Source organism: Geotrypetes seraphini, chromosome 7, assembly GCF_902459505.1.
Source record: "Geotrypetes seraphini chromosome 7, aGeoSer1.1, whole genome shotgun sequence".
Taxonomy (NCBI): domain Eukaryota; kingdom Metazoa; phylum Chordata; class Amphibia; order Gymnophiona; family Dermophiidae; genus Geotrypetes; species Geotrypetes seraphini.
In genome coordinates, this window is record NC_047090.1 from 119,971,985 (window position 1) to 120,044,073 (window position 72,089).

A 72,089-nucleotide genomic window follows, 5' to 3' on the forward strand; every position below is an offset into this window, starting at 1 on the left:
CTGTTTTATGCCATTGTGCACCCAGAGCTAAAAGGGGTGTATCTGGAGGAGTGGTTAGGGTAGGATGTGGGCTGACCTAGACTTAGTCATCCTGCAGGGATAATCAAAGGTTTTACGAGACTTCCTGGACAGAACTTATACATTGTGACTTAGACAATGTAAAAACTGGTATAAGTGCCCAGATAACCACTGCAGAGACAAAGTAAAGACCCACACACACTCCTCCAGTGTTCACTGACCCCCTCACACCCCTGCAAAGATCAGAATAAAAACGTTTACTTATCTGTCTCCAGAACATCAACACCAAGTATAGGAAAGCCTAGTAGAGCTGCACACAGGTCTCTTAAATAGCCTGGGGGGTGGGCTATTGAACCGTAAAGAGGAGGACCCAGGCCCATAAGTCATTCTAAGCACTACATTCATGGAGGAAAATGTGAGCCCACAAAAAAACCCAAAACCCTTCTGTACTGCCATATAGGTGCCACCTGCAGCCATAAGGGCTATTGGGGTTGTAGAAGGTGGGTATAGTGGGTTTTGGGAGTGTTTTTTGGGGGGTGCTGACCATATCCTATAAGGGAACCCTGGTTAGATGTTTATGTGGCACCCATTAAAGTTCACAGCAGTGCCCTGTAAGGTGCCCCACTGCTCTGTTGCCATGTCTGGGTGGCCAGTCCATCACAATGCTGACCCCTCCACATCCAAATGGTCTTGTTCTGGGCGTTTGGGACTTAGACAAATTTTTGGTTGAAAAAGTGGTATAAAAAAAGATGTACTAGCGGTCTGGACGATCAATGGCCTAGACGTCCAGATAGACCATTTTTGAAAAATATTTTAAGCGTATTTTCCGAGAATGGACATTTTCCCACTGCCGACTTTGGGCGTCTAGCGCCATACGACCAAATTCGACTTAGATGTTTGTTTTGATTATGCCCCTCCACGCAAATGCACAAACAAAACCCTAAGATGCCAGACCCTGGATGCAGTACAACACCAGAGAAATAGAAATGCATTTTTTCCTGAACAGTGCAAAATATAGACAGCAGATATAAATTTTGAAAACAGACACTAAATTGAAAATAAAATCATTTTTCCTATCTTTGTTGTCTGGTTATTTTATTTTTCTAGTCATCTTTTTCCAGTCTCTGGTTACACTTCCTTCTGTCTGTGCTCTTAATGCTGTTTCCAAGGCCTTCTTATCCATGTGCTGTTTTCTCTCCTTCACTTTCTGCCCTACATGCTTTTGACATTAACGTTCAACTTTCTTCTATTCTTCTGCTTTCTTTTCAAATCTATCTAATTTTCCATGTCTTCCCTTCCTATCTATTCATGCACTCTATCTCCTCCCTCTCTCTACCCTTCTCCACCATCCAAGTGTGCCATCTCCTCCCTTCTTCTCCCCTAAAGTGCAGATTGGTGTAGATTGGAACAGACAAACGAACAGACCTATTGATATCCCGACGTTCGGGATATTCATGTTACTTCGATAATATGAAACACGTGCTAATGTTATTAGAAAAGATTATTATTATGAAATAAATTTATCTGAATTGAATTTGGTTTAATCTTCAATGTACTGAATATACTTAATTTAATTTGATAGAAAATATGATAATTTTTATTGCGTATTTTATTTTCGTAGTCAAAGATTTTCATTATTTGAATTTTGTTTCTTTGTAAATGTTGTGTGTTATATTTGATTAGTTATAGTTACAAGTACTATATATGGTGCTGAGAATAAATGTCCAAATAAGTGTTCTTGACTTTTTTTTTATTATCCGTGTCACATTTTTTATAAAGGTTAGTACCAATAACAACATGTTTCATTTAACATATTGATATATATCACAGTAATGATGTATTTTATTATCTCTCATGTAATTTACAAACTTAAAAATGGGAGGTGAAAGGGCCTCATAAGTGGAATAGCCTAGGGCCTCTTTTCATCTAAATCCGGCCCTGCCCAGACATTTTCTTTCTGCTACTGCTTTCCGCCTATGCAGGGACAGGAAGTAGTGGCAGAGGAGGAGCTTCCGGGTTGCCGAAGGCAGCGTGTTTACTTCAGTCACACTATCGATGGCCTGAATACTTACAGCAGTGCGGGGTGAGGACCCCGGATAAGTGCACAAGCTGCTGTAGGGGGTACTAGATGTTCAGGTTCTCCAGACAAATGTTATATAATTATAAAGCTGCCCAGACTCCCGACACAAACCTCAAAAAGAGGACATGTCCGAGGAAACCTGGACATCTGTAACCCTAGGCTTGGGGACACTATCACTAATTGTCTTGGTTGGAAAAGTTCTGTCCAGGAGGAGGACTTGGGCTGGTGAAGCTCTGAGATCCCCACAAGCTCAGGTATTTTTATTTTGAGTATAGGGAGATACAGGGAAAGGACATGGAAGGAGGGCAGGGACACAGACAAAATTTCATGCCTACCCACTCTGGATTCAGACCCACCCTAAATTAGTCATCTGCGTATGCAACTGATGCAATGCTGTCACTAAAACAATGAGGACAAGGGAAAATATACAAAGGAGATAGCACATAAGCACATAAGCACATAAGCAATGCCTCTGCCGGGTCAGACCTGAGGTCCATCGTGCCCAGCAGTCCGCTCACGCGGCGGCCCAACAGGTCCAGAACCTGCGTAATAATCCTCTATCTATACCCCTCTATCCCCTTTTCCAACAGGAAATTGTCCAATCCTTTCTTAAACCCCAGTACCGTACTCTGCCCTATTACATCCTCTGGAAGCGCATTCCAGGTGTCCACCACCCGCTGAGTAAAGAAAAACTTCCTAGCATTTGTTTTGAATCTATCCCCTTCTAATTTTTCCGAATGCCCTCTTGTTCTTTTATGTTTTGAAAGTTTGAAGAATCTGTCTCTCTCCACTTTCTCCATGCCCTTCATGATCTTGTAGGTCTCTATCATGTCTCCTCTGAGTCTCCGCTTTTCCAGGGAGAAGAACATTTGAAACATTTTTTGTTAAACATATCAGTACATATGAGCCTTCCTGATACTTAAGGCCAGCTGGCTTCTGTCCCCTACAAAACAGGAAGTTTGGAGGGGGTGGGAGCCAGCTGGCCTTGAGAATGTGCAGATGCTCAAGACCCCAAACTAGCCAACTTCATAGGCCTCATGCAGCTGACAGTCGCTGCCTCTGAAGAGTAAGGTAAGGGAATAAATGCCTGGTGGCAGCAGGAGGGTAATAGAGAAGGAGAGAAATGCTGGACACCATAGATCGGGGGAGGGGCAAAAAAAGAATGGAAGAGATGCAGGAAGAGGAAGAGGAGGGGGAGGGATAAGGAGAGAGATGCTGAATGCCATGGGGAGGGGGAAGGGAGGTAGAGAAAGAGAGAAATGTTGGAGACCATTGGAGATGAGGTTGAGAAGGAGTAAACGCAGATGGCGGAGACCATGGAGGAGGGGGGTTGAGAGAAAAGAACTTGATGGGACAGGAAAATAAGTAACTTCGAGGACAGGGAAAAATTTGTCCCCGTGTCATTCTCTAATTTGGATCCTTTTTCCATTTTTAAAAGATGATCTTTTGGCTCTAATAGCCTCTTTTACTCACCTGTTAACCATGTTGGTTGTCATTTGCTCTCCTGTTCACCTTTATTCTTTAGAATACATCTGATCTGGGCTTGGACAGGGAAGTCAGCTCAACTCTTGCTACTTAATGACAATGGAGGTTTCAGGTATGACCAAAACTGACATGCATTGCCTGTTCCCTACTTAGAACTCCTGCCACCAGCACATCATCAGAACATGTTTGTTTGTTTTTCAACTGTAGAACAAACAATCGAGGAACATAGAATGGAACAAAGTTCTGGCTCTGTTGATGATTTATTATTTTTACATAGTTTGAAATGACTGTTTTCTCACACTCCATATTTATAAGAAGAATATATTTTTCTTGCATATTTAACAAAGTTATACTATTGCTTTGTGTTAAATTTTAGAACACATTTTATGTTTTAGTTGAATTTACAGAATATTTTAAATGCGAGCTGGGTACGGGGATGGGAAAAAACTGTGGGAATGGTGAGGGAATGTACCAATATGATATAGGAATGGTGAGGGAATGTACCAATATGATGGGGATGATGTGTTACAATTTACCAATATGATGTGGATGGTACGGGGATGGTGAAAAATTTATTAGGGATAGTGAAGGGATGGTAACAATATGATGAGATGGTGTCGGAATAGAATTGACTGGGATCATGTGGTGACGGGGACCAGATTATGTCCTTGTGCACACCTCTAGTGCCTCATGAGGGCAATTGACAGAAAGATATGATGAGATATATGTTGGGAGAGGGTAGGTTGTGAAAGAATTCTATAGGGGTATATGTGGGGGAAGAAGTTCTGAGCTATGGGAATATCTGCTGGGGCAAGAGGAATTTCAGAAAGACTTCAGGGGTATGTGAATGCTCTGCAGGGGATGAATGAGAAAGAGCTCAGGGTTTCTTCAAAGGGGGAAAAGTTGACAGAGAAGAATGGGACGAATGTTCCATGGAAGGAGTTTGAAAGACAGATGAAGAGAGAACTGTCAGTGAAGGTCTTATTGGGAGATGGGGGGACGGGCAGAGAAAGCTGGAGACTGAACCTACTAGGGAGCAAAGGGGGAAAGATTCAAGTGAGAATGTTAGGGGAGGGAGGGATCAAGCCTGAGCTGGGAAGACAGCTTAGGTGATGGTGGTCCTAGAGCAAGGAAGAGCCAAGTGTAATATATCTCTATCTATGTGCAGAACTTTCAGAATTTTGCACAGCATTTTAAATTTTTTGCCATAATTCCTCAAGTACAGTAGTATATATAACTTGTATCAAAGGAACCATAAATAGAAGGCTACACTTCTAATCTAGAAAATCTAACTTTGTGTTATCACAAGGCCTCAAGCAAAAATTGTAGTCTGACTCAAGGTAATGGTGTATACAGGACAAAATAATGAAAGGTCCCATTCTGCACTTTTCATCCCTCCCCAACCCGCCAGAAGAAAATAAATTCTGCAACTACAGGTCTGATCAAAGAGGGGTCCAGCAGAGATGCTCCCTAGCTGTGCATTAGATGGTCATACTTATTCACAGTAGGATCATTTCTCTGTCGCAGATTTTCAACCAACACTAGAGCTTTTGTCTCATTACTTCCTAGTCTGACCATATCTATCAGAAGTGAGGTTACAGGTGTAAAATGTTCTGGAGCAGTCCACAAACACCTTGGAACTGTGTGTATACTCGCTTAGCCATGTGTACAACAAGAAAGAGAAGATTGGCATAGCGTCTGCATAAAACAGATTAATAAATGCATATAGGAGCCAAAAAGTAGGCTTATCTTTTGGGAACTGGCCTTTTGATGAAACATCCATCCCACTGTGATAAAGAATTTATTTTGAAGGATCGGTTATACACTTAGCTGTAACCTTAGAGCCCTCATGCAGCTTTCTGGTTTCCAGGCAACTGTGGTCTTGTTCAAACAGTCTTCTTTGTCTCCACTGTTCCCTGACAATTAAAAAGATAAAAACCCACTACAACTTCTCTCCCCCCCCCCCCCCCCCCCCACACACACACACACTTTGCCTTTCCCAGCCAAAGGGAACAGAGCAAACAGAGGGAGGGGAACTTTTTCAGAGCTCTTAATCAGGAGAGTTGCAAGGTCAAGGCAGCTGGCAAGAAAAGGAACAAGGGATGAAGCGGAGCGGCATCAGAACTCAGGTCTTGACCTTGTTCTTCTCCTGTCTTATACTCTAATTTATTTTGTTATTATTACCAAATTATTTCTTTCCATTTTTACCTCGGTGTTTCACAAATTTGATTAACCATACTTTCAAATAGGAGATTGTACAGCAATTATCACTATGGGGCCCAATATTCAAAAGGATAGGCTCCTGCCCTGTGAAACCTGGCTAAGCTGGTTATCTGTCAATATTCTGCAGCACTCATAGGCGTCGAAACAGGGGAGGCTACAGGGGCCATGGCCTTCCCAAAGATTGGTGGTCTCTCGATTGATGCCTGCCCTCCCGCTCACTTCCTGGTGTTCTAATTTTAAATCTTCTGGCAGCTGCCATGCAGCATCAGTGAGCAAGCTTGCCCCGGAGCACTTCATTCTACTTCCAGGGGCAGGTCTACTCGCTGATGCTGTGCAGCAGCTGCTTGAAGATTTAAAAGTACAGCGCCGAGAGGAGGTGAGTGGGGAGTCGGGAGCTGGGGAGAGGCCGCACCACAGGATTCCGTGGGGTTAGGGTGGAGCTCCTGCCCCCCCCAACCAAGCAGCATTCCTGCAGTAGTATCAGTGTTGCCTCTGACTGTTGCGGCATGTCCAATTACTGCTAGGGTAGAACCAGCACTTAACCAGTTAGCAGTGATATTCAATCTACTAACTGGCTATGTAAGCAGATAAATTTAATTTTATCCACCAAGCTCACCAGTCACCGGTCTTAATATCAGCCAGTGCCCAGTTAATTTCTGGGTGACCACATTTACTCCAGTAGTCATTGCTAGAGCATAGACAAACCTAGCACTGAATACCTGGGCTCAATTCAGCTCATGAATGTCATCAGCTTAAACAGATTGACCACCATAGGCCAAATATTACTCCCTATATTACTTTAGCAACACAGGTAAAGTTACTATGCCAATAAAGTTATGTGAAACTGAATCAATGCAGATGGGAGTATTACAAGCACCAAGGACAGCAATCCTCCCTTAAAGGAAACTGCAGTTTACTAGAATTTGTGTGGAATTGTGAGGGATGGGATGATGGCTACAGGCAGTGATTAGCAAACTTTCATGAGCTGTGGCACACTAATGGTAGTGGCTGCAACTCGTAGCACCCGGAAGTGCGTGGGCGTCGCCTGATTATGTCACTTATATCATGGCTGTCTGGCCCACCAGGGGAAACAAGAAGCCTGGAGGCCGATTCCTGTCAAAGCTGAATAAGCAAATTGAGCAATGCGGAGAAGATTGTCTAGAACAAAATGGTAATTTGTGATTGAAAGATATATGTCAAGTACTTTCCTAGGGCCAAATATTCTCGGTCTGTTGACAGAGAGCCCGAGAACTAGAATCTTCAACTGAGGTATAAAGCACAGTGCAACTTGAGCGACTCAGCAACAAGGAGAAGTTGAGAAGAAGCATGCCCAAGCACAGAAATTATCTGTGTCCGTAAAGAAAAACTGAAAGAAATGTAAGTGACCTGTATGGGAAAACCAGTAGGAAGTTTCAAGTTTATTTATAATTTGGTATACCGACCATCACAGGTATCTGGCCAGTTTACAATATTAAAAATTAATAAAAACATAAAAAATAGAAATAAAATAAGGCAGGTTGAAGCCAAGACAAGGACAAAGTTTAGACAATTCGGATACAAGAGGAATTGGGGTTGGGGATTGGGCAGAGAGATTATAATTACATTATAAAATAAAAATAAGAGGAAGGGAGAGGGGGAGGAGAATACAGGAAGAAAGGGGGGCCGCTTCTTAAAAGCGGTTCTCTGTAATTTTTTATATATATATATTTTTTCCTTTTTCCTTGGAAAGTATTCTTAGCTGCAGTTTTGGTATGTATCTTTGAACAGAAATGTTTTGAGGTTGGTTTTAAATTTGGTTAGAAATTGTAATGCACATACTGTCTCCAGAATGCATAAGCATCAAATTGTAGACTATACAGAAGAAACTACTAATTCAGAGACTATGACTGAGATAAACTGAAGCAAAAAGAAAAAAACATCCTACAGCCACTCCCAAACCTACGGGCCTTTTAGAATCAAAAGGAGATGCAGTAAAAAGTTCTGTGGAGAATGTTCCTTAGAGAACAGGTGTAGGGAAAATAGTTAAAGTAAATGGATGCCTTCTGGAAGGTACTCTATAAACATTGATGGTACAGTGGAAGGCATGTTGCAAGAGAAAAACTGGTTGATCCTGCTTTGAAATGAAAACAGTGTAAAGGTCTGATATGGCGGGAATCTAACTTACAGGCACTACACCCCTGTTAGATCTCATCATTGTCCTTAAATTAAAGTATCCAAGCAAAAGGAAAAAAAAATAACTTGCATGTTCTACACCTCATGGTTGAAACCTGAAGCAGTTGCAGCCTGAGCGATGCATGCTGAAGGAGATTTGAAGGAATCAAACTTTACAGACTCTACACCCATGTTAGATTCCCCTTTTAGTGGAATGGAGTTCAGGCAATAGGAAAAAAAACACCTTCCAGGCTCTACATCCATGGTGGATTTCCCACAATGCAAGCCTGCACAGTGAAGTTCATAGGAAATATGAAGTATAAATACTGCTGAAAATCAGAACTTGAAATGGAGTCCGTGTTGCGGCAACTGAGGAGTTTTTTTTTTTTTTTTTTAGTAGGAAGGCATGCTATAAATAAAAAGATCAACCTTCTATAAGGACTGTGAGAAGTCATAGGTCAGTTGATATGAGAAACCAACGTTGATGATATAACATAACATAAATTTTTATTTATATACCGCAAAAGCCTTTCGGTTCTATGCGGTGACAACAAGCTCCAATTGAGCTGGAAAAATTGGGCAGAGTCGAAGTACTTCTCCTGTTGAATTGCCTCTGAATCAGTCCAAAGCTGTTAGCAAATGTGCTGCTATTGCTGTGGCTGCCCAGAAACAGGAGCATGTCTCCGATGTGAAGAAGGTTGTTTAGTAGCTCTCCTCGAAGAATAGACTTATATTATGCTTTATTTAAAGTATTCCAAGTCTGCTCATGCTAAACTAATTTTGGTGCAGCAACCTCAATGGGCTCGCCAAAAAAGCTTCTTCCCTAGGCATGGGATATTGGCCAATCTATTTTGGAGATTGAGGTCTATATCAGAGAGTCTGAGCCAAGCTAGGTGTCTCATAGCTACTGACATAGCGGACACTCTGGAAGACAGTTGAAAAGCATCAGAGAGTGATCTTGGAAGATACGTCACAGTGTGTGACAGAGTATGAACAGTCCGCTGAAATTCCAGAAGATGCTCTGAAGGCATGAATTGCTCAAAATCAGTCAGCCATTGAACATGTTGCTGAAGATACAAAGAAATGTAGAAATTGTAATTAAGGATTCTACTCAACAGCTTAGTTTTGATAAAGGCGATGGCCAAACTTGTCCATAGTATGGCCTTCGCATCCCAGAGGCAATGAGGCTTGAATAGTAGGAAAATATTTTTTGAGGGTTGATTCCACTAATGAATGATGTGGAAGTTGTGGATTATCAAATCCTGGAATAGGGAAAATTCTGTAAAGCAAATTCATCTTCCCTGGAGTAGCCTTGACAGTTAAAGGCATCTCCCAATTTCTGAAAAGGATTTAATTAAACATTTCATGCAATGGCAATTTGAAGAGATCTTTGGAAGGTCCATGAAAGTTCTATATATTTTGGAATTCAGCATTACATGAGGCATCAGTCTCCACTGAAAGAGACAAATCTTTACACAATTGGTTAATATAAGTAGGAAAGGAGAATTCTTCAGAAGAAGAACTTTTGGGGATAGCTGTACCAACAGACTCAGGTTCAGAGAGGGAAAACCCACACTCCGAGCAGGACTTCAAATCTGAGAAAACTTCTGGGAAAAATGTCTAGAAGAAGTCCTGCAACCTTTTCGGTACTGGTCCAATGAAGAGACGGAAGTAGATCAATGAAGTTCCTGATGCCTCTTCACAAAAGGAGGTTGAATAATAGAGGAACTCCAATGTCTTGGTCTGGAACGCCTCACAGAAAAAAAAAGACTTGCAGCCCAAAGTAGCAACTCTAAGTCTCAAAGGGGAGCACTGTTGAGAAGAAGTAGAGCTTCGATGCGAAGAACCATGTCTGGAGGAAGATCGGCACCAAGATACAGAACCATGACACCTCACAGAAGATCCCTGAGCAGTATTTCGATGCTCCATTGGATTGGTGGTATCGGTACCTTGATGCCTCGCAGCAGTATGAGCACGTTGGGCTGTTACCAAAGGAGTTGAGTGCAGGAGACGCATGCAATGCAACCTAAAAACAGTGGCAATCTCCCTGTGAAAGAATTCGAGCTTCTCTCAAAAAGAATGCACCAGTAGCAATTGCTCAACAGCAGATACCGTCGGTGCAGTAGGTTGTTTCGGTATGTGTGATCTGACAGAAGACACACCCTGTATGGAGAAACAAACTATAGCTCAGCAGAACGATTACGATGTCTTATGGCCTGCATCAAGAGACTTGATGCCGTCAAGGCCTGTGATGCCTGCCAAGCAGCATGCACCAGTACTGAAAGCTCACCAGCTGGTACTATTGGTGCAGCATGTTGTCTCAGAGAGAGTCACCTCGATGAGGATGCACAGCTATGAGGAGAGAAAACCTACAGATCCTTAGATTGATGGCGTCAATGCGTGGTCTGCATCGAGAGACTCGATGCTGTAGAGACCTGCAACGCTTCCTGGGAAGTGGATGATTCAAAAACTGGCTTCCCTGAAGCTAGGAGATTTTCCAGTGTCAATGTAGGAGTTTTCAAAGGTGACAGCTCCAAAGTTTTTCCAATGTCCATAGCGAAGCTGAACAGCTTTGGACAGTTATGGAAGTACCTAAAGCACTTTTTAAACCCCATCATAGGTTTCGACATGGGAAAAATCTCATCAGCGAGATTGAACTCAATGGTGAACAAAGTCCCGCCAGAGAAAGAACCTCCAGGCTGAAGCCCGAGGTTGAGGAAAAGAAAATAAATATATTTATTTATTTTTTAAACTATACAAACAAAAGTAAAAATAGAAAGTATAAACTAGGAAAAAAGAAATGCGAAGCAGGAAGGCAACCCCGGATGAACAGAGTTCAGTCAAAAAAAGACTTCTTCGCTCTGCGGAAAACAAAGAACTGAGGTACCACGAGTGGGCGTTGGGCAGGAAGGCTCTCGTGCATGCTCGGCACGAGCAGTTGCAAAGTTTCTTAAAATTTAAAGTGACAGTACACTTTTCATGCTGTTCGTACCAGGTTCAGTGGATGATGTCACCCATATGTGAAAATATGCTGCCTGCTTGTCCTACAATAAACAGTATTATTACCAAGATTTAATCCACTTACAATACACAAGACTATTAAGAACACTGGCTTCCAGTCTCTGCATGGATCAAATTCAAACCTCTTTGCACCAGCCTATCTCAGCGCCCTTCTGGTTCCTTATGTTCCATTCATGTTGTTTTGCTTCTCTTCCTCCAACCTCTCTTCCATCTTTCTATCTCATCATTCACATGAAATAAGTTTCAGCTAGTTAGGTCCTGCACTGTAAAATGTCTTACAACCTTCCATCCATTCAGAAGCTTCTTACTCCAGATTCAAAACACTACTCAAGACTCACCTGTTTATCGAATCCTTTACATCATGAGACTTGTCTCTCCTTCACTGTTTGTTTCTTTCCTGCAAATTACTTTTTTTGTTGTTGTAAACTGCATAGTTGCCATTTTGGATTATTTGCAGTAGTATATCAAGCACATGGAAATAAATAAATAAAATTAAAAGAGCTGGTAAGCAACAATTCTTATGCTGTCCGTACACACTTAAACATGTATTTTATTGAAGCCAGAAGATACCTTTTTCTATGGTTTCCATTTAACAACCATAATATTATTGGAAAAGAATACTACTGCTCTGTTGTACATTGTTTGCCTATCACTGTACCACATCCAAAAAGCAGTACTCTTAAGATTATATGATACAGTACATTTTACCACATTTTAGAGAGGGATAGCACATGTTTGGGGAACACATTCTCTACCATGTGCAGACTAGACTTTCAGCAGTCTGGCTAGAGAAATCAATTTGTGATTCAAAGATCATAGAAGTAATTCAGCAGTGTGTTGTGGGATGTAGATCATATGACAAGACTGTCATTGTCATGTACTCCAGCTCAAGAAATATCTGGTCGTAAGGCTTCTTCACACCACGGAAATCAAACTCTGTAGCCCTGAAAATAAGACTATCTGACTATCTCTGTACAGAGGTCTTCTCACCAAAAGGACTAAATTCACAGAGACCTTTTATTTTTCCTTTTTAAAAAAAAAAACCCAAATCTCTAACTCTTTGCAGCTGACTAGGTTCTAATGGACCATAAGCACAATGATCTTCATGTCTACATTCATAGCTTTTCTGAAGCATCTAGTTATCTGGCTTCTTTCCCAGATGCATTAGACAGAAGTCTTGTTCCAGCACGCTACTCATTCCAGTGCCTAAGCACCAGCCACCATAGTTCCAAGCGTGTGTGTATCTTTACCTTTTTATCTTTATTAAAACTTTTATATACTGCCAATACTAACATTACTGTTTGTTCAAGGCGGTTTACATAAAATCGCATTCATAACATTGGGCACAGTTCATTTATGCCCCCCACGCAGACACATAGTACTGACACGTATAACAAATGTTCTTCTCCCCATGTATATGTTATTTCAAAATAAAATCATGCAAAAAATCCTTACAGATATAACCTTCTTAACATATTTACCAGATATGAAGAGCCATGTTTTCAATTTCCTATATTATTTCAGATCAAGTTTCAAGTTTCAAGTTTAATTTTATTTGATGTATCGCTTATTACAAACTAAGCGATTAACAAAGTATAACAATCATCGTTAAATTATATAATATTGAACACTAAAGGGGTAAAATGACAGTATTATAATATTTCTTTAACTAAAAGGAATTTGACACACGAAACAATATTGACAGACTATGACACATATGGAATGATCATTTACCATCCTAATTTGTTTAGGCAGTCTATTCTGTTTATCCTAATTATTTATTGCACAGATATCTAGGGTTATTCTCCTTTAGTACCCTAAAAATCAATATAAATATTTTAAATTTAATTCTCACTACAAACTAGTAATCAGAGGAGCTCTTATAACAATGGCAAAATTCTCTCACAATGAGATTTTGCTAACAGCAGTCTTGCTGCCGCATTTTGTACCAATTGAATATGTCTAACCAATACCTTGGAAAGTCCCAACATCAAAATATTACAATAATCCATTGTAGACAAAACTACCAATATTACTAGACTTGTCAATGCATGAAACGTTGAATAGAGCTGTGTTCCCTCTCCAATAACAGCTTCATTGATGGGAAAATTACCTCTAGAATAAGCAAATCCAGCTGGGCCCATGATCCACTCCAAACATAACATCCAATGCTCCACCAAACTGATGATGCACAATATAGTAACATGTGTTATGTTAATCAGGTTTTCTGTTCCGCCTTTACCTATTCAGTTCAAGGTCGGATTACATTAGGTTGGGTCAGTTACCCAGGAAGTTACAATGGACAGATTGACACAAACATGAAATAAGGTTGCTAGTACAGGTAGAACAGTAGAACTATTAATACAGTTAGGTCATAGTTTCAAATACATAGTTACAAGTAGGTCATGGTTGGCTCTTTGTTTTGTCCTAGGAGTGTGCATTAGGCAGTTTAGGAATGGGTTTTTACAGCCTTCTTTGAATGATGACTCGGTATACAAAGTTAAGCTTTAGTTTAATTTAGTTACTTCAGGGTTGGCTCCCTGCTTTGGTACAGAAATACTTTTAAATGTTTTCTGAACCTGAGATAGTGATCACAAGATCATAGTGTAAATGGTAGTTGATTCCAGCATTTTGCTAATTGATATTGGATGGATCAAGTAATTTGCTTGGTAGACTTTATATTGTTGCATGCTGGGAATGGAAAATATTTCTGGTGGAATATCTCTTGGAGGCACCCTGGAGTAGGATGGCCAACTCTTGTTAGATATTTAGAGGCATTCTCTCTCAGGATCTCTAAAGCAGTGATGCCTTATTTAAACTTGATCCTTGCAGTTATGGGCAGCCAATGTAGTTTCATATAGTAGGACTGTAGGTGTTCCAATTTCCATAGTCCATATATGAGCCTTACTGCTGCATGTTGAGCTTGTCATACACATGCTAGCAACATTTTAGACCAGGCAGACAAACATAAGAACACCTCGCCTTCAAGGAAGGACAGTCAAATAAAAAAAGGCAAGGGTGGAGTCTTTTCAACTGGTAATACAATCTTTATTAACCAAGTATAGTCCCATATGCTGTTTCAGCATATGGAAACGCCTTCTGCAGGGGACATTGGAGGTGATATCACTGAAGTCCACTGAACGCGTAAGCGGTGAGTAGCAGCATATACAGCTTCACTGAAAGACTCCACCCCTGCCTTTTTTTGATTGACAGCAATGTTTTAGAGCAAGGAACTAGTTATGTTACAGTAGTCTAGTTGAGATAGAATTAGGGATTGCAATAAAATTCGAAAAGTCTCCATTTCAAACAATTTTCTAATGAATCTTAGCTTTCTCATCACAAGAAAAGATTGTTTTATTATTGATTGTACGTGGCTTTTCATGGTAGGTGGTTATCAATTTCTACTCCTAAGATTCGGGATTGTAATTCTAATGGGAAGTCTGCTTCATCTACTATGATCCTTGGAGTGTAGCGTGGATCATAATGAACAGCAGCAAATAAAAGACCAAAATGGCCTATCTAGTCTGCATATGAGTAAATGTACAAGTTTCCACAAACACACAATACCAACTTCTCTCCACATCTTTTACTGATCTCTTGCCCCTTTCTATTACCATTCCATATCCTATTTTCAAAACCAATTACTATAAGAGCATAAGAACTGCCGCTGCTGGGTCAGACCAGTGGTCCATCTTGCCCATTTCTGGGATCACTGGATGACAACCAGCACAACCATTTTAGATAAAACTGCCCCTAAACGTAATAGCAAAAGCAGTGCAAATAAATATAACAAATGGTTCGACACCGAACTTCTAAAATTGAAACAACTAGCCAGACGACTGGAAAGAATTTGGAAAAAAACAGAACTGGCAGATCGTAACAAATGGAGAGCTAACATAAAAATCTACAAACAACTGATAAGACAAACATAAAGCATTCTACTCTACTAAAATCAACTCATCATGCAATAGTTCAAAAGGAATCAATACAAAAGAGCTGTTCAACCTGATCATGAATTTATTCGACACCACTCGCTACACTATACCCATACACAACACTAAGTTACCCTCTGCGAATGATTTAGCACTGTATTTCAATTCGAAAATTAAAAACCTAAGAAACAACTATTCAACAAACGACCCTAGTGATCATCAAATAGTTAACAAACGAGGAAATGAAATACCAGCAGACATGATCTGGAGTTCCTTTCAAGACTTAGAATGGAATAATTATACCAAACTATATAACAAATACTCTAAATCTTATTGCGTTCTGGACTCATGCCCCCCAGAAGTTATGAAAGAAGCGCCATTAGAATTTAAACTATCGCTGCTTCAATACCTAGCCCATAACCTAAAAAATGGGAAGTTCCTCACTAATAACGATCACATAATAACCCCAATCCTAAAAAATAATAAAGAATCATCAGCTCTAGTAACCAACTACAGACCAGTAGCATCCATTCCATTCATTGTAAAAATCATGGAGGGATTGGTACACACCCAATTGATGGAATATCTTAATCAGTTCTCTCTCCTACATGAAACTCAATCTGGTTTTAGACCTTTATTCAGTACGGAGACAGTAATTGCGGCTATCTTAGACAATCTGTGCCTGTTGTTTAGCAAGGGCCTCAATGCCCTGATCATGCAATTTGATATGAGCTCTGCCTTTGATCTGGTAGACCATGGGAAAATGCTACAATGCCTAGATGCTATCGGTATCAGGGATGAGGTGTTGAACTGGTTTCGTGGCTTCCTTATATTCCGCACCTATCAGGTATGCTTCAATCATGATCTCTCCGATACCTGGAGCAATCCATCCGGTGTGCCGCAAGGGTCACCACTATCCCCACTGCTTTTCAATGTCTACATGTCCTCACTGGGCTTGCAATTAACCCAGCTAGGTATAAAATTATTCAGTTACGCAGATGACTTTACAATCATCATCCCATTTGCTAACTCTGTCTCCGAAACTATTCCCAAGGCATCAGAAGCTATAAATTTGATGGAGCAATGGATGACAGACTTCAAGCTCAAACTAAATTCAGAGAAAACGAAATTAGTTACCCTATTCAGTCTACCATGAGGATACTGGGTGTAACTCTGAACCAATGCCTAACCATGAAAGACCAGGTGGACTCCTTAATCAGAAAGGGTTTTTTCACTCTCTGGAAACTTAGATCCATTAAATCTTATTTCGATACATCAGCATTCAGAATCCTAGTACAATCCCTCGTACTAAGTCAACTTGACTACTGTAACATCGCATATCTAGCAACTTCCCAAAACAACATGCGATGTTTACAATTAATGCAAAATGCAGTGGTCAGACTAATCTTTGGGCTAAAGAAATTTGATTACTATCGGCAGTTACACTGGCTACCGATGGAAGCACGTGTAAAGTTCAAATTCGCCTGCTTCTGCTTCAAAGTACTATACGGACTTGCCCCTAAATATATAACTGACCTTTTCTCCTTCTCAGCCAACAAACACAAGAGAAGCTCACATTCAAACTCCGTTTCCCCCCCAGTCAGAGGTTGTAAACAGAAAAAACACCATGAACACCTTCTCTCACATCAAGCAGCATTATGGGGTAAAGACCTAGATCAATTGCTTTCGCCCACTACTTATGAGGAATTCAGGAAGCGCCTAAAAACATACCTGTTCCTGAAGTATCTAGACAACTGACTCATATTTCTCTTTCTCCTCAACAACGGTTTTCTTGACCTATTAATATTACTCTTTCTTACACCTCTCCTAAGTTCAATCAATTTGTACCTTCTTTTAATCTTTTGTAAACTGCATAGAACTTCACAGTACTGCGGTATATAAACTGCTATTATTATTATTATTAAAACCCAGATGTCTTTATCTGTCCTTATTTATTCCATTGCTGTCAGTGGAAGTAAAACCCAGATGTCTCAATCCATCCTTCTTTTTCTGGAGTCATATGGTAACCCTGCTTTCCATATATGACACACTATACCGATGAAGTACTGCTTTCACTATAAGTAAGAGCAGTGGTTCCCAAACCTGTCCTGGAGAACACCAGACAGCTGGTTTTCATGATACCTACAATGAATATTCATGAGTTAGATTTGCATCCATTACACCTATCCTGAAAACCTGACTGGGGTTGCACCAGGATAGGTTTGGGAAACACTGGTTAGTGTGATTCTTACACATCCATCAAAGAGACAATATTACTGAGAAAATCAGCTTAGTTGGTTTGGACTTGTCATTGGAATGAATAGCTCACTATCTTTTTTATGAGTTCGATGAGAGCAGAAGGGTCATCCATATGTGTTTCAAAGTCTTCGGTGGGCTAGCATCAATCCCAAAGAATCCAAGTTAAAAGCCCAAAACAGAATTTGCTACCATCCCTGACAAGATCAGTATGCAGCACACTGGAGTTGGACTGACCAAATCAGACCTAACTTCACCCTACCATATCAAGGTGTCAGTGCAGCCTCATCTCCTTTCAAGGCTATACACTTTCTAGGCCCATACAGTGTCACACATTGTATCAGAGCTTGGTTTTTGGAATCAGAGTGGAGAAGTAGCCTAATGGTTAATGCAGTGGGTTTTGATCCCTGGCAAAATGAGTTGAGTTTCCACTACAGCTCCTTGTGACCCTGGGCAAGTCAACCCTCCATTGCCCATTACAAAAAACTAGATTGTCAGCCCACTAGGGACAGAGAAAATACCTGCATATAACGTGTACAGCGCTGCTTACATCTAGTAGTGCTATAGAAATAATTAGTAGTAATAGTAATCAGTAGCATAGTAAGGGGGAGGATTGGCACCCTCTTGGTAGGGGCGCTAGAACCAGTCTTCTTATCCCCCCCACTACTGCGCATGCCACTTCCCCCTTACCTCTTTAATATTCGCAGCGCGAGCAACAACCCTAACCTGCTGCTCACACCAGTGTCAGTTCTTCTTCTGACATAATTTCCTGGATCCATGCCTAGGAAGTGATGTCAGAGGAAGAGCCTCAGGTTGGGGCTGCTGCTCACACCATGAATATTAAAGAGGTATGGGGGAAAGGAAGGGGCGCATGCGGCAGGAGGGGGTGGGGCGAAGAGAGTGGGACAGTGAAGATGTGCTGTCATATGTTTATATTTGTGATATTTCATCATGCGAGTCCTCAATTTACCTTGTCCAGGTTTACGTCATTGCTTGTATTCATGCTTAACTCGATCATTTTACTGTTGTTATTCTGTTAACAAAATTGTAATTATCACAAACTGTACCTGCTGTACACTGCCTTGGGTGAAATCTCTTCATAAATGTGGCTGATAAATCCCAATAAATAAGCTGTCATCATTGTCAGCAATGGGCTAGCATATAATATTCAACTTCCCTAGAAAGACGCACACAGGTTACAATTGTACTGCTGGCCAGAAAACTATATATTTTACTAAAGTGTTTAAAAAGATTTAACCAGGAATATTCTCTCTTAAAACGTGTTTACTCCAATCTACACTGTGCTTTTTACCAAAGCAATTTTCAGAACAATGAAAAAATAAATGAGATAGAAGCTAACAGTGAAAGCAAAGCAAGCTTCAATCATCTTGTCTGTGGCACAGCATGGCTTGGCTGTGCTCCAGTGTCTTCATGGGCCCATGAAATCTCTCTCACTTCCTACATTTATTTATCTTCACATTTTTTGCAATGGCTGGGGTTTGTAAGAAGAAATATATTTGAGATCAAGGAAAGGGAGAGGCAGACAACACACAGGAACTTGCTAACTACTGGTGTGCTGAATGGAATTTGATGTAGCGATATATGTTAATTTATTCTGCTGTAATCTGTTGAAGAAAACATATCCTAGCAAACACATTTGTAAATATCAAATATATACATATCTGGTACTATATTAAAGTGCAACAGTGCCATCTAGCTTCTGAAGACATAATTACATTGGGCTGCAGTGGTTGACCAATTCAACATTCCCAAAGTTCTCTAGAAAAAGAATGGCAGACAGGTAATGAGCACTAGACTCATTCATTCTGCCCATTATCCTTTCATGTTCTAATACCAGAGTCGATTTGGTCTCTGATTTTACATCCATTTTTTTTTCTCCTCCTGCCAATTATTCATCCACTGTGCATTTTACTTACTGTTGGGCAGACTAGATGATTCATAGGTGTCTTTATTTGCCATCATTTATCATGCTTGATCATGTTCAAAGCATGGTGCTAAATTAGCTATGACCTGTGGAATCACACACAGGCAGCTTAACAAAACATCATTTGAACAAGAGACAAATGCATGCTAATGGAACTAAAGCAGTATACCTTGGGACATGCTTACTGGCCAATACTGTTGCAGAAATGACTAAATTGAGATGTGATACACAGTAGAACTGGAAGAAATCCCCAGGTAACTGAAAGTGCAGAAGACAAAGTGACAAATGCTCCTGGCTTACATAGCATCCTCTGCTTAGGATTAGCATAGTAGGGGGAATCCTTCATCACAGGAGACACTTAATTGTAATCACTTCAAATTTATTTTTGAAAAATCAGTCCAGTGAAGAGCAAATTACAAACCATAAATTATTAACAAAGATTAGTCCATTTCTATAAGAAACAGGGAAAAATGAAGGCTGATAAAGTCTATATGGCCTATCTAGTCTGTCCATCTTTGCCATCTACCATCTCTTCCTCTCCTTTAGAGATCCTATGTACTTGTCTCTAGCTTTCTTGAATTCAGTTTTTTTTTTCTCCACTACAAGGCCATTCCACAAATTCACCACCGTTTCAATGAAGAAGTACTTTCTCAGATTACTTCTGAGCCTGTCCCCTTTTACATTCAATCTATGCATCCTCATTCCAGGGCTTCCTTTCCATTGAAAAAGAGATGCATCTCCTTTGCATTTGTTTCTCCCCTTTTCTGCCTTTCTTCCCAAGTTCCCATATACAGTGGTGCCTCACACAACGAACTTAATTCGTTCCAGGAGCAAGTTTGTTATGCGAAAAGTTCGTTATGTGAAACGCGTTTTCCCATAACAATACATGTTAAAAAAAATAATTCGTTCTGCAGCATAAAATATGCTAAGATGACATAAAAAAAGATAAATTTGTCAAAATGGTGAAAATGGTGGTCTTGCTGAGGCCAAACTCTTTGACGAGGTCACACTGTTTTACCCCACATTCACTCCTTCTAATTATTTCCCGTTTCATTTCAACAGAAATCACCTTCCTGCTTTTTTTAGAAGCCATGATATATAAAAAATATTGAGTTTATCTTAAAAGGACGACTGTATATAGTGAGAGAGGGCAGTTAAGCGCAGTGACTAACGACTGCCTGCAGTGCCTGCGCGGAAGGATGCAATACATCGGCAGCTCGGGCGACTTCGTTGTGTGAAACGAAGTTCGTTGTGTGAAGTTCGTTGTGTGAAACGAAGTTCGTTGTGTGAATCAAGACATGAAGTTCGTTGTGTGCAGCGTTCGTTGTGTGAGGCGTTCGTTATGCGAGGCACCACTGTACTTTATCATGAAGACTACTGACCATTTTAGTAGCCACTCTCTGGACTGACTCCAGCCTGTTTATATTTTTTTGAAGGTGCAATCCTCAGAATGGTACACAATATTGTTAAATGAAGTCACACCAAAGTCTTAGAAAACAACAAGGCAATTGGCTAACAAAATCCAACGTGGAGAAAATGAGGACAGTAAGCCGATGAGAAGATTAAAACTTAGATTTATTCACTTTTGTTCCTGGTTGTTAAAACAGATGCTCAACATGGCCATATTTTGCCTAGGGCTACTTCAGGGGCATTATAAAATACTAATTGGTGCTAAATTCCAATTTTTCACCAATTGATAAGATCAGTATCTCCAACCCAGGCTACAGTAAAGTTAGTTAGTTGGATTTTAGCACCAACTGGTATTTTATAATGCCCCTGAAGCAGCCCTAGGTGAAACATGGCTATGTCAGGCATCTGTTTTTAACATCCTGGAACAAGAAAAGTGAATAAAGCTAAGTTAAATCTCATTGGCTTGCTATTCTCATTCTCATCAGAGTCTTCCACAGAGGTATCATCACCTCCTTTTTCCTACTGGCCATTCCTCTGGCCAATTCTTAGTTCCAGTAGTCTTAGTCCTTCTTAAACTAGGGAAGTATTCTAGTTCCTCTTTGCAAACACATAAGCAAGAGAAGGCATGCCCTAGCTATGATAGCAGCAAAAAATCAGGGAAGACAATGTTCAGATTCCACCGATGCTCCTTGAGACATTCAGCAAATTATTACTAGCCCTAAAGCTTGACCTGAGGAAACAAAGGCTGACTTACTAACCTGTGTAAAAGCATCTTTATGACCCTTAATATGATTTAATGCACGTTACTTTAATATTTACAATAATAAAGGTCAGTAAATCTAGCCACCAGATTGTGAGCTCTCTAGGAACAATGAAATACTTGCTGCACTTCAGCATAGCTTGTCATGAGCTTCCACTGAAAAGGCATGAATTGAATTCAAATAAGTTACCTACAGCATGGCTACAAGTTTCATGTTTCTGGTACAAATTAGTACAGTATCTGCAAAGTAATTCTTTGTACAAGAATTGCACTGGACCTAGGAGATAGCAGCAGAGGAGGGAAAGAAAGAAAAACACTATCATGAATCTTCTTAGAATTTGAAAATTAGGCAGGGACAATATTGGACCTGGTTATTTATTACCAGCCATGAATACACAGGCCTGGGGTGGCCATGGGAGCTAACTGGGTACTCCAGAGATCCCCATTTTGCTGTTTCTAATTTTAACTTGGGGGGAGGACTGGGAAGCAAATATTGTCTTGTACTTTATCATGTTATGGTGCCTATGACCATGTATTGAAGAACCACAGTATGTTATGTGCTATGTTTGAATTTTGGGATGTATATTCACATTAACCTAGTTAAACAAAAATGAATAAAAAATTATTTTAAACCTAAACAACTACTACCTCCTATCATTTCTAAAGCTTATCATTATACTTATCACTTTTTTAGACATATGAGCGCTATACAACACGGTCCCCAATCAAAAGAGCTTACAATTGGTTTATTTCTATTATGTATGAATGGTTGTACTCTACCTTGTGTAACCCTTTATTTGGCAGTTGCTCAGAAGGAACATGTATACTCTATGGCACTTATAGATCTGCATCCCAAATGCCTGTTACTTGGCACTGTTGCTTTCGTTCAACATCAAGTTACATAAAGTACCCATTTCACCAACTGCCAATTAAAGGGTTAAAGGCAGAATATAAACTATGGTCAAGACAGACAAACTGGACAAGAAGGTGCATCACTACACAGTGCTCAGGTGGGTGAATTACAGAGGGAATAAGACAGAAATTGGTGCTTAGCAGGTGGGCTGGAGTTTGGAATTGAAACCAACTTCAAAGAAGTAGGCTTTGATTTGAATACTGCCAGAGACAGAGCCCAATGTACCGAGTCAGGCAACCTGTCCCAAGCATACAGTGCAGCAAAGTCGAAAGGATGGAATCTGGAGTTGGCCATACAAGAGAAGGGTACAAATAAAAGAGACTTACCCAATGAGCGGAGTACCCTGAGGAGAGATACTGAGGAGCTACAGAGTAAATAACCTTGACAACCTAACAGCCATCAAAGCAGCTAAAATGGACAGACAAATCACCATTCTGTTGCCATCGACCAGACTACAAAACCTTCAAGAAAGACACTAAAACCCTACTCTTCAAAAAATACATAAAACCTATCTAATACGACCAGTTCCTACCTAAACCCCACCTACTCACTCTACACCCTTAATATACTCTAATATGCTTCTAACAACCTAACTAATGCTTAAATGCCTCTATTTACCCAACACTTACCACCTTAAGATCTCAACAACTCTTTGGTAATTCTTATGCAACTCTTATGACATCTCTTATGCTATTCCTGTAAACTTTTATGTAATCTCTGAAAACTTTATGTAATCCGCCTTGAACCGCAAGGTATTGGCGGAACAGAAATCACTAATTTAAATGTAATTATTAAAAGGAATTTAAACTGTAGGCAGAAACAGATAGGGAGCCAATGAAGCGACTTGAGGAGAGGGGTAATGTGGACATAGTGACATTGGTGGAATATGAGGCATGCAGCAGAATTCTGAACAGACTGAAGGGGAGAGAGATGGTTTAGCAGAAGGCCAGTGAGAAGCAGGTTGCAGTAGTCTAGGCAAGAAGTGATGAGGGTATGGATGACCGTCTTGGCAGTGCACTCAAAAAGGTAGGGTCTGCTTTTAGCAATCTTGTAAAAAAAGAAAATGACAGGTTTTGGCAGTCTGTTGAATATGTGAAGAGGAGGAGAGAGATGAGTCAAACAAGAGTTTACAAAAAATGATATCAAAAGAACTCATTCAAATAGCATCAAACATAAGATACAATTAGGAAAATTTATTTCTTGTTTGAAAAATCAAAATGTTATATGATATGTAATAAAAATGAATAAGTGAACACAGTAGCCCTCAGTTATATACATGACAACCAGCCCTCATAGAATGGAGCAGTGTTAATGAAATAGCTTTAATGCTTCTACTGTCTCTACACCAACAGGCCCCTATGTGAAAGCTTTGTTCCTTCAACAAACAAATGATAAATAGTCCAGTCTTGTTTGTGATCAAGGGTTAAATAAGCAATTCCAAAATGAATTGCCTAGCTAACAGCACCACCTGTTAAGCACCAATATTTGTCTTATCATTCCCTCTGTTAATGCCCCCACCTGAGCACTGTGAATTGATGCATCTTCTTGTACAGTTTGTCTGTCTTGACTAGATTGTAAGCTCTTTGGAGCAAGGACTGTCTCTTCTATATCTTGATGTATAGCATTGCTTATGTCTAGTAGCGCTATAGAAATGATAAGTAGTAGTAGTATGTTGATAAAAGTCCATATAATTCCAAAATAATTCAAAGATAAGTCATAATTAGTAAATCTTCTAAACAAAAGACATTCACTGTATGTCAACACAAGGGTCTAACAGAGCCTCATTTTGAAATGGCAAATCCCTTTTTGGGAGCCCCTATCCATCGGCGATATCATCCTGTTGAGGAATGTGTGTTGCAGCAAAGATGGCGAGCATTAATGCATGCTCAAATTTGAGTCTATTTTGTTAGTATGCAATGCCAGTACTGTGGCATGGAGAAAGCAAAATCAATTAAACCAGCAGTTATGCATTTTAATATATTAATGTGTATTTGCATATGAAGAGATTGCAAGTTCATACAACACAAATATAGCTATACAGCATATCCGTTTCATGGAATAAAGTGAAATGCTTCTAGATAAAAAGGGAATACAAAGCTACATTTCCCAGGATTCCCATTATTTTCAGTGCCTCTCCATCTACAAAGGGATCAGCATGGACCCAACCATCATCTTCCATCTCTTCATTTTCTCTTGGTGCTTTTGCTAGCTCCATATGACTATTTCAATTCATGAATGAGCTGTATTTGCACCTTCAGTTTTCCTTTCGGTCACATAAAACCAACAGGTTCATTTCTCATGCACACATCTTTTAAGCTGCTCATAATACAACATTCTTTTCCCTAGCAGCTCTACCCTACAACCAGCTCTGCTTCTCCTCCTCATACTTCTGCGGATCAATGAAAGGTTTGTCTATGGAGCGGATCATCAGCTCCCCACAGTACACACATTCCGCTGCCACTATGTCATCAATGTCTGCCTTAATCTGTTCATGGGTCTGCTGTCCCTTCCCAAGGCTGATGGTATCTTCATCTTTGAGGCGGTGGCGACTTTTGGGTGGCTGATTTGTAGCAGCCAGCTTCTTCTGAAGGTCCTCCAGTTTGACCTGCTTGTAGGAAGGCAGGTTGGGACGGACTGCTTCCAGCAAACAGTCATAGTGGAATTCATGGCCACAGAGGAAAAGGTAGAAGGGGTGGTTCAAGAGCGGAAAATTGCAAGCCACACACTTCTCATGAGGCTCCACCAGTCCATACTTGTTTTTCATCTCCTGCATGTCCTCCCGGATTCTCTTGGCACTTTGTGTAGCTTCCTCCATTTCCTTCTTCAGCTCCTCTATGTGTTTGTTGTAGGCCTCCAGAGAGCTGCAGATGGCCTCTTTAAAATGATCGATAGTGACAAAGTCTGGAAAGAAAGGCAAGATGTCTTCAATCTTCAGTAAATTGCAGCTGGATAAGCAGACCATGGCCTTTTTCACATCCTTTTCTTCCTGAACCACATGACGGGCGATTTTCAACCACAGTTTCTTCTGCAGCTCCTCATCCTCCTCAGGTAAATCAGCACAAGACTTGGCCAGATCCACATCCACCTGAGATAAAAAAAAAAAGAAAAGACTGACAATTTTCACTCTGGCTTTTTCCAAATTACCCAACTTTTGGGTTCCTTTTACAAAGCTGCAATAGCAATTTCCCCTGTGGCCTATTCAATTCCTAAGAGTTTCAGTGCATTTGTCATGGGGGAATCGCTAGCATGGCCTTGTAAAAGGGGCCCTTTGTCTTTTGTTTGGGGATGGGGAGGGTGTTGGAAATGGTGCAGTATAAAGGCCATCTTATTTCATGGGCAAAACGCTCTCATTTCTTGAAACTGCAGTTATATGGAGATGTAATATTAATAATGTTAATAGCTTAACTACTTTATTTTATGAAACAGCTCCGTTTAACTCTTTCAGCACAAAGAAGAACTGGGCACACACAGGCCAGAAATTATCTAGCCCTTGAGTTAATCTAAGGGGAATGGAAGAAATGCAGACAAATGCTAACACAAATACAGGCATTTCATTCTCTTCTGTTCTGGTTAATAACTTTTTCTCTCCTATGATTCTCTGTTTCTCACAACCTTAGACTGCAATTAATAACTATCTAGGCTGCTTTTCTGCATTCTTTTTCTGTGAGCTCTCTTTCTCTAATAGATAATGCACATAACATGCTGGGGTCATGAAACTAGTAAAAGAGGCCCCTTGTGCCATAAGGAGATATGGGTAGCCATAGAGATGTGATCTGCTCCCCATTCATAAATCAGTGACTTAAAAATAAAGCAGTCCTGTTAGCACCATGTGAACTGGCACAATCCAGGGTTTGGCTATGCCAATGCAAGTCAGGGCAAATGACTATGCTGGGTCAGGAACTGGTTGAGTAGAAGGCGACAGAGGGAAGTGATAAATGGAGATCGCTCTGAGGAAAGGGATGTTACCAGTGGTGTGCCTCAAGGTTCTGTTCTTGGGCCTGTTCTTTTAAGCATTTTTATAAATGATATTGCTGAAGGGTTGTCGGGTAAGATTTGCGTCTTTGCGGATGATACCAAAATCTGCAATAGAGTAGACACGCCGGATGATGTGAATAACATGAAGAAAGACCTGGCAAAGCTTGAAGAATGGTCTGAAATTGGGCAGCTAAAATTTAATGCTAAGAAATGCAAGGAAATGCATTTGGGCTGCAAAAAACAGAGGGAATGGTACAGTTTAGAGGGTGACGAACTTATGTGCACAACGGAAGAGCAGGACTTGGGTGTGATGAACTTTAAGGTGGCCAAACAGGTTGAAAAGGTGACGGCGAAAGCTAGAAGAATGCTAAGTTGCATAGGGAGAGGTATGGCCAGTAGGAAAAAGGAGGTATTAATGCTTCTATATAAGACTCTGGTGAGATCTCATCTATAATAATAAAATGCTAGCCGCGCATGCGCACTCTCGCCGTGTGTTCCCTGAGATCTGATCTGTCGCGCTAGGTGAGAGTGTGCATGCGCGCTTAATACATCACCAGGATCCACTCCACAAACCGGGACTGCAGACAGCCGCCGATCGCCTCCACAAGCCCATTACTAGAGGATCGCCAAGGGAGCTCCTGGAGAATGCTGGGGGGGGGTCAGAGGAGAGGGACTGGTGCCGAGGGAGAAGGCATCGCCGCCGAGCGACCCCGAGGGCAGAGGCAGCCCGCGCGCACAGTAGACCGAGTGCGACGACGGCCGCCCACGCAAACTAACAATTAAAACGGCTCATGCCGCAGCCCCATCGCACGCGCTCGGCTCCCGAGGCGCAGCAGCCCTTCATTGACTGGCGGTGACCTGGGAAGGAGTGGGGGAGGAGGAGGAGATGGGAGCTCACGTGCAACCGTGTCTCCCCCCACCTCCTCTCCACCCCTGGATTCAGTTCCATTTCTCCTAGCAGCTCGCCGGCGTGCAGACCTCGGTTTCCCCGCCCCTCCCCTCGGAGGGACCCGACGGACTGAGGGAGAAGGATACGGAGTGAAGCGGTGGCAGCTGTTGCGGGAGCTGCGAAAACTTTCTTAAAGGGACAGTAACGCCGGCTGCTCGCACGCTCCTCTCTGGACAGATGCTGCAGAGCAATGATTCTTTATAATAATCAAAAAGTTGGGCGCAGGTATGAAGTATGCAGCTTTCAGCTCTGTCTCTACTGAGATCCAACACAGCGTTTGGAGACCTGGGGAAGGGGACACAACAAATACTGGACCCAGGCACAGGGAAGGGGGGGTGGAGAGACACACTGGACCCAGGAGTGGGGGAGAAATGCTAAGCCTAGGGTTGTGGGAGCTGAGGGAAAGGAAAGAGAGAGAAACCTGGAGCATAAGGGAAGAGTTAAGAGAGGGGGCAGATGCTAGATTGGGGGGGGGGGGGCAGTTGCAGAAGGAAGAAATGCTGATCCAGTGGAGGGGAGGAGAGATAGATGTGTAGACTACAAAAGATGGGTGGGGGCAGGAGGAGGCAGGAGGAAGGGGAGGAACAAGGCAATAATGGAGAAGGCCAGACCGCGAGAAGGGAAGGGGGGGCCGAAGGCCAGACGCGGGAAGAGAAGGGGGTGGGGGGAAATGCTGCTGCTGCTGCACAGGGGGCAGGGAAACACACACAAAGACAGACAAAGAAAGGGGGCCAGGGAGAGAGAAAGACAGAGAGAGACAGAAAGAAAGACAGACAGATATATATTCTAGCATCCGGTAATGTAACGGGCTAAAAGACTAGTTTAAAATATTATGTACAATTCTGGAGGCCACACCTTCAAAAAGATATAAAAATGATGGAGTCGGTCCAGAGGAAGGCTACTAAAATGGTGTGTGGTCTTCGTGATAAGGCGTATGGGGACAGACTTAAAGATCTCAATCTGTATACTTTGGAGGAAAGCCGGGAGAGGGGAGATATGATAGTTATTTAAATAACCACATAATATAAATGTGCATGAGGTGGGTCTTTCATTTGAAAGGAAACTGCAATGAGAGGGCATAGGATGAAGTTAAGAGGTGATAGACTCCGGAGTAATCTGAGGAAATACTTTTTTACAGAAAGGGTGGTAGATGCGTGGAACAGTCTCCCGGAAGAGGTAGTGGAAACAGAGACTGTGTCTGAATTTAAGAGGGCCTGGGATAGGCACGTGGGCTCTCTCAGAGAGAGAAAGAGATAATGGTTACTGTGGATGGGCAGACCAGATGGGCCATTTGGCCTTTATCTGCCGTCATGTTTCTATATAAAAGCAGAATTCCAAGTGTTAGTAAGTGGGGGAGTCTTGCATCCACCTGAAAGAAATTGGAAGGTTAGGTTCTTACCTCAGTAATCATCTTTCTGCTAGAAGACATAGGATTCTGTACTGAAACTGTTGGCCTCCAATAGTTGCAAACTTTGCAAAAGGGTGTTGTTCATACTTTACACTCCTTCCCTTCACCAGTGGAGACTAGCTCCCTCTTCAGTTAGTACCAAAACAATCGAACTACACTGAAAACAGAAGAAAAGAGGAGGAGCATGGGGAACTTCCCCGAGACAAACTACAAATCTGTTCTGCTCTATAAATCATGACAAAATATACAATAACTAGTGTTTTAGCCCGTTACATTAACGGATGCTAGTAGATATATTTATAAAAGGTTATTTTACTGTTAGTAACGAAGTGGGACTTGTGCTAAAACTGCAAGAGCTACTGATCAAATCATTTCCTCTAAAGAGGCAATTTTAGCAGTTTTGAACCAGTGGACCGTAAGCTATTCCCTATTGGATGAAGACGGAAACCCGCCAGGGTGCCTGGCTGCAACTGTTCCAGTCCACCTTAAAAGCCGCTTTCACCCACCTCGGCAGCGACGACTCCCGCCCATGTGCTCAGAGGTCGGCGCGCGCAAGCCCCAACGGCTCCCTTCGGCCGCGCTCGTGCCCCGCGTCTCCTCCTCATCATCAACATGGCGGGCCCGCCACCGCCTCCCCCCTGGCCCTGGCGCTGACCCCCCGCTACCAGGAATGGATCCTAGACACCATCGACTTGCTGCGCTCAAACAAGGCATGGCCCGACCTGGAGCGCATCTGAACTTTGTCTGGCCGGAGCCGGCAAGCCCGCTGCGAGACAGAGAGATGCATGGTAAGCGCGCATGCGCACTCTGCCGGCCACGGAACTACAGATCAGGCAACACGGCGGTAAGAGTGCGCATGCACGCTTATCGTTTTATTATAGTAGATTAACCATAAATAACTCAAACTTAGGAGTACAGTAGTCCCCCGAAATTCACGGGAGTTCCATTCCAGGAGCATCCGCAAATTTCAAAAAACTGCGAATGCGGTTTAGGAGCAGATTGGAGGCGGGAGAGGGCTGCAGGGGTGCTGGTGAGTGCTTAACAACCCTTCTTGGTCAGAGCTCTTTACCCACCTGCCTTACAGGTCCATTGGTTCCCAGCAGTGTTTTTCACTTCCTTTCTCAGGCTCACCCTAAACCGGAAAGAACACTCAACACCACAGCAGAATTCTCCCCCACCCCCACCCCGGCTGCTCTTAAGGTGGACTGCAGAGAGTTTGCCTAGTCTGAAGGAAAGCTGAGCGCAGACTGGAATCATAGCAGAAGCAAGCTTCCTTACGCTCCACCGTCTCTGCACAAATCCTCCCCACCTCACTTTCTTATTGAAAAGGAAGCCTATATGCAGGACACCAGACAGCAACTGCAACAAAAGGAGTCAAAATGGAAGAGCGGGAGAGGGCTAGCTGTTCTTTTCTTAAACAGGCAAAGAAGGGGAAAAGTTGCTTTTTCATTGGTCAGTCATTTGCAGTATTTTCCGACTGGAAGAGGCGGTCAGAAAATACCGTGAATGACTGAGTCCATGAACTGAGAATTTGCAGGGGTCTACTATATCTAGGAGCCAACCTGCTATGTGCAATTAGCATTATCACATAAAAACCATCAACGGTTAAGAAGATTAGCTTTATCCATACTCCTGTAGCTTCCATTTTTTTCTCTTTTTTTTTTTTACTCATCCAACTGACAGGAGAAGTTGTCCTGTGATAGACACCAGCAATGACCGAGGCAGTAAATAGGTGAATCTGAAGTCTGCACAGGACAGGCCATACAGAATCCTGTGTCTTTTAACAGAAAGAAGATTAGTGAGATTAAGAACTTAATTTTCCATTCTGTTGCAAAGACACAGGATTCTGTACTGAAGCAGACATATCAAAGCCATGCCAGACATCTTGGGAGGGACAGATGAGTCTGCCCGCAGTACTGGGGATCCAAATGTGACATCCTCTCCGGTCACATCTACTCTGTAGAACCTTGTAAAGGTATGGAGCGTACATCAAGTAGCTGCTCTACAGATTTCTATCGGGTGCAATAGCCCGGGACTCTGCCCAGGAAGCAGCAAAACCTAGAATGTGCTGTAACAGAGATAGGTGGCAGACTCTGTAAACCTGAGGAAAGGTTCTCTGCAATTCCAAGATTTGCCTCGCTGAGACAATGGCCATCAGAAATACCATCTTGACCAAAAGGAATGCATTTTGCAGAGTCTCATACAGAGCCTGAGTGAGGCCCTTCAGAATGACATCAAGGTCCCATGACAGGAAAGGCCAACGCAATTGAGGATGCAGTCTGAGTGCCCTCCTCAAGAACCGAGTGGCATCTGGATGAGACACCAGCAACTGTTTACCTCTCTGAGCCCAAAAGCACAAGAAGCCTGCTACCTGTACTTTGAGAGACATGACCACTAGGCGCTTTTAAAGTCCAGTCTGCAAAAATGCCAGGATTACTGGAATTGGTGCCTGACAAGGCTCTACCTGTTCCTTAGCGCACAAGAGCTAGAAAGCCTTCCAGGTTTTAGCATAAGCCCCAAACTTTGAAGGCTTCTTTGCTCTAAGGAGAGTTGCAATGACTACCTCAGAATAATCCTTACAAGTTAGTGCCAAGTCCTCAAAAGCCATGCCGTATGACCAAAACGCTCTGGATTCTCCACGGGAACAAGGCCAACTGAGGAGTCCTGGATGAACCAGCAGCTAGAGACACCTGCCTCTTTGCAGTCGCACCAGATCTGTATATCAAGGCCGATGAGGCCAATCCGGAGCAACTAGTATTATCTGACCCTGGTGGCTCACGACTCTGCAGATGATCCAGCCCACTGTGGCTCAGGGTGGGAACACAGAGTATTTTCTCTATGGGCCAGGACTGAACCAGGGCATCCAGCCCTGCACTTCCTGGTTTGGTTCTTCAACTGTAAAAGCAATCCGCTTTCGTGTTATTGGCTGAGGCCATGAGATCCATGAGCTGGGTGAGCTTCTTCACTTTTGCACCCGCATTGTGAAGAAGCTTACCCAGCTTGTTTTTTTAAGACATCGTTGTCTCCAGTTGTTATCCATAAGGTTCCCCAATACATGACATACTTTTTTGAACCCCTGAGGAAGGAGTGTTTCTTCGAAACATGGACCGTGTCGGGTCTGGGTTCTCTAAACTTTTCGGATACAAACTGTTTTATGTTCATCTTTAATGTGTGTTCATTAAAGACTTGGCGTCTTGTACACCATTCCTGCAGTTTTTTTCCTTTGTTCCTTGTTCGACATATCACTGCAGTTCTGTTGGATTTTTTGTTTGTGTTTGCTTTTAAGGACCACATCCACCTTGCGATCCTGTACTTCCGTAAGCATCACCTCTCCCTCACTTAAGGAGGGAGATATATTTAATCACTTGAGTTTCAAAAGAATCCACCCTCAGCTGCAAAAACAGCTGTTGGAAGTCCGGAGCCAAAGAATAGAGTCTGAACATAGCCTTTGCCACCTTCAGGGAGCCTTCTGGGGATTCCTATTGGTCAGTGATGATGTTCAGATGAACCGGAAAGAAGTTAGTCTGTGCGTTTGTTCCATTCATAATGGAACACTTGGAAAAAAGGGCTGTTGAGGTTCAACTTCAACTCACAGAGTGTCCGAAATGACATGTGAAACAGTAGCGGATTTGAAAAGATGGCGCACTGAGGGATCGTTATCCTGATCAATAACAGCCACAGTTTACTGACCTCTAGGCCCAGACAGGGACCCTAATTCATCCAAGGACGCAGCGGATCCTTGAGATAATAAAGGCATGGAAAGGGACTTCCAGTCCTCCCCATGATCATTAACACTTGGAGCTGGCTTGTTCCAAGTCGGGGAAGCCTGCTTTGGACAGAACTCTTCCTGTACTGGAGCTAGCACGTTCGCAGGCAGGGCTGCGCTCCACAGGCTTGTCAAATAGGCTTTCCACAAGAGACTGACAAAGTATGAAAACCCCTGGACTGGTGGCTCTAAAGACCCCTGACTTGGGTAGTTGGGCCTCCATGCGCTTCTGTTTCACACCCTTGTTGCGTGTTGCTTCTGAATATAATCTCTTCTCTGTTGGCCATGCGTTTTGGGGTTCTCCTGCCCTGGAGGACTCTAAGGAGGTTCAGCCTGAAGCTCCTGCCCCTTTCTCCCGTGCCCCGCAGCATGTGGAGACGGCTGCTAGTTTGCCAACAAAGCTGCATAAAAAAGGCATGCCTCACGCAGCATGTTGAGGGGAGATAATTTGCAGTTGGCTCCCCGATACCAAAAGGATTGTTACATAGTGGCCCCACAGCCTACGCTCAAGCCTCTAATAAATCAGCAGGCGAATAAGCTCCTAGGGGAACAGACTCAGAGCTTTCGATGGATGACAAAACAGGCTAGCTCCACAGGTACTCCAAGAGATTCGCCTAGGAGCAGCAGCTTGCCCACGCAGGTCTGCATCCTTTCCCCAGTAGAGTAAGTCCAAGAAGGGGACCTCCAAGCACTGAAGCCATGCAGAAAAAAAGAACCAATGGACAAAAAGACTTAAAAATAATAAAAAGAAAGCAGAACAAATGGTACCTCTAGGTATGTCTGTGTGAATGAGTCACTGCTGGCAGAGGCTAGGAGGCTGCAAGATTTTTTCTCAATATGTGACTTATGTTTTGAAGAGTGAAGGCCAGAACCTATGTACAGGTCAGTTCAGTTGACTTTCGGCTAACTGTCTAAGAGGAAACTGAAGGAAAAAAGAAAGCAGATCAGAACACACATTCTCAGTTTGTTTGCAGAAGAAAAAACTGAAGAGGGAGCTATTCTCCATTGTTGAAGGGAAGGAGTTGAAAGATTTGAGTGGCACCCTTCTGCAAAGTTCACGACTATTGGAGGACAACAGCTTCAGTACAAAATCTGTCTTTACAACAGAATCTGTGTTCGGAATGCAATGCCTCCCAGATATTGTTCTGCCAGGACTTAAGGTCCTTTCTCTCCTCAGTCTCTGTCTTTTGTATGTACTATCTTAGTGAATGTTACTGCTCATTTCTATTTTGTATAACCTCTCGTCTACTATTGTGTGTATGGGTACAAGAATAAAAGAAATAATGGGAAGTAAATGACTGTGCACAGTGTGATATAGTGTGAATGCTTTCTTTTGGGTACTGGGTGTCAGAGAGAAGTATGAGAGATGAAAGACAGGCTCTAAGACCCCTAATTTCCCTTATTACTAGTGACTGACAAAGGGAGGATATTCTGAAGACATTGTCCAAAAGGGGGTGTCTAGAGGGCATGTTTACATGCCCCTGGCAGAATCTAAGATTTGTGTCATTTGGGGAAAATATGAGAGATCGAATGGTGGGCATTTCTACATTAATATCTGGAAGGTTTTTAGTCAGTAGCATACAACTGGCAAATCATTTTATTGGCTTTATAAGAACATTATGTCATTCATCACATATAAAAGGGGAGGGATTTGAGCAGATGGCATATTTGAACCGTTGACAAGATCAGAATGAGGTACCAGATAAATGTGCGCCTAAAGTTACTTATGGCATTTATGGTATGTTTGCGACTAGTATATGAAGAAAACAATGGTAACGTTTTTATATACATACATGCAATATTTGCAGAGACCGGACACCAGAGAGTGAAATAAACGTTTGATGGCCGAGAGCTGGCACAGTTTTACAAGGGTTCTCTAAAGCAGCTACATGTGAAACACGTCAGGATCTTGTAAGTTAAATGGTTTCTCTTGCATATACTGTAATTAAAATTGCTATTTCATTTAACAAAAGTATATGACATGTGCAATGACAGAATAAGAGACATTTTTGGGTGGGTATGATCCCACACAATAGTCTCAAGTAATAGTCTCCAAACACAAAAAGAATGCTACACATTTGAATGTTCATTTGTCATAATTATAAATGGGCTGATATAGATATATTTTTGAACTCTATAATGCAACCAATTTTTGTTCAAGTATCTCATTGTGCATGCTAAAAGAGCCACAACACTTTGTTTCAGAGAAGCCTATACACTTCTCCCTCCGTATTCGCTGTGATAGGGGATTAACAGAACCGCAAATACAGAAAAACCACGAATAACTTTTTCATTTTATTCGCTGTTTTCTATTAAAAACCATCGTGAATATGGTGAAACCGCGAATAACATGGTGGGAGACCTGGCCTGTTCCTGAAGGAGAGGCAAAACACAGTGAAGAAAGTGCTGGGAATCAGCAATTTTTCTATGCAAGCTGATGTAATTTGGGGGGAGGAGCCAGCAAGCTAAAAAACGTGAAAAATCGAAACCGCAAATGCTGAAACTGGAATACAGAGGGAGAAGTGTACTTCAGTAGAAGTTGCTTGTGGGTTTTTCTTTACATCCTTACAAAGTTTCCTGGCAGTTGAGTCTGAAATCTTTCTTTGTCCATCAGACTATGGCTTGGTATTAACAGAACCCATAATTTTCTACTTCTTGACTGGAGTTGGAACAGTACTGATTTTCTTTGGATATTTTTTATATCCTTCTCCCGATTTATAAATTTGAACTACTTTTGCTTGCAGATCCTTTAATAGTTCTTTTGCTTTTTCTATGCTTCATTAACCAGCAAAGTCAGTGCACAAGTGTTTCTCAAGAGCTAAGAAAATATGTAATTAGTGTCTGTGTATACAATCAAAGTACAGGTATGGATACTTGCCCTTCATTGCTATTAGAGAATGACACGGTGACAAAATTCATCACCGTTCCCATCCCCGCGGATAACCGCAGGAAATAATCCCATGTCATTTTCTAGTGTCTATTTCAACCTCAGTCCTTCTACACCAGCATTCTTCAAAGCAAAGCTTGTGGGTCAGTGGTTGTGGCCCTGATTCTTCCCTCTCTCTTTAAAGAATGAAATGAAGATGGTTTCCCCGCGGTTATCCGCGGGGATGAGAACGGTGATGAATTTTGTCACCGTGTCATTCTCTAATTGCTGGCTGTTATGTGGATAATGGTGATTTTCAGCATCATTCTCCAGATAACACAGGCTTTTTTCCCCTAAGTTTTCTAGATAAAAACATTTTGGATCTACCCCCAGTCTGCCCCAGCGCTATCTTGATGGTGCCAGTGTGATCTGCAGTGATTATCTAAATAATATTGCTGAAAATTTGTGGAAGGGACTGGCCAATCTATTTTATTTTATAACTGTCCTCCAACAGCTTTAAACCCAGTCTCTCTCATAACCACTCCTCCCAGCCTTTACCCAATCTCTTTCTCTTGCTCATACCACATCCTCCCTCCCCCCACCAACCAACCTTAGCCTTTGCCCAAGTTTCTTTCTTGCTCTCTGAGATTACCAGGAAATTTGGGAAGTCTTGCAGTTTCAAGTTTCAGGGGTCTTGAAATTGTGAGACTTCCTGAACTTCCTCCAACACATGGCTCAAGTTTATAGAGTTGAATCATTGTGAAGAACTGGGAGATGCAGTCTGTGAGGTAGCTCTGCAAAAAAAACAACAACAACATTTGAGGGTATAAAATATTTAACATCAGGTCACTATAGTGCCTAGGATTTGCCAGTCCTGTTTTAAAGAAGGAAAAAGGCAGCATTAGTAGCCACTCTGTTTGGGCTTGGCTAGGAGTTAACCCTTTGAAGCGTTTTGTTTGTGACTGTATTGAGAAAGCCTATAAAGTAATAAAAGCTGATTACTGTCCTTTTGTGTACATGAATAAAGTATTTTGACTTTTACCTGCAACCTGTGTGCACGCCAGGTGGAGGTGTTTAATTTTTATTTTTTTACTTCCATTATTTTGTATTTAGCTCAAGGTGATTACATTCAGGTTCAGTAGGTATTTTTCTGTCCCTAGAGAGCTCCCAATTTAAGTTTGCACCCGAGGCAATGGAGGCATAAGTGACTTGCCCAAGGCGAAAAGAAGCAGCAGTGGGATTTAAACCCTGGTCTCCCTGTCTTCCAGTCTACTGCACTATCCATTTAGACAATCTCCTCCATTTCACTCCTTGAAACAGTAAATTATCCCAAATGGTAAGAAACCACTTTAGGCAGAGAAGAGCTGCCCATAATTTATAAAATTAAAAACTGACCTTTAACAGCTTGTCAAGAAAACAAGCAGAGATTCATATCAATACCGGCGACAGGAGCAGAATACTTTAGAGACAGGGGATCCTGGCAGTACTTCCCTTTGAATCTTTGTGTTTTAAAAGTCAAAAACCTTACTTTTGTGCTTTATCAGAAGAGAAGTGAAACAGTCAGTGGAGGGGTAGTGAGTCTTGAGCCCCTGTGCATTTCTTCCTATCTTTTCTTAATCAGTCCTATATAGGATGTTAATTTTTCCAAACATGCAACAGGTTTGTGCATTTTGTTATTTGTCAAATGTTATGTTTTATGAAATGTACTGTTTTATCACCCGCATGCAGCAAGCAGTTAAGGATGCATGGACTATATAAATAAAAAACAATGGCCCTTCAATATATTATTAAACAGAGTCAAAACAGTGGCAAGGGCCACAGTCTAATGGTGTCTTCAAACTTATCCCAAGTAGAAAGATGCAGTTATATGCAAGAAGGACAATGAAGATCCCAACAAATCTGTGACACACCTATCTGAAATAAAAAAGTTACTTGTAGGAACAAAAGATGGCACTGCTATTTCTACATTACAAGTAAGGCTGAGTGCCTAATATTATTTTGAACCCATTTCCCTTACTTTTAATTTCATAAACAGCCAACAATTTGTGTTTAACTATGGCTTCTTCTGCTTCATATGTATCTTTCATCAAGTGAGGCTCATTTTATTCACTAAGCAAATCAAAATGAAAATGCAACAAGACTGAGCCAACACTAATATTTCACTCAGATCAAAATGTGGGAATGTTCTGGAATAAAGAATAGTAATTCAGCTTTTGGCAAGAGGGCAAAAAGTTAAGGAAGGGATTTATTTACCTTTCCATATCTCAGGAATTAGAAACTGATCAAGAGCCTCCAATACTCACAGATATTCCATATACTACTCAAGAGATGTTATAAAAAAATTTGGAATAAAGGAGTAGCCCAGTGGTTAAGAGCAGGGAACTGAGAACCAATGAAACCAAGGTTCAAATCCCACTGATACTCTCAGTGACCTTGAGTGAGTCACTTAATACCTCCCAAGACTGTAAGCTCTCTGGGACAGGGAAATACCTACTGTACTTTGAGCTTAAAAGGTGAAAGCTAGATCTAAATAAATCTATACAATGTACAAACCTGTAGAGCTAGATCCACTGCCTCCTCGTACAATTCCATGACTTTGTACACATGGACACAGGCACGGTGATGTCCGTGTTCAGCACACAATCGAAGTGCGTACTTCAGGTCGTAATGAATCCTGGCAGGGTTGGTTCCAGCTTGCTCTAGGTATGGAAGCAGTGAATCTGGTCGACATTGTGCATAGAGAGATAGTAAATAGTTATGAATGGCTTGTTCTTTTTCCTGTAGCTCATAAACACAGAACTCCATGTATCTGATAGCTTCATTAATCTGTTCAGTGCCACCAATCTGACTGTAATTAACCAGAGCAGGTATGAGGTTCCTTGCATCCAATCTTTTGCCCATGGTGATCCAAGCATCTACCAGTTTCTTGGGGATATGTTGCATCAGAATTGGACTGAATTTGTAAAACAGTTTCTCATCTCTGTGCCTAGAAAGGACATTAAGAGCTTCATCATAGTCATCGTTCTGGCAATGGTGGGATATCACCCTCTCATAGTCCTGCATGAGTACTGCAAAGTATACCATGTGCTCTGTATCACCATGGCTCGCCAACAAGTCATGGATGGAGGCACGGTTATTGAAAAGGCAATCTTTGTTCTTGGGACTACTCAAGAATTTACGGAACTCTTCACGCATTTCCAGATAAAGGTTACGTTTTGATATATCACTCTCTAAAAAGCCCAGTCGGTTCAGGTAGAGTTCGGTTAACCATGTAATTAACAGAGTGATCTGAGTTTTTTCCGATGGTTTGAGACTGACCAGCTTCTTCAACAAGAACTCCATCAGTGCCTCTTCCTGTTTAGCATCAATGAACTTCAGGGCTATCTCCTCAAAGTAATTCTGGGTCAGTGCAAAACACTTGGCACTCTCCATGTATCTTCGGTTCTGGAAACAGTGTTCTGCTTCTTTAGCAAGAACCATGTCCAGACATTCTGGACGATCCTTGCAGTATTCTTTGGCCAAATCAAATTTGCCCATGTTCATGTACATCTTCCATACATCTCTGGACTCACGCTGTACATGATAGCGGAACACAGCCTTTTCAGTATGGATCCAGATCTGTCCAACAATAGGGTCTTTAACCATTCGTTTCAGAGAGCCAAATTTCTCCAGAAAGACATCTTGAAAGACCACCTGCCCATTCAGGGTGCAGATAGCCTTTACTCTGTCAACCAGTAGCAAGAGGAAGTGGAACTGGGTTAGCACAATGGAGATGGGCTTGTTAAAATGTAAGTCAACATCAGATGGATATTCCCAGACCTGAATATCACTAAAAAGAGAGTCAGGACGACTATAGTCCAGTGTACCATAAAGGACCCCATTACCCATCATCCAAGCAAAGGAGCGTGGGAAGGAACGAAGCTTTGGTGTGTAGAAAGCAATCTCACTATAGCCAAGGTTTACTGGGAATTCCTGGAAACTAGGTAAACGATCTGTATATGCGCTGAATAATAAGCCAAAACCTTGCTGCTCTGTGCCCTCAGACATTTTGCCAAAAAACTGAAAGAGTCTCTTCCGAGTGGTGGCGATGATGACGTACCGTCCTTCAATTCCCCGTTCTACCTCCAAACAGCAGACTGGAGCTGGCCCTCCTTCCTCATCGAGGGTGTAAACCAGCCGAAAGTACTGATCAGGATTGGTACTAAAGAGGCCTCCTTCACTGGCCGAGATCTCAGCTTCATAGATTTGACCTTGGGTTGTCCCCACCAATATTGGGCCAGTATTGGTCTCGGTACCAAAAAATTTATTCCAGCCTATGCTTTCAACAATATGGCCCTTCCAGCGGGAGAGAGTGCGTATTTTTTGAGTATTTCGATTCAGATAGAGGCATTCACTTGTATTCAGAGCAATCAGAAGATGAGACCCTGCAAAAGGTACAGAGAAATCAAAGGTCAGAGACAGGACTCTTCAGAAATATTTTCCCCCTAGCTCTCATTGGTTCTTCTAATAAGAATAGAAGATCATTCAAATTCTAACCAGCAACATTTAATAATCTGCAAAAAATCAATTTAGAACTTATCTCCCCCTCCCCTTAATCAATAAGATAAGTTCTAAATTGATTTTTTGCAGATTATTAAGTGCTGTATTTAAGTTAAAAATGTTTTTATTTGCTTATGCTCTTATTGTAAGTTCTAAAAATGAATAAAGAATAATTTAAAAAAAAAAAACAACCCAACCAAATTCTAACCAGCAAAACAAGAATGTATTGCATTCAGTCATCAACTTTTAAAGAATCTAGATAACAGATTAGCCATATCCCTCTTCCACATGTTGGAGATAAGGCTATTGATCTGAATTCAGTTTCCTGAAGTGTAAGAATAGATCTGACTTCACTGAAAATTGGCATGCCACTGATCCGTTAGTCCATATTAAAAAAAAACCTGCAACATCAGCAACCTTTTAGTCTTCAGGAAGCCAACAGAACATAAAATGTATCTGCCAGTGACATATCAAAGGGGGGCGGTCCACCCTGGGTGCAATTCATAAGGGGTGCTCCGAGGGCCAGCGTCACAATTCACTGCTCTGCTGGAGTCGGGTCTTCCTCTCTGCCAGGTCTTGCCTTCGCGGAAACAGGAAGTAGGAGGTGAGGAAGGGTCCATGGACCCCCATGGAAAGCTGCAACCATTTTCAACTAAAAGATTAAAAGCCATTTCTACTGTGTTTGCCCTGGAGATGAACTTGTGGTCATGAGCCTAAGTTTCACTGCTCAAATAGAGGACATAATTTTACCAAGAAATCATGTACGCAACTGTAGCACCTTGTAGTCACCAGCAACCGTTGGAACAGCAACTATCAGCAACTGCCAGTACATATCTGGATGAAGGACATGGTCACAGGAAAACCACAGAGCACAGTAAGCAACCTTCCAGATATGGGCACAGGAACAAGGAAGTGATAGGGATAGGGCAGTGTAGTACTACAATTGCACCAATTGGAATAGTCCTCAGGTGACACAAGTGCCTCCCTTCCTGGTTTTAGGCAGAGAATAATGTACAGATAGACTCTTGCTGGCCTCTATCTATATGCTTCTTTCCATTGTCATTTCTGGGTGATAATACAGCTTTGTGGTATGTTTCCGCTGTTATTTTTTTATATACTTTGCTTTGAACAATAAATGTATTATCTCCTGTGAAATACACTGCATGTCTGCATAGTCATTCCCTCAGAGGGTGACAGTGACCGACCCAGCAGAGGGGAAGACCCAACACCAGCAACAGCAGAAAGTTTTGAAAGCTGCGCTGCCGACTATGGGATGAAAAAGTGAGAGAGGGAAGGAGAAGACCAGGGAAGGGAGAAGAGAGGAAAGAGAGATTCCAGACCAGGAAGTAAGGAGGGAGAGAAAGGAAAGAGAGGAGATACCAGAGCATGGAGGAAGAGGGAGGGAAAGGAAAGAGGGAAGATATCAGAGCATGGAGGGGGAGGGATGGAAGGGAAGGAGACTGAGATGCCAGATCATCGGGAAGGGAGGGAAAGGAAGGAAAGGAGATGTCAGAGCATGGAGGGAGAGGGAGAAATAAAAGGAGAAGAAAGATCCCAAGGCAAAGGGAAAGGGAAGCATATGCCAGACCATGGGGTGAGTTGGGATGGGAAGGAGGGAAGGAAAAGAGAAGAGAAATATGCTAGAGCATGAGATGGGGAATGAAGACAAAGAGAAAAATGGAAGGGACAGAGAAAAACGGTGGATGCTGGATGGAATGCTGAGTGAAGAGAAAATGAGGAAAGCATAAACTAGAGATGACAAAAGGTAGGAAAAAAAGAAAGATTTACACTAGATAGAATGGAGAGTGAAGAGAAAATGAGGAAAGCATAAACTAGAGATGACAAAAGGTAGGAAAAAAAGAAAGATTTACACTAGATAGAATGGAGTGAAGAGAAAATGAGGAAAGCAGAAACCAGAGATGACAAAAGGTAGAAAAAAGATTTTTTTTGTTTTTGCTTTAGAATGAAGTAGTATTGTAGATGTAGTGATAAACATTTATACACAGAAAATGAAAATAAAGTAATCTTTTTATATGGACTAATTTTTATATAGTTTTTGCTAATATTTGGAGAACAAAATCCCCTTCCTCAGGCAGTAGTGTACCAAGGGTAGGGGTGGTCCACCCTGGGTGCAGCTCCTAGGGGGTGCTTCTCCAATCCCTTTTTATATGGGGAGGGTGTTAAAAATTGATCAGCCCTGTGTGACACATACCCTAGTTATGTCACTGGTATCTGCTTTTAAGTCACATGATCTATGCTGATAGCAATGGTAGACCTGAAGAGAACCAGTTGTTCTAGAGTTAAGCTCTTGTCTCAGGAGGTCCAGACAGTAAATAGGAGCCCTTGATTCCATCCATAATTTCTACAACCTTAAAAAGTATTTAGTCATTCAGATTTAGTCCTCCATTAGGAAAGCACTGTGCATCAGCCAGAGCTTTCCAAGTGCAAAATGATCAATCTAAATGAGAGGTTCTTAACCCATTCCTCAGGACACATCTAGTCAGGTTTTCAGAATATCCACAACGAATATGCAAGTACTACTTCCATTCTATGGAAGTCTATCTCACGCATATTCATTGTGGGTATCCTGAAACCCCAATTGTATAAGTGTGTCCCAAGGATTGGGCTGAGAAATCCTGAACTAAATGACTCACAAACTTAACTAAACTGCAGCAGCACATTTTGTTTTTGATATACCAAAGGAGTTTCAAATTTGGTCAGTATCACTTTTACAAGCTCACCTGTGGGATCTAAGAACAATTTATGAACTTTGGCTTCATCTTTGCGTCCCAGCTCTACCTGATTGGGCTGATCTGCTTTCACCAAATCAATCCTAGGAAGACAATAGGACAAAAAGAAACACTTTAAAACAAACTATAAAACAATGCTAGAACTAGATGTCAATTCAGAGCAGAAATAGTACTATCAAACATACTACTACTAAGGGATTTGCATAAGTGGAGTAGTCTCATGGTTATGGAAGCAGACTGAAAACAGTAGAGCAGGGTTCAAATCATGCTACTCTTGGCACTCCTTGAACTTCAGCTAGGTCACTTCAGCTTCCATTATTTCCGAGAACTCAGACTGTACCAGAGTAAGTAATCTGCCTACCCCCCAAAAATAAAAATTGCAATAACATTTTTTTAAGAGAAGCAGTTCCAGTTTCTACAGCATAGAAAACATTAATACACTGAAACACAGCAGTTAGGCAAACTGCTTTTCCCAGTCAAAGATACACACATAAAACACATACACACACACTACCACACCCATATGACGATTCTTAGTGATTCAGATGTGTATTTCATTTTGTAAATTCACCGAACCAGGTAGCTTTCTTAACAGTTTCTATGTAGACTGACACCTACAGGGCAATTCTATAAAAGGACACCTATTTTCAAGATAGGTGCCTATTTTCCTTTGTATAATATTAGGGTAGCAGATCACATAAGCATACACGTATGACCATCTCTGGGAAAAGTGACTAAAATCACCACAAACTAAAAGGAAAAGTTATGTTCTTACCTGATAATTTTCTTTCCTTTAGTCATAGCAGATGAAACCAGAGACAAATGGGTTGTGACCATCCACCAGCAGCAGGAGATACAGAACACCAAAACCAAGCTCTGTCATATATAGGATGGTAAGCTCACTGGTCAGCCAGTATTCTTCATAACAAAGCAGAAGGATCAACATGAAAATCCAGTTGGCAAATAACTCCCTCCTCACAGTTGTCAAATCTACATCCAGGCTGACCACTGGTCCAATCCCTATGGAGCCAAGGCAAAACAGAAAGGAAAATAAAGGGTGGGACCCTGAATTCATCTGCTATGACTAAAGGAAAGAAAATGATTAGGTAAGAATATAATTTTTCCTTCTTTGGCAGACGATTGGGAGTTAACAAAGCAGTCCTCAGTAGAGCAGGACATTGAACAGAAAGTAGAAAGAAGATGCCAACCCAAGTAGTCCACTATTCCCCAAGGAATTGAAGGAAGGGCCAAGTGAGAACTGCCATTTCCAAGAACAACCCAAGGACTGCCAAACTGAATGAACTCTACCCTGATGGAACCATCTGCTGCACCGAAGGAAGAACCAGAAACTGCTCACTGGTCGTCCAAAGCAAATATCTAAACCATGGACAAATATCTAAACCATGAGGCAAATATCTAAACCATGAGGACAAGTCTGCCAAAGTTTGGTGTTGATCAAACCAAACCCAAGCTGCCAGAGCACCCAGATAATACAAAGAAGAGCACTCTATGATGGAAAGGATGAGAACTGACCAAAGCCTAGGTGGAGATCAGTGATCATGATGTGCATATGCCCCCTAGGGATGGAGCTGCGCTAGGGATATGCATTCGACAGCCAAGGAAGGTATCTTGCTTGAAAGTCAGTGAAGAATGTGCACTTGAGAGATGGCCAAAGCCAGACCAGGGAGCGCACTCAACGCCGGAAATGGAGCTGTACACGGTAGTATAAAACAGGGCAGCACTCAACAGCCCGGGAATGAGCTGTGCTCCACAAAGGAGCCCCACACAGTCTCAATGATGGATCAGCAAACGACCTATAGTGATGGAGCAGCGCACGGCAAGCATCAGTGGAGCTACTGCCAACTGGGTCCATGTTCCACAACCAGCGATGAACCACACTCAACATCTAGAAATTGAGCTGTACTGACTAGCCCAGTGCAGCCATGCTCTACCACCAGAGAAGAGGTGATGCCAAGCAGGTAGCTGAAGCTGCACTCTACATCCCGAGATGGAGCTTTGCTCTACATCTCAAGATGGAGCCGTACCAAACCAGCAGCCGGAGCTTCACTCTACATCCAAAGATGGAGCCGTGACAAACATGCAGCCGGAGCTGTGTTCTACATCCAACAATGGAGCTATGCCAGACAGACAGATGTAGTTGTGCTCTACATCTAGATAAGGAGCTGTGCTGAACAGGTTAGAGGCGCTCCACTCTAAATCCAGAAATAAAGTTGCACTGAAGGTGTCACGCTCTACATCCAGAGATGGAGCAAATCTATAAATGAAACCATGCCGAAAAGGCAGGAGGTTCTACACTCTGTATCCAGCGATTGAGTAGATCCACAGATGGAGTCATGGCACTCTACATACCTAAATCCATAGATGGAGCTGTGCTGAAAAGGCAAGAGACTCTACCCTCTACATCCAGAGACTGAGTGGATCCATAGATGGAGCTGTGCTGAAAAGGCAAGAGACTCTACCCTCTACATCCAGAGATTGAGTGGATCCATAGATGGAGTCACGGCACTCTACATACCTAAATGGAGGCGATATGTAGAAGCAGCTGAGCCAAACAGACAGGAAGCACCACACACTACATTCAGAAAGGGAGCTGATCCAAAGATGGAGCTCAGCTAAACAGGCAGCCAGAGATGGAACTTATCCAGATATGAAATTGAGTCAAACCAGCAGAAAGCACTATATTACTAGTTAGAAATAGCCCCATGCTGAACAGGCAGGAGGTGATATGCTCTACCACTAGATAGAGCTGTGCTGTAGAGGTCGGGCACTATGGACTACCTGCAGGGACAGAGCTGCCAAAGAGGCAGAAGATACCATGCAGCCTGGTCGCGCACTGAACAACTTACAGCAGAGCCATACGGGACTGCCAGAAGGAGCCCGCCACCACCACCAATGAGATGTAGCCATACTGAGACAGAGAAACAGCCCTCACACCTAGAAGTGGAGATGTAAGGAAGCACCAGGAGTACCACACTCCATATCCCGAGATGGAGCAAGTGGGAACATCCAGGGAGAGGAGAGGGCAATGTGGCAGAGCTAGGCAAAGGGGCACTCTAAGCTAGAGATATAGACATGGAAACCAAGCTAAACTGCTTAAGTTTGTCCTGCTTCCTGCAAAGGAGCAGTGCTGAACTGCCAGAGAAGCAGCGAGTCACTTCCTGAGATGTGGCAGGAGCCAGCCATGAGCTACACTGCACCAATGGTAATGAGGCAGAAACCATGCGTATATAATGCCTAACCAGCAGCAAGAAGAGAGAACATCGATGGGAGCCAACAGTCCATCCCAATTGAGGGGATGAAAGAATCACATTGAGCCATATGCGGACCAAAGTGCAGATGCTTAGGACTGGAAACATAAAACAACTAAAAGTCTCCCAGGGATGGCTCCCAAGTTCGTGGACCCATCAAAATAAACACACTGGCATACTACAGCAAGTCAACCAAAGGCCCAGGGAATAGTGAAAACCTTGAGACTAGGTAGGTTCTTGTGCAACGTCTGGAACCTACATGAATTTTCCTCCCCCTTATGCCAGTCAACCAGGAGAAAAAAATGTTAAGAAATGTGAGGCCTATTAGACCCCTCATCATTCTTATCCTGGAATTCAGGCCTTAACTGGACCAGAAGGCATGGTCCCTGCCGTTTTGTCCAGGATTGCACTAGGAGACCAAGGCCAACCAGAAGCAAAGATATGATGACAGAAAGATGCCCTTTTTTTTTCTTTTTTTCTTTTTTCTTAACAAGGCACACCCTGGCTTCCCTGGGACCCAGCCATACTTTGGTCAGAAATCCTACCTGCAGGCTGCAGATGTTTCCCAGAGAGAATGAGCTTGAAATAAGCAAATAAATTCCAGAATGGCCAACACATCCCACTCGGACAGCCTTAACCTCTATAAGGGAGCCCAAGGGCTCCTGGTGGGGAGCAGAAGAAACATAGCACCTGCCTGTCCAAGAAGAGAAGTATTAGGCTAAAGGCAAATTTTTTGAATAGTAGTGCTGCCCGATTCAGGGAAAACTTTTTTGATTCAATTTGAACCCTTGAATTGATTTTTCGATTTGATTCACTTTTCCTGCCTTCTTCACCCACCCCATCCAACCCCCCTTTGCCCTCTCCAACCCCACGTTGGCGATGTGATATAAACAAAATAAACAAAACAGACTTTTCCTCTCTCTGTTAGATCCTAGCTCACACTCACTCAGTAAAAAAAAACACCATTTAAACAATGTTTTTAACTGAGTTTCAAGGCACCTACCAATGCCTAAAAAATCAGCACCGGAATCAACGGCTACGTAGGTGCTTTAGGCCCCTAATACCTAAAGCTTTATTATTATTAGGCGGCCTAAAGAACCTACAGACGTGCAATTCACATCAAAGGTAGGCGCCGGAAATGTAGGCCTGGAAAACTCTAGCCTACCTTTGCCTCCATGTATTTTGTACCTGGAACTGTTGAATGTGACATGCAATCGATGACCGGTTACATAATCAGGGCCCTAGTATGAATCTAAGGACCAGTAATAGGTAATGGGGTATCTTAGTTTACTTATTATCAAGTTTCTTAGTCGCTAAACTGGTTTCCAATTGTTTAACCTGCATGCATTTTAGCGGTGGATTATCAAAATAGATTATCTCAGTCTTTAGCGAGCTTTCTAGCAGTCTCCAACACTGCCTTACAAATGGGCTCTTCAACATTGAAGAAGCACGGGGAGGGAGTTGCATGGTGGCAGGAGAGCGTGGGCAATTCTCCCACTGCCGGGGGAAGTGTTCGTTGTGCAGGACGGGAAGTCGGTTGGGCATCTCTCCCACTGCTGAGGGGAGTAGGGGGATATTGGTTGGCAGCAGGAGACATCTCACCCAATGTTTTTGTGGGGGGGGTTAATTTATTCTACGCATGTGCCCATCACTGTAACCAGCGATGGGCACATGCAAATTTAGCAAGTCTTTACTACTCTCTGCCAACCTCATTTGCATAAGCATTTTTTTGGAGAATGATTCGCTTTATTACAATTGCTACTATAATGGCTGCAACAGCAGCCCGGATTTTTACATGTTTTTTTTAAATCTAGCCCTTAATGACAACTCTATCCCCAAACATATGAGTTAGGGTCCTCCCCTTCTGTGGGCTATTGGCAATCTAACAGTTTTGTTTAAAAAAAAAAAATTTCCTCTAGTGTGTCTGGTTCAGTACTGGATAACCATGTTTATATGGACATCTAGGTTTCAAAAAGGTGCTCCTACTGAATGCACACCACTGGAAGATAAGGGGAGGTCACCCTTAATCTCCTAGTGGTTGATGCCCCTCCCCCTCAAAAATGCAACTAGCAAGGCTGTGACAGCCTTGGGCAAAAAAAATGTTTCTGTTTCTAGCATGACCAACAGAAATGTTTGTGTTTCAGCATAAAAATGTTTATTTTTCCAAGGTGTCTGGTGCCCCATTCATATTTTAGATGTTTTATGATTCTAAAATGGATACTCCTGTTGCACATAAACACCAATTTCTTCATGTATTTTAGTATAGGCTCTACATGAGCAGATCTTGTTCTAAAATACTAGCATAACTTGAAACTTCCTGACTTGGACATCTCAACTCTAATTTGTAACTCCTTTCTAAAATACCATTCCACTGCAATTAAAAAAAAAGAATATAAAAGAATTGTGAGAAAGACAGAATGCTTTTGTCTTACAAAATCATTTAGAACAATTTTAAAATGTTAAAAATCAAATGAAAAAGGATATTTCACTACAAGGAACTTCCAGGTATAAAGTCAGAGAAAACTATACTTCAGACTAGAGAATGACATAGGGACAAATTTTTCCCTGTCCCCACGGGAACTCATTTTCCCATCCCGGAGAGTTCTTTTCCTGCCCCTGCCAGAATCCTGCAAGCTCTGTCCTCATCTGCACAAGCCTCAAACACTTTAAAATCGTAAGTGTTCAAGGCTCATGTAGTTAAGGCAGAGCTTACAGGAATGGAGCATGGATAAGGACAGCAACAAAACTTGTGGAGACGGGACAGGGAAATTGAGTTCCTGCAGGCTGGGGAAAAATTTGTCCCTGTGTCATTTTCTACTTCAGACTGGCAATGAACGCACATTCTCTTATTTAAGTGGGCATTTTCAGCAGCTGACAGCTCCAAGCAAAGCAATGCTGCTGCAGTACCTATGACTAATTATATTAATTCTGAAAAAAACTGTCAAAATGTCAAATAACAAAACAAAAAAGCATCGACAGTGCCCAATATTAGATTCTCAAAAGAATATTCACGGACCGAATAAGAATAACAAATAAATAAATTTATGTGAGATACCTCAGCACAGGCCTAGATGTGTATCGAGTCACTTTTTTGGCCCCAGGCAGAAACTCATGGGTGACCTGCACCAGGTTTTCAATCTAAATAAGCTCTGCCCCGTACATCATTTGGTCTCAATTGCCACAAATAATTAATGTGCACAAACGGTCAGTGAAAAATTCTGAGAGGAAATAATAAAGGGACGGAAAAAGCAGCTCACAAAAGCCCCGCCCATAAAGTACCTTGATCAAAAAGTGCACATTAATTATTTGTGGCAATTGAGACCAAATGATGTATGGGGCAGAGCTTATTTAGGTTGAAAACCTGGTGCAGGTCACCCATGAGTTTCTGCCCAGGGCCAAAAAAGTCACTTGATACACATCTATGCCCGTACTGAGGTGTCTCACATTAATTATTATTCTTATTCGGTCCGTGAATATTCTTTTGAGAATCTAACATTGGGCACTGTCAATGCTTTTTTGTTTTGTTTAATTATATTAATGGCAAAAATCTTATAACTTCAGAATGTGTTAAAAGAGTGGGCAGAGAAGTTCCTCAAGCACTCGCCAATGACTGCAATGAATTTGGACTTACCTAAGAAGTGTCTCTTTGCCCAGGCTCATACAAAGCTGGTTACTGCAGACAACCAAGCTGTTAATATTCTCAGGAGGCGTGAAATCTATCCTTTGCTTGTTAAAAATAGGTGTTTCTTTCTCTAGCCGAGCATTCACAAATCCTGAAGGTGAATAAAAGCCATATGATATAATACTGTTTCTCCCACTAATTGTTCCTTTTTCTGTCTTTATATTGAAGACTTCTGTTTTAGATTTTAAACTGATACAATAGACACAATATCCCAAAGCAAAAAAAGTTGCTGCTATTCCATTTGACCTCTAAGTATTTACCAGTTGTTCAACCAACTATAATGGTTAGCCTTTGATTTTTACTTTTTCTGGTTTACCTTCTTTAAGTAAATCTGACCTGCAGAAGGCCCAGAGAAATGATCCAGGTTTAGAGCCAATGTGGAAAGAAAAAAGTACCACAAACCTATTGAGTCTATAATGTCAAACCACCTAGAAGTACCTCTTCTACTTCGTGAATGGGACCATCTGGTTATATCAGATTATTTGTTATATCAAACCACCCAAGAAGCCACCAGCTGTCCCAATAAACAGTTGGTGCTGCCACAGAAATTTTGTGGGGTTCTATATTGAGAAGTTTACATGATGAGATCGGCCATATGGATGTTGATCGCATTACTGAGCTGATCAAGGCCAGGTTCTTCTGGTCCAAATTGTCTGCTGACATTGAACAGTATGTTAAAAAGTGTATTATGAGAAAGACATTGCCTACTTGAGCTGCACCTCTACTGCACATTACCAGCAATGGACTACTAGATCCAGTGTGCATTGATTTTCTGTGTCTGGAAAATGACAGTTGAAACATTGGTAATATTTTGGTGGTCACTGCTCATTTTATCCAGCATGCCCAAGCCTACCCTACTGAAAATCAATGAACAAACAGTTGCAAAAGTGTTATGGGAGAAATATTTTGTACACTAAGGATTTTCCAACAGAATCCACTGGCCAAGGTAGAGATTTTGAAAGCCGTTTAATCAGAGAAATGTGCAAATTTTTTGGCATCAAAAAGGCACATACCACACCATACCACCCACAGGGAGATCCACAACCAGAAAGATTCAATAGAATTTTGTTAAACATGTTAGGTCATGGTCTTGTCCTGGCATTCAGGTATATTGGAGAGACATCTCTGTTCCCAGATAAAATCTATGTGGAACTGTACCTGGATACCCACAGACAAGTTTCTTTTTACTCTGAAACTCTCACTGGTACCAGTTCAACCGGGCGCTGCCGCTTTTGTTCAGAAGGCTATTTTTATGGGACTCAAAACTATCCTTCAATGATGGCTGTCCCCACTTACTCCCACAATTGCGTCTCGGCGTACTCAGATGATTCAATTGGCAAGGTTTGAGCGCCAAACTATCTCTAAACCTGGTACATTGTTTCTTCGATGCTGGTTGCCCCTCTTGTTCTACTCTAATTTCATTCTTCTCTAATAGAAGGTCTACAAAAGATCGGAAATATGAGATTAAGATGTGATCTGATGCTATAAACTGACATCCAAAAACAGGGGTCTGAGATAAGAACAAATGGCAGCTACTTCTTGTTCTTTTGGCTAAGGCTCAGTGTCAGCTATAAGATTGTGTCACCAAGAAGGAGGACCAGACAGTGGACCAAAGCTGTTTGCTCTAGAGGAGGGGAGCGCATGCGAGGGAAACCCACTGAGAAGAGACACTAGCCAAGCAAGCAGGAGCAGGTTCTTTTTCAGCCTTCAAAATTCAGCACCCTAGTGACCTACACCCACATTTATGTTCAAGATTCAGGACCTTCCAACGCATGCATGTGGAATTCAGCAGGTGATACACATCATATCACTCAGCTCCACCGGGAAGCTTATTGATGTCATGTCACAAAAACATAATAATAATTATTATTATTTATTTCTTATATACCGCCAAAGCCATAGAAGTTCGAGGCGGTTTACCGTGAAGAAGAGCTGGACAATCAGCGAATGGGTACAATCAGAGAAAAGGTACAATCAGCAAGTACAATCAGTTAAGTGGAACAATCAGCAGAATAGATACAATTAATAGAGGTAAGAAGGGGGGCTGGAGCAATGTAAGGGTCAGGAGGTGAGCGGGTCAGACCGTTAAAATAAAACTGAAATCATTGAGCAGAGCATTTATCACTTTGCATACACAGGCTCTTTGAAGGTCCTTTCTCAGAAAGCAGACAGTTCGCTTCCTCTTTCCGCCCACCCTCAGCACCAACACTGAAATGCTGCAGACCCAAGGCCTCACCCGACAAAGGGATGCCAATGTTGGAGCGACTCTGAGGCAACGAGGCCGAGCGAGACAGAGAGTCCTCGTATTCCTCTAAGATAGACGCCATGCTCAGACCGAACACGGACTACCCCTGCTCTCTCTCTCGTTCTCTCCGCGCCTCCCCAGCACACCGTAGCCTCAACTCCGAGGCCCTTCCGGCAGGGAACCCGCCTCCTGCTAGTCAGCTGACTGTCACGTGATCTGACACCGCCGTCACGCGCTTCTGGCCAAAGCCCAAGCGCGAGGGGGCGGGACTGCGCAATTGCGTTGAGTTCTGGTCAGAGCAACGGTTCTTAACCTGTACATCGCGGGGCTGCCCTGTTTATTGTGCTCCAAGCTACGGGTGAGCAAAGGAGCGCTGCTGCGGGTGTCGCCGGGAGCGCGGCTGAAGAGTAGAGCGCCGGCGGCCACTCCTCTCTTTGTCTTGGTTACTCAGGCCCTGTGGGAGACGCCAGCGGCACGAACGCTTCAGCAGACAGAGCACACACTGAAGGGCAAGCAAATCAAGGAGACGACGAGCAAGAGAGCGAGATGTATGAGCCTGCACGGGTGGTTTCCGTCAACCAGGGTTCAAAAAAAATTTCCAGACCAACTCATGGCAAAAAGTAGCCCAATTTGTGTCGGAGTAGCCCAAACAATTGCCGCTGGAAACGCCTCAAATTTATCAAACAAACTCGACATACAAATGCAAATTGCTTATTTATACACTGCACATATCCCAAACAGTCCATAATGGTGTACAAAAGATCAAAACTCAAATACAGAACATTCAGGAAAAACACAATAAAAACAAGCACTTAACGTAAATGTCCTCCCCAAAATTAAAAGCTCTTCAAATTTATGGACATAAGGGGCTGGATTATGTATAGGATGCCTAGTCTCAGAAGCCCCCTAAGCAGCTTTAGAGAATCGCACACGAGCGTCCAATATAGAATCATGTCTGTCCTCACAAACAGACACCTAAGCCTGCATAACCACCACAATTCTCTAACCAGTGTCCATGTCACAGGTGCTGGTTAGAGAATTGGGTTGCCACTGAACTGATCACAGCAAGGGAATCTCCCTGCTGCGATCAGTTTAGCAGCCGTGGCAGTCCCCATCTAGAATCTTTTCTATGTTATATTTTTTCTTGGTGTGTTGGATCTTCCACTCGTAAGCCAGCATCTCTCCTTTACCCCATTGTCTGCATCTTTCACACATCCCTCTCTCTCATCCCTGAACCCCCCAGCCAGCTGTATACCCCCCTCAGTCAGCATCTCATCCTTGTACTCCCCATCACCAGCCAGTATCTCTTGTCCCTGTACACCCCAGCAAGCTGTACAACCCCCAGTCAGCATCTCGTCCCTGTACACCCCAGCAAGCTGTACAACCCCCCGGTCAGCATCTTATCCCTGTACCCCCCAGCCAGCTGTATACCCTCCCAGTCAGCATCTCATCCCTGTACTCCCCACTCCTAGCCAGAATCTCTCTCATCCCTGTCTCCTTCCAGCCAACATTTCTTACACTCTTTCCTATCCCCCCTGAGCCAGCATTTATTACCCCATCACTCCCCAGCCAGCTTCTCCTACCATCTTCTCCATGAAGCGATGCCGATTTCACTGGCGATCTGCAGCTTTCCTTCCAGCCCACAGAATTCCTAACATCATTTGTGATTGGCCTGTTGTGCTGCAGCAGAACCAATGAAAAAAAATACCTGCGAAAAATAGCCCATTATTGAAAAATAATAGCCCCAAATCCCGCCACCCTTTATTTCCCAGACTAGATGGGTCTTTATCTGCCGTCATGTTTCTATTTCCAGCCAAGGGGCTTAAAAAGTAACCCAATTGAGCAGGAAAACCACCCAACTGGCAACACTGCCGTCAATGCCCAATGATGTAGATGTACCACATCAAGGAGTGAAAAAGGAACAAGGCCTTAAGAGAGCCACTAAATCAAAGCTTGATGCAGTTCCACCCTATAACAGCAAGTCTGGTGTTTCCTATTTCCGGGGTTGCATGGGAATTTATAGTCTTTAGGCATTCAAATGGAGTCATATTTGTTATCTCCTGTTGGCAACAGAATGAAAACTAAGGCCAGGATTCTCAAAACCCACAACTGAATCGATTTTTCCATTCGATATGATTCGATTAGCTTTCTATGATGCAGCTTTTAAGTTTAAACATTTTATTTAACCAAGGCAATATTTGTCAAAGATAACATAGCTAGAAAAATGGATTACGTGAATTACATTTTCTAGTTGATTACATGAATTAATTACATTTAGAAATATTAGTTTGTCATTCTCCCTCTATAAGCTATTATCTTCCTCCCATCCCGTGCAGAACATACACCTTGAACGGTGAAAACTTAGCGAGAACCACTGCAGAAAGGGACTTGGGAGTTCTCATCTGTGAAGATATGAAAGCTGTCAATCAGGTGGAGAAAGCTTCAGCAAAGGCTAGACAAATGCTGGGTTGCATCAGAAGGAGCTTTATCAGCCGAAAGCCTGAAGTCATACTACCGTTATACAGATCCATGGTGAGACCTCACCTAGAGTACTGTGTCCAGTTTTGGAGGCCACATTATCAAAAAGATGTGAAGAGAATGGAGTCGATCCAGAGAATGACGACTAGGATGATCTCAGGACTTAAAGACATCACATATGAAGAAGGTCTAACCAGACTGCACCTATATTCTCTCGAGGAGCGCAGAGAAAGAGGGGACATGATAGAAACATTCAAATACATTACGGGTCGCATTGAAGTGGAGGAAGAATTATTTTTTCTTACGGGCCCCATGGCAACAAGAGGGCATCCGCTAAAACTTAAGGGGGGAAGATTTCATGGTGACACCAGGAAATACTTCTTCACCGAATGGATGATTGGTCGATGGAATAAACTTCCACACCATGTGGTCGAGGCTAGTAGCGTGCTCGACTTCAAAAGTCGGGACAAACAGGTGGGGGTGCTACAGAGTTATGCATAAAGGATGGGTACACCAGGGAGGGAGGGTTCTCGAGTGGGCAGACTTGTTGGGCCGCCGGCCCTCTTATGCCGTCTTATTCTATGTTTCTATCCTAATTAATCATTTGACTATGCAGCTTGTGTCTGGCATCCCAGCACCCCTCCTCCTGACAAGCATATCACACCTGTTTTCTACCCTGTTTCCTCTGCCATTGCTGTTTTCTTTGATGTGCAGCAGCGGTACTAAAGTGGACAGCTACCATAGGACTTTCCTAATGCTGCACTGCTATACATTCTGCCAATGCTGATGCCAATCACACCCCTCTATAAAGTCACTAACTGTTTTTGAGGGGGTAGCACCAACAGTGTGTAGCGCTGCATTTTGGAAGGTCCTGCTGTAGGAACTATCAGAAGTTCCAAGAAACCTAGTGTCTTGAAATAGTGTCTGAATATCTTGGGTGCTCTCAATGAAACCCTTCCCTCCTGCCTCCTAGTGTCCCAGCATTTCAAATCATTAAAAGGACCAGACATCTGCCCCAGCAATCTCCAAGGGAGTCACCTCCTACTTAGCAAACTATGTATGCATTTCAATAAAATATTTTCAGACCTTCATTTTCTTTTTCTTCATGTTAGTCTCTTTTTTAAACTTTTTCCTTTTGCATTCGTTTTTTTTCTTTTGTTACATTTCCTTTCCCCTCTGATTCTTTCTTCTTCTCTTAGCCTTTCTTAGATATTTATTTCCTGCTCCTTGCCCCAGGTCCCACTTCTTTTCTGTCACAATTTTTTTTACTTTTATTCTGTTCATCTTTTTACACATCCTTTTTCTGCTTTCACATTCATACTTAATCCTGACTGAACTTTCAAATGGGGAAAAGGTGATGGATGGATTTGTGGAACATTCTCACACAGTGATTACCTGGTCTTCTTCCACTTACCTCTCTTACCCTATTTTCAACCCCTCCTCTTAACCTTTCCAGTTTTTCACCAGTCTTCCCATCTGCAACCCCTCTTTTGTGTATAAAGTGCACCGAAAGAGAAAGACAGGCAGTAAGGACAGGCAGTGCTGAGTCTACTGAAAACTGTGTAGCTGGCTCTGCTGCTCTGTGTAAATTTAAAGCAACAGGCAGCGAGGGCTGTAAATGAAACTCCGAGGTGCAAACTAGAAAAAAAAGCCCTGAGCCCTGTTTTGCTACAGTAATCTAGGAGGCAGGAATGGCTGCAGCAGATTTATATTGTTGCTGTTGTGAAATGCTGAAGCTAAGCCCTGAAAGAGAAGAGATAGAAACTACCGGCATGTGCAGCGCAAGCCGGACCAATCTCCCACAAGAAAACAGACTGCATTATGGGGGCAGGGAGAGAAATCCTGACCAGGGACTTACAGTAGAATGAAGGACTCAGTGCAGATTGACGACGATGGCTAAGAAAGAATTGTGCTGAATCAGTGACACCGTTTAAAAAAAAAATCAAATCAATTCAGCCAAAGTGAATCAGTGAATCAATTTGAATCGTGATTCGGGAAGCTGTAGTGGTTAGTACTGATGATCTCATGCTTTTCAGTACTTTGAACATAATCATCATGAGCCAGTCAGGAAGCTCAGTGGCTGAAAAAAACTTGAACTCGTAACAGCCACCGACCAATTGGGTTAGCAGCAGGGCAGGAGCGCAGAAAGTTCGCTTTTTCTGGCTGCACCTCTGGACCACAAGGAATCGGCAGAAGAGGTACGATGGACAGGGAGGGGTGCAGAGGGGCTAGGGACTGGGTGCAGAGTCTGAGAGGAAAGGAGGGGGGCTGGACGCAGAGCCGGACGGGAGGGAGGTTAGGAGCTGGATGCAGTGCCTGGCAGGGAGGAGACTGAGTGCAGATCCTGTCGGGATGGAGGGAAGGGGGCTGGGTACAGTGCCTAACAGGGGAGGGAGGGAAGAAGGCTGGGAGCAGTGCCTGGCAGGGAGGGAGTTGGGTGTAGAGCCTGGCAGGGGATTGAGGGAAGGGGCCTGGGTGCTTCTGATTTATCATTCCATATGAATGTAACTTTTAATTCAATCCAATTAGTGATAATAATTAGTTGTTAGGATGCCAATTAGTGCTAATTGGCCTGTTATTCAATTAAGTTGCACACACAAATTGCCATGTGCATATACAACTCAAGTGCCTTATATAGAATTTACCCCTTAACGTTTTTCTATCAGTCCACAAGAGCCTTTTTGGCTTTTTTATTTCACTTACTAGCAGAGGGCACTTAGTGTGCAAGCTGTCTGCTATACATAACATGACCATTTATTTTTTTCATCAAAACGGGACATCTACTGATTTTCAGTCCCGCCTCCAATCCTGCCCTAGCCCCACCCCCAATTTATTCCATTTATTTTTCATGTACACACAATATCTTAGAACCAGAGGTCCAACTTCGTCTGCAGTGAAAAAACAGACCAGAGCAAACAAACCAAAACTGCAGACTTGTACACGGTGCAGGCAAATTTTATTTTGACAAATAAATTTTAACTAAAAACCTTTTACCAGACGGGGGACCCAACACGGTCCGTGTTTCGGACAACCTTCATCAGGGGTCCATGGTAATAAAGGTAAAAAGAAAAATATCACAAAAAGAAGCCTGGAAAAATAGCTTTGGTAGCACACCAGTGAATCTCCGAAATGCACTACAAGTTCGTCACAGTAACTGTGTGCTACCAAAGCTATTTTTCCAGGCTTCTTTTTGTGATATTTTTCTTTTTACCTTTATTACCATGGACCCCTGATGAAGGTTGTCCGAAACACGGACCGTGTTGGGTCCCCCGTCTGGTAAAAGGTTTTTAGTTAAAATTTATTTGTCAAAATAAAATTTGCCTGCACCGTGTACAAGTCTGCAGTTTTGGTTTGTTTGCACACAATATCTTATTCATAATGGTAACCATAAAATTTAAAAAGAACACAAAGCACACTGTATGCAGAGAAAATGTTAATTATCATTTTTATTCGGGTTTTTTTCAAAGATGATATGCAATATCACCTCAGTAACAGCTATAAAAAAATAGGCAAATATAGTGCAAAATATAGACAGCAGATATAAATTCTCAAAACTGACACATTTTGATCAGTAAATTGAAAATAAAATCATTTTTCCTACCTTTGTTGTCTGGTGAGTCTCTTGTTGCACTTCCTTCTAATTGTGCATCCTTTCTGTCTTTCTTTTTCTCTCTCTCCCTGTCTTCCCTTTCTTTCTTTGTCTCTCTCTGCCGCCGCCTCCCCCCCCCCCCCCCTTTCTTTCTCTTTCATTTGTGATTAATGCTGTCATTTGATATCCAGTGGAAGTTATTTCAGATGATTAAGGTTTAGATTCACTAAGCCCACCGATCAAGTCCCGAACACTTAGCAACCCTTTTTCGACCCGAATATTCTCTGACCTGATTCACTAACCTCTGTCCCTATCATCCTCCGATCAGCACATGCAAATGAGGGGGAACAGCATGCAAATATAGGTAGGCAGTGATTCACTAAAAAAAATGAGACACATCGACTGGGCTGGCCAATCCCAAAACAAGTGGCTGTTTGGGATCAGTCGCTCACGTCTTTCCGATTGCATCTCCTGCTCTCTGCCCCAACTCTCCTGCTCTCCCCCGACTTTCCAGCTCTGTGTGCCTCAATCACTGCCCTGCTTCTGTCCCGACTTTCCAGCTCTCTGCCCCAATCACCTTCCCCACAGTGCGAACCCGTGGTTATAACCCACAGGTATAAAACAGGTTAAAACTACGGGCTCATGAAAAAGTTAAAAAATAAAAGTTCTGTCAGGCACGGAGGGCCAGCGCATGCGCAGACCATCTACAAATGGTCTGCGCATGCGTCAGGATCGCTGGAGAGCGATCCGGATGGTCGGTTGGGGGTGTGATTCCGAACGCCCTCATTTGCATGAGGGTGCTTCATGAATCAGCCCCCCAGCCATGGATCGGATCACTCACAGATCGGATCGGATCAGTGAATCTAGCCCTAAGTTTGCCTGGATTCAGTATGTTAGCATTCTACCCGTTTTCCTCTGGGTGTTTGAAAGAATAAAAATCTTTGTGTTTCAAAAGTTTTCTGGAAACAATATATGACTGAGGCTAGAGAATGACAATAAGACAAGAAAACTAGAACTCACTGCATTTTCCCTAAAACCACAATGACAGAACCTCTTATTAAAATCTAAACACATAGTCAAGAAGGCATCAGTCACTACTAAATCTTTGTAAGCTTGTTTAACACTGGTGCTGTTTGTATAAAGGCACTAGTGGAACTGGTGATACTGACATTATTGTTAATATCTGATTTCCCTCTCCCTGCCCCCCCTTCTTTATTTTTTCTCTGCCCCCTTTCTTTCTTTCTGTCTTTCTTTCTCTCTCTCTGCCCCCCCAAGCCACCGCCATCACACTCCCCTAACTTTTTCTTTCTTTCTTTCTCTCTCCCTGCCTCCCCCTACGCCACCGCCAATGACAACAATTTCTCCCTGCTTCCACGACGCAACAGGGCCAGGCGAGTGCAGCGACTGCACAATGGCTGGCCCAGAAGCTTTCCCCCAATGTCAATTCTGACGTCAGAGAGGAAGTTCCAGGCCAGCCAATCGCTGCCTGTCTGGCCCAGAACTTCCTCTTCAACGTCAGAATTGGCATCGGGGAGAAGGCTTCTGGGCCGGCTGTTGTGCAGTCGCTGTACTCACCTCGCCTGGCCCTGCTGCGTCAGCGGCAGGAAAGCAGGGAGAGAGCCCAGGCTCTGCTATCGCCTGTCCCGTTGTCCCCACGCACAGCTTCGGGACGCTCTCTGAAAACGGGACATTTCAGCATCCTAAAGCTGTGCATAGGGACAATGGGACAGGGGATCTAAAAACGGGACGGTCCCGTTCAAAACGGGACATTAACTATATATTGTGTGACAGAAAGAGTGACATTTACTTTATATTAGTCTTTAAAGTATAGCAAGGTAGTAAATAAGTGACCCAGCCAGTCTGCCTAATAGCACACTGATTTTCTGACATGGAGCCTGACAGCCTTCATCCAGGTTCTCAAAGTTGTACTATTACCTTTATTGACTGTAAGTGTTGCTTCATGCAGGTAATTTGGTGCTTTCTCATAGACCTGGACAAATCATATCAGTGTTGTTTTAGGCTGACACTGCCGCTGTATACATATTGGACTAATTTCAGTAAATAATGCTCTGAACTGGGCACCCTTTATAGAATAGAACAGAGTCGGCATCCACGCAATTTTTGATGTGAGGATGTACACCAACTGAACCCTGCTGTAAATCCCCAAGTGTAAATTAGGTGCAGATCCCCTGACCTATAATATGTACTGTGTGCATCTTTAGTGACCTCCCTCCTGACCCACTCATGCCCCTCCCAAGGCCACTCTCACTAAAAGATTTACACACGTCTGTATAGAATAATGCTTAGCAAGATACATGCATAAATCCAAATTGTTGCCAATTAATACTAATAATTGTTAGTGCCCAATTAGTGCTAATTGGCACATTACTCAAATTGTGCAGGCAGATTGGGCACGCACACAATTTTGAGTGCCATATATAGAATCCAGGAGATTATCCAGTGCTTCATTTACTTCAGAATTTTTTGAATTGTGTATTTATTTTATTTTAATTATGCAGACTTATAAACTGCATGTGTGGCAAAAAGCTTATCTGATTAGTTTTAAAAAGAAACTCCATACAAAATAACTATATATTCACACAACCCTTTAAGTACCAGTACATTTAAAACCCCTCAAACTCACAAAACCTAAAGCATCCTTGAAAGCCCATCCCCAATTAAATCCTTGCGTAAACATGTGTCTTTTAAGAATCAACAGAAACTCAAATATTTACCAAACTTGTCTCCATCACCTCCTCCAACAGGGCATTCTGTACATCCACTGCCCTTTCAAGAAAACATATTTTCTCAGGTTCTCTAGTTTGTCCCTTTGGAGTTTCATATAATTCATTAGTTTTAGAGTTTTCTTTCCATGGAAAAAGATTTGTTTCTTGTGTGTTCATATGTGCTAGGTTTTTATTGTCTCTATCCCATCTCCCCAGCTCTTCTAGAGTATATAGAGTAGATATTTAAAAGGATTAACTTGGTTGGAAGGCTGCTAGGGAAGATTCTCTAATGTTTGCAGTAAAATCCGACAGGTCGCTGTCACGGCCTGTATTGTAATGATTTCAAAAAGGTGAGTCATTCTTTAAAAAATGCACATGCAAATGAGATTCATGGAGGGTTGCTAAATTTGCATGTGCCAATTGCTGATGAGAGCGATTGGCACATGCACAGAATAGACCAACACATTTAAATAAAAGACCCCCAAATCAAAGATTGGCAGCAGGGATGCCCACTCCCATTGCTGCTGTCAAGCAACCCACCCAACACACAACCTCCATCAGCAGGAGGGATGCCCACTCCCTCCCTCCACCACTGTAAATCAACTCCCCCCCCCACGACACACACACTCCCCCCAGCAGCAGAAGGGATGCCCACTCCCGCTGCTGCCGTTATGCCTCTGATGCCCCCCCCAACTTGTTCATAAAGGCCAGCTGGAGAAATTCCTACTCCCTATGGCCCATTTTGGCAACCATGAAGGGGGCTTTACCCTCCCTAGCACATTCTTGGATGTATCAGGGAGAGGCCTACGTTTCTGATTGGCCCAGGTGCTTAAGGTGATTTGGAAGGGGCCTTAGGCATCTGGGCCAATCAGATGCGCTGGGGAGGAGCCTAAGGCTCTGATTGGCTCAGGTCCTTAAGGCCCCTGGGCAAATCAGAGCCTTAGGCCCCTTCCCAGTGCATCCTATTTTGAAGTAGGCATCCCTCTGACTGGCCTTCATGAACAAGCTAGGGTGGGGGGGGGGGGCGGGGTGATGCCAGGGGCATGACGGTGGTGGCGGAAGTGAATGGGCATCTCTGCTGCTGCCGGGGAGTTGCTTGACAGTGGTGGCAAGAGGGAGTGGGCATTCCTCCCACTGCTGGGTGGGTTGCTTTCCGGTGGCAGTGGGAGGGAGTAGGCACATAAGAAACGCCTATAATACACACACTCAATAAACATGCTTTTGTCCCCCTCCCCCCAAAAAAACCTACTACTATAATTTATGTGAATCTTATAAAAATTTATTTTTTTCATGAGCCACAGTCAAAACACGCAGCAGAGGTTCTCTTTTCACAGTGCCGACACAATACTGGACCCTTTGCTGATTTTTGGTCACGAAAAGCCAATGCTGCACTTGGAGAATCACTCAGTGATGATGAAGAATCATGCTGAGTACTCGTTTAAATACTGATGAGTGCATTTGCATAGCAGAATTGGAAACTTCTAGTAAGCTCTGAAAAGACCACGGTAAGCTCTGGTGTCTGTTTGTCTTCTGTTAACTCGCTTGCCAGGGTCTCCTTCCCAATTGATGTTTTCTTTCTCTGTGCTCACTATCCATCTTTCATCTCTGTACCTTCAATTCCAACATTTCCATTTCTTTCCTACTGTCTACCATCTCTCTCTCTCTCTCCATGCCTTGTGCTCTGGGTCAAACCTCTATTCTCCTCCATGCAGCATCTCTCCCTCCCCTCCATTATCATGTGCAACATTTCTTTCTCTCTCCCCATGCATCATCTCTCCAACATTTCTCCTCCATGCATGTCTCCCTCCCCTCCACCATATGCAGGATTTCTCCCTCTCACCCCTTTCTACCTCTTTGTTGCATCTCCTTTCCTCTTCTCCAGCCCATGTCCAACAATTCTTCCTCTCTCCCCCAATGTGCAGCAGCATTCCATCCCTTCCTCCAATCCCCCTGTGTAGCAGTCTTCCATCCCTCCCTCCCTCCTATCCCCTGTATAACAGTTTTTCATCCCTCCCTCCCATCCCCCTGTGCAGCAGCTCCAGACCTGACTACCCCCCACCCCCATGAGATTTTTTTGTGGCCTGCTCCACCAGGGTTTCTCTCTGCCGCATCATCAGTGATATCATCAGTGATGTGGCAGAGGAAAGGCCCTGGTGGGCCAAAAGAAGCCTGTTCAGAGCATTCTCTCATTGTTAGCAGCCTTAATTCACTGCTCTGCTGTGTCGGGCCTTCCTCTGCCGGGTCCTGCTTATTTCCTGCTTCCATGAAAGCAGGACTAGGCAGAGAGGAAGACCCAATGCCGGCAAAGCAGTGAAATTCCCAGACCATGATTCTGACACTGGGAGCACTTCACTATGATCTGCACTCGGGGTGGACCCCCTCCCCCCCTTGGTAAGCCACTAATTCAATGGGTTCATTTCAGCAGATTTTTCCCTGCTAACCTTGTCCTGCAGTGCTTTCCACATGATACATTCTCATAAGAATTGCCAGGCTCACTGACACTCCTAGCTTGGGTGGGTAAAAAAATTCAGTCATGGTCAGTGAGAGAAAGCATTATCCCAGGACAAGCAGGCAGCATATTCTTGACTGATGGGTGACGGCACCGACGGAGCCCCGGTACGGACAATTTTAGAGTGATTGCACTCTAAGAACTTTTAGAAAGTTCTAGCTCGGCCGCACCGCGCACGCGCGAGTGCCTTCCCGCCTGACAGAGGCGCGCGGTCCCTCAGTTAGTTTCTTAGTTTCCGCGGAGCTAAGAAGACGCGTTTTTTTCAACGGCTGTTGAAACTTTTTTTCTATCCCGCTCGCGTAAACTTTTTGGCTTTGGCCTTATTTCGTTTCTTTTTTTCTTTTGTAAAAAAAAAAAATATATATTTTTTCCTTTTCTTAATTTGATTTTCCCCGGCGGGGCCTTCTGCCACCATCGAAGCCTCGGTCTTCGATTTGGCGGAAGCCGTTTTTCCTTTCATGCCCCCTCAACCGGGTTTTAAAAAGTGCCAGCGGTGTGCTAGGCCTATATCTCTCACGGACCCACACAACTGGTGTTTACAGTGTTTGGGTCCTGAGCATCAGGCCTCTACTTGCACCCGCTGTGCTACTCTAAAAAAACGGACATTAAAAAATCGCCAGATACAGCAGCGATTACTGTTCGGTACCGAGATGTCCGACCCCGTTCCTTCGACTCCGGCTTCGGCACCGATTCAGTCGGCACCCTCGTCTTCGACGCCGCGTGATTCCACACCGGCATCTCAACAGTCAGGTAAGCCGGCTAAGAAGCCTTCCCCGCTGGAACGTCTTCCGGCCTCGAGTGCAGTGAGTCCAATCCTGCCGCCTGTAAGACGCCAGCGGAAGCGCTCCGCCCCTATAGAGGTGAGTCCCTCGACATCGGGCTCCTCATCTCCGGGGCGTCGAGCGGCACCGCAGGTACCGCAGAAGAAAAAAGCGGTACCGGTGCCATCCCTCGATGACCGCATTACGGCCATCCTTCAGGTGCAGCTTAAGGAGCAATTAGAAAGACTCCTTCCTGCTATCATGACACCGAACCTTCCGGTGCCGGCCCGCACCGAGCTATCGGTACCGGTTGTGGAACAACCCGTATCGATACCGATTGTGGAACCCGTATTACCCGCTTCCACTGTTTCGGTACCGCTTCACCTAACCTAATCGGTATCGATGCCAGTTCTTGCACCGGAGCCGAGAGCTCACCATCAATCGGTACAGACTTCGGCACCGGTGCGACCGATAACATCTCCTGACTCGGTATCGATGAGGTCGGGTAAGTCGGTACGCAAGACCCGACACATTCAAACGTCGACACCGGAGTCTCAGGACCATGCTTCCCATGTCAGGGATCCTGATCTGTGGGGGGACTCAGAGGAACCCTTTCTTTCTGAAGGCGAATGTTCCTCAGAGGAGGAGGATTCGGCTGTCCCTGACCCATCCTCCAAACAGGTCACTTCCTCTTTCTCCTGTTTTTTGAAAGAGATGTGTGAATCCTTGTCCATTCCTTTGGAGGCTGAATCCAAAAAGTCTAAAGCTTTTTTGGATGCCCTTGATTTTGATCAGCCTCCAAAGGAATTTTTGAAACTTCCCCTTCATGACATCTTGAGGGAAACTTTCTATAAAAATTTAGAGACTCCTTTAACTGTCCCAGGGGCCCCACGTAAACTGGATTCTCTATATAAAGTAATTCCCATTCCTGGGTTCGACAAACCTCAACTTCCACACGAGTCATTATTTGTCGAATCCACCCTTAAAAAGACTTCAGGAGCCAGTGTATATGCATCTGTCCCTCCTGGCAGAGAAGGAAGGGCCATGGATAAATTTGGTAAGAGGCTCTACCAAAATGCTATGTTAGCAAATAGGGCTAGTAATTATGCTTTTCATTTCTCTTTTTATTTAAAGCATCTCCTTACCACCATGGCTTCTTTCGAAAAGTATCTTCCTTCACGAAAGCATTCCTCTTTTCACACCTGCTTGTCGTCTCTTTTCCAATTGCGTAAGTTTATGGTTAGATCCATATATGACACCTTTGAACTTACATCCAGAGCGACAGCAATGTCGGTGGCTATGCGCCGTTTGGCCTGGCTTCGGGTATCCGAGCTTGATGTTAACCATCAAGATCGGTTAGCCAACGCCCCGTGCCTAGGGGATGAGCTCTTTGGGGATTCCATGGACTCAACCACACAAAAGCTCTCGGCTCATGAGACGCGCTGGGATACTTTGCTTAAAAATAAAAAGAAGCCTCCTCCACCAAAACCATATAGACAGCAGTCGGCCTATCAACGCCGCTTCACAGCTCGTCCATTAACTACCACTGCTCAGCAACCCAGGCGTCAGAGGCAACAACAACGTCAGCCTCCCAGACAGCAGCAGCAACAACAATCTGTGAAACAACCTCCTCAGCAGAAGTCACAGCCCTTTTGACTTCATTCTCCACAGTATAGCCAGTATCCCTATTCCTGCTCTCCTGCCTCAGCCTATAGGAGGTCGACTTTCTCTGTTCCTCAGCCGGTGGGAAGTAATCACGTCGGACCAATGGGTCCTCAACATCATCCGCCACGGCTACTCTCTCAACTTTCAGACTCTTCCACCTCAAAGCCTGCCAAAAGAGTCTGCTTTGAACAGTCCTCAATCGGCCCTCCTTATTCAGGAGGTCCAATCCCTCCTCCTTCTGAACGCTATAGAAGAAGTTCCTCTAGATCAAAAGGGGCAGGGATTCTACTCCCGTTATTTTCTAGTCCCCAAAATAACTGGAGATCTCAGACCCATCCTAGATCTTCGCAATCTCAACAAACATCTGGTAAAAGAAAAATTCAAGATGCTTTCTTTAGCCATCCTTTATCCCCTTCTAAATCAAAACGACTGGCTATGCTCCCTCGATCTCAAAGAGGCTTACACTCACATACCGATCAATGTAACCTCAAGACCATATCTCCGATTCATGATCAATCATTGTCATTACCAATACAAGGTACTGCCCTTCGGTCTAGCCTCATCTCCAAGGGTATTCACCAAATGTCTCATTGTGGTAGCGGCATTTCTACGCTCTCACTACCTTCAGGTATTCCCTTACCTGGACGACTGGTTGATCAAAGCCACATCCGCTCAAGCAGTTCTCCTGGCCACCAACCAAACCATCCAGTTTCTACAAATTCTGGGGTTCGAGATCAATCTACCCAAATCTCATATCATCCCCACTCAAAGACTTCAATTCATTGGAGCGATCCTAGATACACTCCAAATGAGAGCTTTCCTACCATCCAATCGTCTTCAGACCCTTCAGTCTCTATGTCAGCAGGTGCTTCCACTACCTTCCATCTCAGCCAGACAGATGATGGTACTCTTGGGGCACATGGCATCCACAGTTCATGTCACACCTCACGCACGTCTTCACCTGCGCACTCCTCAATGGACCCTTGCTACTCAGTGGTCCCAAGCGTCGGATCCTTGCTCACGACACATATCTGTGACATTATCTCTGCGTCAGTCTCTTCAATGGTGGTTGGTATCCTCAAATCTATCCAGAGGTCTTCTGTTCCATCAGCCTCCTCATCAACTAGTCATCACCACCGACGCCTCTCTGTATGCATGGGGAGCTCACTTGAACGAGTTCCAGACTCAAGGTTTTTGGACAGCCCAGGAAAAGAAGCATCAAATCAATTTCCTGGAACTCAGAGCGATGTTTTATGCCCTCAAGGCCTTCCAACATCTTCTCTTTCCTCAGGTCCTTCTGTTGTGCACAGACAATCAGGTTGCGATGTACTACATCAACAAACAGGGTGGAACAGGCTCTCGCCTTTTATGCCAGGAAGCCCAGAAGATCTGGACTTGGGCCATAGATCACCATCTCTTCCTGAAAGCTATATACATTCAGGGGGCACAGAATTCTTTAGCGGACAAACTCAGCAGAATTCTCCAACCTCACGAGTGGACACTCGATCCTGTAACTCTGCAGTCTATCTTCACTCAATGGGGCACTCCTCAGATAGACCTCTTTGCAGCTCCTCACAATCATCAGCTGCCCCTATTCTGCTCCAGACTTTACTCTCCGCACCGTCTAGCAGCAGATGCTTTTCTCCTCGACTGGTCGAATCTGTTCCTGTACGCCTTCCCTCCTCTGCCTCTCATGTTGAGAACCTTGTTCAAGCTCAAGAGGGAAAGAGCCACCATGATTCTAATTGCTCCGAGGTGGCCCAGGCAGCATTGGTTCTCCCTTCTACTTCAACTCAGTTCCAGGGAACCTTTTCTTCTTCCTCTGTTTCCATCTCTGCTTACGCAACAGCAGGAAACCCTTCTACATCCCAACCTCCAGTCTCTGCACCTGACAGCTTGGTATCTCTCGGGCTGACTTCGACTGATACTCTTTTGTCGCAGCCCGTTCGTTCCATTCTGGATGCCTCCAGGAAACCAGCCACTCTGCAATGTTACCATCAAAAGTGGACGAGATTTTCTTCCTGGTGTCTTCTTCATCATCTTGATCCCACTTCCCTGGCAGTGGAGACGTTGTTGGATTATTTGCTTTCTTTGTCTGACTCTGACCTTAAGTCCTCTTCCATCAGAGTCCACCTCAGTGCCATTGCAGCTTTTCATGAGCCAGTCCATGGAAAACTTCTTTCAGCTCATCCCCTGGTATCCAGGTTCATGCGTGGACTTTTCAATGTGAAACCACCTCTTAAAGCCCCTCCTGTTCTCTGGGATCTCAATGTGGTTCTTTCCGCCTTGATGAAGCCTCCATTTGAACCATTGGCTACATCTCCTTTCAAGTTTCTCACTTGGAAAGTGCTTTTCCTTATTGCTCTTACCTCTGCCAGGAGGGTCAGTGAGCTTCATGCACTTGTCGCAGATCCACCTTTTACGGTTTTTCACCATGACAAGGTGGTTTTGCGTACACATCCAAAGTTTCTCCCTAAGGTTGTATCTGAATTCCATCTCAACCAATCCATTGTTCTACCGGTTTTCTTTCCAAAACCTCATTCTCATTCTGGGGAACAAGCTCTGCATACTTTGGATTGTAAACGGGCTCTAGCTTACTATCTAGAGCGTACGAAACCCCACAGATCAGTTCCTCAACTTTTTCTGTCCTTTGATCCGAATAAATTGGGACGTCCTGTTTCTAAACGTACGTTGTCTAATTGGCTGGCAGCGTGCATTTCATTCTGTTATGCTCAGACCGGACTGACACTGGAAGGTTCTGTCACGGCCCATAGAGTCAGAGCTATGGCAGCATCTGTAGCTTTCCTCCGTTCCACTCCTATTGAGGAAATCTGCAAAGCTGCTACTTGGTCCTCAGTTCACACTTTTACATCTCATTATTGTCTGGATGCTTTCTCCAGACGGGATGGACACTTCAGCCAATCTGTTTTGCAAAATTTGTTTTCCTAATGGCCAACCTTCCCTCCATCCCTCTTTTTGTTAGCTTGGAGGTCACCCATCAGTCAAGAATATGCTGCCTGCTTGTCCTGGGATAAAGCACAGTTACTTACCGTAACAGGTGTTATCCAGGGACAGCAGGCAGATATTCTTGCGTCCCACCCACCTCCCCGGGTTGGCTTCTTAGCTGGCTTATACTAACTGAGGGACCGCGCGCCTCTGTCGGGCGGGAAGGCACTCGCGCGTGCGCGGTGCGGCCGAGCTAGAACTTTCTAAAAGTTCTTAGAGTGCAATCACTCTAAAATTGTCCGTACCGGGGCTCCGTCGGTGCCGTCACCCATCAGTCAAGAATATCTGCCTGCTGTCCCTGGATAACACCTGTTACGGTAAGTAACTGTGCTTTCCTGTCAGTTGCCATTGTACTTTCAACAAATAGCAGCAATTTCCCCCACCCACCTCCCAGGTTTCAGTATAGGGCTCTGCAATTGTGTGTGGTCCAAATCGGGCACAAGCTTTGTAAGGTGAATGGAGAGAAACACTGAATCTGCCTCTTATACTTTTCCATGATACAGAAGCAGACTTGGAAGTCAATTTAGGAGTATTTGTCAATGATTTCATTTTTAAAAATCTTTTTAAGTATGACTGTGTAACTGGAAAGCAGAAATGTAGCTAAGGTATATTTCAGTTGATAATCGCCTTTTAGAATTTTTCTGACATCAATGTATGATTTAAAGCTTGCTTGTATTTCTGAATTGATTGAATTTGTGCTCTATCCATACAGGGATGATTAACAATGACTATGTTATATGTGTTAATCGGAGGGAAACAAGATTTTTATGTATGTGATATGAAACCGCATAGTTATATGCGGTATATAAATTTTTAAATAAATAAATTTGGTGTCCATTTTCTGTGGCATCACAGTTGCACAGAGCTATACTGGCTACCAATAAAAAAGCAAATAGAATTCAAACTATTCTGCTTAGCATTCAAAATACTATATGGTGACACCCATAATAGCTTCCCCAGATTTACCGAACCATTAGGTAGATCTGCTAATCATTGTAACTCTCACCACTTGATCCTGTCATTCCCAGCTCTGAATGACATAAACTACAAAATGCCTCATAGCTAATCATTTACCCCACCTCCCCCATCCCCTTTTACAAAACAGCCCTAGCGTTTGTAGCACTAGCCATGGCGGTAACAGCTTTGACGCTCATAGGAATTCTATGAGCATCGGAGCTATTACCACAATAGCCAGTGCTAAAAATGCTAGCGCATTTTTGTGAAAGGGGGAAATAAATTGCAAAGCATGGAACTCGCTTCCCATCAAAATTTGTGCAAGCACTGTATATTCACTGTTCTGCAAAAGTCTGAAAACATGGCTTTTCAAAAAGTCCCTGTTAGGGGCCTAAGGAGACTCAGGCTTTGCCATTCTATCGAATAATCTTTCGAGAACCTTTATTATCAAATACTGATTACTCCTCAAATAACTCCGTTATTGAGTCCTTACAATTCTCCCTGCTAACCAAACCAAAAACTGACATACTTTTAATTTATTTGCCACCACCAATATCATCTGACAATATCACACAACTTCAATCTTTACTCTTTGACTTTGGTAGTTCTACTTTAAATCCTCTAATTCTAGGAGACTTCAACATCCACTTTGATGACCTCAATAATAACTATACAAAAACTATTCTTTCATACATAAAACAATTAGACTTAAACCCAATAATAACCTCTCCAACACATCAGGCAGGCCATACAATCGATATGGCTCTAATATCAACAGCTGCAAGAAAAGATTTTTATTAAATGATTGTCTACCTGTTCCCTGGTCTGACCATTTTTTAATATCATTAACATATACTACTTCTTATAACCTGAATCATAAAAAACAGCAAACAATTAACTTTAGAAATTACAACAACCTCTCCTCAGACTTAATTCGTTCTTCATTTAATTTAGATTTCTCTACATCTAATTCTAACACTTTAGTTGACCTAATTAGCCTTTGGAGCATAGCCATAAAATCGCTTTTGGATAAATTTGCACCCTTACAAACTAAGGTAATCTCCGCCCGAAAAATTCATAATCCGTGGTTTACAGCCGAACTTTCCCTCATCAAAAAACAAGTAAGATCTCTAGAACATAAATGGAGGAAAGATAAAACTCAAATTAATCTACAAAGATATAACGAACAATCAAAACTCTATAAAATAAAGATAAACCATGCAAAAAAAAAATTCTATTCAGACAAAATATTCAAAGCTAAAAATCCGTCGGCACTCTATACAATACTAAACTCATTAACAACTCCAAATTACAAACAACAACCTGAAGCGGTAGTCTCTGTACCTACAGCCCAAGAATTAGCAGACCATTTCATTGAGAAAATTAATAAAATTAGTAAAACTTTTACAATAAACCAACACTTAACAGATGACTATGAACAAATTGCTGCAGATTCATTAATTGCTAGATGTTCAAGATTCAAATTCCTAGTTTAAAAGAAATAGAATCCATCTTTAAATCTATTAATATCAAGAGGTCTAAAGCCGATTTAATTCTGCCATCCATTCTAAAATATTACTTTGATAATTTTGGACCTTTCATTCATACTTTAGTTACTGAAAGCCTGAGTCAAAACACAGTACCATTAACTTGGAAAAAAAATCCATTATTCTTCCCATAATAAAAGATAAAAATGTCAGTTTTGAAGACTTATTCAATTACAGACCAATAGCTAATATTCCTTTTCTGGCAAAACTGACAGAGAAAATAGTCTTTAATCAAATTTCAGATTTTATAGAAAAAACTAATGTGCTCCATCCTAACCAGACGGGCTTTAGACATCAACATAGTACGGAACTTTCATTGATTGGTATGACCACCTCTATTCAATACTTTCTAGATCATCACCAATCAACTTTGTTAATCTCTATTGATCTCTCTGCGGCTTTCGATACGATCGATCATCAGCTTCTCCTTGGCAGACTTCAATCCATTGGCATTACAGACCAAGTTCTTTCTTGGTTTGCATCTTATTTAACAGATCGCACTTCTGCTGTTTTCTTTAAAGACTCAATTTCAAACTCTTCTTTAACTACTCATGGGGTTCCTCAAGGATCTATTCTTTCTCCTTTATTATTTAATATTTTCCTTGCTCCGTTAATTACTTTATATCAATCCGTTGGTTTTCAAGTTTATGCATATGCAGACGATATCCAGCTTCTGCACTCAATAGATACCAATAAAATGTCAGATATTCAAGAGATTAGTGAGAAACTCGACCTAGTTTATCACTGGCTAAATACGAACAAGTTGGCACTCGATATCAAAAAATCTAATGTTATGTTATTCCCATGGAAAGAAAGTTCTACTCTTATTGCTCCTATTACTATAAAAAATATCCCCCTACAATTAGTTAACAGTATAAAAATTTTATGGGTGACTTTTGACATCAAACTTAATTTTCATGATCACATCAGTGCTATTGTTAAAACCACTTTTTATAGATTACGCAGGATTCGAGCAATCTCAAAATTTCTATGTCCAAAATCATTAAATATTCTTATCCATTCACTAGTGATTTCTAAACTGGACTACTGCAACGCACTCTTTAAAGGAATATCATTGAATGAAATCAAACGTCTTCAAATTATTCAAAATATTTCTATTAAACTTAAACTAATTCTAGAAAGTTCGATCATGTCACACCTCTTTTAAAAGATGCACATTGGCTTCCAGTCACTCATTGAATAACTTATAA

The 72,089-nt window shown here is 42.8% G+C and overlaps 1 protein-coding gene across 2 annotated transcripts; it reads right to left on the minus strand.

Moving 5' to 3' along the window:
* Nucleotides 1-24,149: 24,149 nt before the first annotated feature.
* On the minus strand, nt 24,150-51,917 carry VPS18 (VPS18 core subunit of CORVET and HOPS complexes). Of its 2 annotated transcripts, none has more exons than XM_033952786.1 (5): nt 51,635-51,917; nt 49,348-49,489; nt 42,439-42,530; nt 37,712-39,582; nt 24,150-25,279 (listed from the first exon to the last, which is right to left on the minus strand). In XM_033952786.1, the coding sequence occupies exons 1-5, from the start codon at nt 51,723-51,725 to the stop codon at nt 24,551-24,553; spliced, it is 2,925 nt and encodes a 974-aa protein (XP_033808677.1). In that variant the 5' UTR covers nt 51,726-51,917; the 3' UTR covers nt 24,150-24,550. The 2 variants fall into 2 exon arrangements, with proteins under 2 accessions (XP_033808677.1, XP_033808678.1); XM_033952787.1 differs by lacking the exon at nt 51,635-51,917 and adding an exon at nt 43,223-43,467 and having other exon boundaries at nt 49,348-49,482.
* Between the last annotated feature and the right edge of the window lie 20,172 nt (nt 51,918-72,089).

Excerpts from the sequence above, each read along its gene's own strand:
- VPS18 (XM_033952786.1), bottom strand. The coding sequence starts at position 51,725 with ATGGCGTCTATCTTAGAGGAATACGAGGACTCTCTGTCTCGCTCGGCC. Across the intron at positions 49,490-51,634 it reads CATTGGCATCCCTTTGTCGG|GATTTGTGAATGCTCGGCTA; the intron begins GTGAGGCCTTGG and ends ATTCACCTTCAG. Across the intron at positions 42,531-49,347 it reads GGCAAAGAGACACTTCTTAG|GATTGATTTGGTGAAAGCAG; the intron begins GTAAGTCCAAAT and ends TTGTCTTCCTAG.